At 31.3% G+C, this 72,089-nt stretch overlaps 4 protein-coding genes across 4 annotated transcripts; 2 read left to right on the top strand and 2 right to left on the bottom strand.

Annotated features, from left to right (window-relative positions):
- Positions 1 to 34,555: 34,555 nt before the first annotated feature.
- Positions 34,556 to 37,304, bottom strand: LOC143042375 (uncharacterized). Its single transcript, XM_076214658.1, has 4 exons — positions 36,858 to 37,304; positions 36,097 to 36,227; positions 35,428 to 35,572; positions 34,556 to 34,619 (listed from the first exon to the last, which is right to left on the bottom strand). The coding sequence occupies exons 1-4, from the start codon at positions 37,300 to 37,302 to the stop codon at positions 34,615 to 34,617; spliced, it is 726 nt and encodes a 241-aa protein (XP_076070773.1). The 5' UTR covers positions 37,303 to 37,304; the 3' UTR covers positions 34,556 to 34,614.
- A 6,294-nt stretch (positions 37,305 to 43,598) lies between these two features.
- Positions 43,599 to 46,039, top strand: LOC143043750 (short-chain collagen C4-like). Its single transcript, XM_076215932.1, has 3 exons — positions 43,599 to 43,635; positions 44,321 to 44,392; positions 45,540 to 46,039. Exons 1-3 carry the CDS (start codon positions 43,599 to 43,601, stop codon positions 45,998 to 46,000), a joined length of 570 nt encoding a protein of 189 aa, XP_076072047.1. The 3' UTR covers positions 46,001 to 46,039.
- Positions 46,040 to 51,625: 5,586 nt separating this feature from the next.
- On the top strand, positions 51,626 to 54,203 carry LOC143042370 (uncharacterized). The gene is made up of 3 exons (XM_076214654.1): positions 51,626 to 52,023; positions 52,674 to 52,745; positions 53,711 to 54,203. The coding sequence occupies exons 1-3, from the start codon at positions 51,654 to 51,656 to the stop codon at positions 54,169 to 54,171; spliced, it is 903 nt and encodes a 300-aa protein (XP_076070769.1). The 5' UTR covers positions 51,626 to 51,653; the 3' UTR covers positions 54,172 to 54,203.
- Positions 54,204 to 66,851: 12,648 nt separating this feature from the next.
- On the bottom strand, positions 66,852 to 70,664 carry LOC143043749 (uncharacterized). The gene is made up of 3 exons (XM_076215931.1): positions 70,658 to 70,664; positions 67,989 to 68,812; positions 66,852 to 66,959 (listed from the first exon to the last, which is right to left on the bottom strand). The coding sequence occupies exons 1-3, from the start codon at positions 70,662 to 70,664 to the stop codon at positions 66,852 to 66,854; spliced, it is 939 nt and encodes a 312-aa protein (XP_076072046.1).
- Between the last annotated feature and the right edge of the window lie 1,425 nt (positions 70,665 to 72,089).

Raw genomic sequence — 72,089 nt, 5'->3', positions numbered from 1 at the left:
TCTGAGTACTTTTAAGCGTAATACTAAACTTCCTCTCAGAATTCAATATTCGTACTCCAAGACAAATACTTGTGAAAATGTGACTTAAGAAAAAAATACAGCAATAGTTACATACTTAAAAATTAAGGTAAGGATAGGCATTTCATTATTTTGTCTGGAAACTGGCAACAGAAATGGCTATTCTTGGATAAATTTGATTACGGGATGTTCGTAATATTTCCTGTTGTGATACATTGGTTAAACCTTTGTTATGAAAGAAAAAAAACGATTGTGCAAACTTTTTTAAATCTTAATTTATTTTCACTTTTAATGTACGTGAAATAGAAACACGAAGGAAAAAGGAGAAATATACGTTAGATATCTGTCATTGTTTTTAAAATACATACCTGTCATTTTGTTTGGGCTGTTTAGATGGGTATTTCTGTTAAAGATGTTTATCACGCAGGCATCATTTTTTTTTAAGAACTGCATTAAATTTAATTGGAAAAACTTTAAATCATAAATTGGTCCTTTATCACAATAAATATTTCTTCGAATTTGAGGATCAGAATATTTTTGTTTTGTGTAAATCCATAACCCGTTTCCTCAGATCAGTAGTCGTACTGTATAATGTATACTTTTTAAACGTGAATTTAAGTACAAGGCAATATATAATTACATTAAAACAACTTAAATGTTTATCATGGTCTTCCGGAAAAAAATATAAGACATTTGTAAATATAATTAAAGAAACGACCATTAAACTTTACACGGAAGAAGGGGATAACGGACATTTTTTATTCTGTCAAAGTACCACGCAAGCTTCAACATATAATTTTTGTTTGTATCTACATTAAATTTGATGACAAAAACTCTCAATCATGAAATTATCTATGATTACAATATTATTATTATTTATTTATTATCGATTTCTGTATAAAGAAAATATAGATATAGTGTCCAATTGGGGAAATTTGATTGTGGAATGTCCTTAATATTTCCTGTGTTTTTGTTATATTAGTTAAACCTTTGTTATGAAGGAAAAAATTAACGTGCGAACTGTTGTAAATATCAATTTCTTTTCTTTTACAATGTGCGTGACATAGAAAATCCATAGAAATTGAGGACTAATATACGTTAAATATCTCACATCTTCTACAGTTACTTTCCTGACATTTTGTTTGCGCTGTTTAGATTAGTTTTTCCATTAAAGACGATAAACCAACTCTCGTTACTATTTTAACCAAATATCAAAAATAGATATTTAACCCCGTCGAAACTTTGCTCCTGTCCCAAGTCAGGAGCCTCTGGCCTTTGTTAGTTTTGTGTGATTTTAAATTTGTTTTTTTTTGTGTATAATTCGGAGTTTAGTATGACGTCCATTATCACTGAACTAGTATACCTATTTGTAAAGGGTCCAGCTGAAGGACGCCTCTGGTTGCGGGAGTTTCTCGCTACATTGATGACCCATTGGTTGCCTTCGGCTGTTGTCTGCTTTATGGTCGGGCTGTTGTCGCTTTGACACATTCCCCATTTCCTTTCTCAACTTTATGTGTATTTTATAACGAAAGAGGTCTATGGGAATATACATTATAAATATCGATATTTAAAGAAACAAATATTTAACCTTTGAAATGGACCGGGATAATGGTCTTATTTTCATTCTAATATTTTCGTCCCAATATTACGCTTGCATTAATTTCTATTTATTTTTTTAAAAACTGCATTGGATTAAATGGGAAAAACTGTCGATCATGGAATTTTCTCTGATCACAATACATATTTCTGCAAAGGTGAGGATAAGAATAATTGTTTTGTGTCAATCCATAACCCCTTTCCACAGTTTACTCTTTAAGAATACTTTTTGAAACGTGAATATTAGTACAAATCTGAAATGTATATCATGTTCTTCCGGAATTAAATATAAGACATTTTGTAAATGTATTTAGAAAAACGACCATTCAACTGTAAACAGAGGAGGGGGACTAACGGACATTTTTTATTCTGATTTTTGTTTGTTTATGTACTACGCAAGCATCAACAAATATGTTTTGTTCTTATCTTCATTAAATTTGATAACAAAAATCATAAATTGTGTCTGATTATAATATTAACTGCTTCAAAGTTGAGGGTCAGAGTACTTTTAAGCGTAATACCATAACTTCCTCTCAGAATTCAATATTCGTACTCCAATACAAAACCTTGTAAAAATGTGAATTAAGAACAAAATACAGTAACAGTAACATACTTAAAAATTAAGGTAATGATAGGCATTTCATTCTTTTGTCTGGAAACTTGCAAAAGAAATGGCTATTCATTTTTTTAAATTATTTTTTTCCAATTAGAGATATTTGACTGTGGAATGTTCTTAATATTTCCTGTTGTGTTACATTGGTTAAACCTTTGTTATGAAAGAAGAAATCATTGTGCAAACTTTTTCAAATCTTAATTTATTTTCACTTTTAATATACGTGAAAAAAAACACGAAGGAAAAAAGGAGAAATATACGTTTGATATCTGTCAATTTTTATAAAAATACATACCTGTCATTTTGTTTGGGCTGCTTAGATGGGTATTTCCGTTGAAGATGTTAATTCTTCTCTTGGTACTAGTCTTATACAAATATCAAAATAGATGTGTGTATTTTATAACGACTGAAACCTTAAGGACGGTAATTTATGAATACAAAAGATATAAAGAGATATTTATATAATGGTGTAATTTTCATTCTGAATGTTTTCGTCACAATATCACGCAGGCATCATTTTGTTTTAAGAACTGCATTTAATTAAATAGGAAAAACTCTAAATCATAAAATGTTCCCTGATCACAATAACTATTTCTTCGAAGGTGAGTATCAAAATGTTTGTTTTTGTGTAAATCCATAACCCCGATCCACAGTTCAGTAGTCGTACACTATAATGAATACTTTTTAAACATGAATTTAAGTACAAGGCTTTATATAATTACAGTAAAACAACTTAAATGTTTATCATGTTCTTCCGGAATAAAATATAAGACATTTTATTAAAGGAACGACCATTAAACTATAAACGGAGGAGGGGATAACGGAAATTTTGTTCTTTCCCAGTACTACGCAAACTTCAACTTATATTTTTTGTTTTTATCTACATTAAATTCGATGATAAAAACTCTCAATCATGAAATTATCTATGATTTCAATATCGACTTCAAACTTGAGGATCAGAATATTTTTTTGCGTAAACTAAAACTCTTCTGAGAAATCAAATGGTCGTTCTCCAATACGAATACTTTTGAAAACGTGAATTAGGTACAAATCACAACAACAGTTTAATACGTAACCATTAAAGGCCAGCAAGGGAAGGCTTTAAATTTTTATATCTTGGAACAAACACTAAAATTGACCATTTTTTATTTGTATTATTTTTTTTCCAATTGGGGAAAGGACAAGGTACGATAAGCATCAGAGAACGGCCCCCTAATTTCGTTCAAATTAAAAGTGACTTGCTATTTTAAAATATAATACATTATTTTTAAAGTTTAAGTACCGGTCTTTGTAAAAATCATGCAGGTTCCTGTTGATAGGCGATTCATGACCCATCTTCAAATGTCTTTATATTTTGTTTATGAGGAGGGTATGGTATGAAAATAAGTTTCATGTATTAATTTTTTTCTTTTGAACCTTGGTTGCCATGGAAACCATCCTTACAAAATGTTGCCTAAATACGTTCATAAGTAGCCTTTGAAAATTGAAATATAAGGGGTTTTAAAGTCCCATAGAAATAAAGTTAATCAATACAAAAAATATGTATATTTACAGTATTGACAAACAAAACCCCTAACTATACAAAAACGTTAAAATTTTGAATTTACTAAATAGTTTGTTTCCATAGTAACCATTTAAAAATGTGTTAAAATTCGAAAATGAAAAATTTCAAAAAATCTTTATTTTTAAATCTGTTTATCTCCCAAGACCAACAATACCATGAAATGTCATTGACAAATTGTGAAAGACCACATTCTATATATTGATAAAATAAAAAGAAAGTCGTGTGTTTTTTTTTCTTTAAAAAAATAATTTTAGTCAAAAATTGTCAATTTTCACCAAAATTCAGATTAACAATCAGATGAATAATCAAACATTTAGTAACTTAAAAAGCTAAAATATTCTATTTATATGTGCAATTCTGACACGCATCTGTTAATTTTAAACAAAAATATATAGTAAATGAAGATAGACTTGTACAAAATGAAAAATCATCACTCTGGGTATATGGTCCACCCCCCTTTTTTCGATTTTTTTTTTTCAAAACTTGCGTTGATGTTATTCATGCCCTGTTGCTGTAAAGACCTCATGATTCTGGAAAAGGGCAGAAAAATGGCAGTTTCCAAACCTTTTTCTGCATTTTAAACTATGAGCGTACCTACGACCCACGATCATATTTATACCAGGCATTCCTTGAACATAAATGTTGATGCAGTTCAAATATTTTAGTGGGTCGTAAGTACGCTCATGGTTAAAAATTCAAAAAAGTGACAAAAAATCGTCGTTGTTTTCATTGAATCATCGAAATTTTTAACCGAACTGCGGACCGGAGATGATTTCCGATAGTTACTAGATCCGACGACGGAAATGTATTCTCGCTACGCTATAATAATGGCTAGTTTCTTTAGGAAGAAAAATAAACATATTTGAGACAGGAAAACAGGATAATAATTCTTGAATTTAAAGTGACATTTTAGCAGACCGTCGAAATATGAGCCAAAATTAGACGGAACTGTGATAAACTTCAGAGAAATACTGGGAACGTAATTGTGAATGAATATAATAACTGGTTCATACTCAAAAAGTGCATATACGTATTTTGTTTCATAATTGACAAAATCGTCGCCCTGAAATGTTTTAATCTCCGTTGACACTTTTGTGAAAAGTGCTTTCTTTCACGTCCGCATTTCTACCAAGAATGGCATGCCAAGTTAACATTTTAGACAATCATTTAATAAAAATACAGATGGCGAAAATAAACTACAGAACTGTGAATAATAACATACATTGTTACTTAAGTAGACACCATGTGACAATTTTAATTAGTTAATTGTGTAAGTGTAACAATAATCAAGATTAAACAAAACTATCCAACACTTTTATGATCTAAATTATGTATCTTGAGTTAATATTTTTTTGGTCATGGTGTTGAATTTATTGGACTTATTATTTGTAATTGTCACCTGCCTTCTCGTTGTTCTATCTTGACAACGCGTGCTACTTCGTATTTCTTCTAAAATAACAGCACTACATGTATAATGAATTTAAACATATTCAAAAGAATAAAAGCTTCTTTTATTTTTTAATCAGATATTTACACGTCAAAGAAAATAAAATAAGTATTGAATATGAAAGGAATAAAACGCATCATAATTAAAGATATCTTGCTTGTAAGACGTGTGTTTCGCATACAAAAGACTCATCAGTGACGGTCGAATAAAAAATGTCAAATGACCATATTAAAAAGGCTCAAAATTCCGATTTTTTTTTGATTTTTTTTTTTTTTGTGAATAAAGGTTATTTATTCCTGAATATATTATCCGTAGTTTTTGCAAACAATATACAGTTTTGTTAACAGTTAATTCATAAAAGTTACTATTTCAATAATAATTCATGTTTACACAAAGTGCTAACTTTTGGACATCATGTTGCTGCATGGGTTGTTTGTTTCATTAATTTTTATTGTGCTATACCTTAAAAGGTTACAGTCCGTTGGAAGACATATTACCCTAACTTGACACTCCCATCCAACTAGTTTTTGTTCTTACCCCTTAATGCAAATTGATTAACGGAAATCAGCAAATACCAATTTTTAAGTCTTAAGTTTGACCAGGCCGGTGTCAGAACCCACGATATCAGGCTTTTTAATTCATTTATTATATTTATTAAATTGTACAATGAATTAATAAAAGGGTGCATACTGTAAGAATCCATCTTATATGAATCCGCGCTTAAACATACACATCCACCCAAAAGAAATAACTTTTGCAACATAGAGTGGGAGGCCCATATTCGCCGGGGACACATTTTCGCCGTTTTATGATTTTGAGGTATAAACACTTCAAAGGATGGCTGAAATGGAAGAAAATATGCCGATAAATTATAACTTTATAACAAATATGATTATTTTTTCAACTAACAATTTTCGGTCAATTTCCTGAATGAAAAACAGGATTTTCAAAGATTTTTTTCTTAGTAATTTTTTGACTGATTGGCCTAAATTTCTGTTTTTGAACCTTTGAAATGTCTATAATGAAATTTATTTGATAAATATTATAAAAAGCTGCATTTATTTGGTTTTAAATAGATGTGTAAAAACGGCGAATATGTGCACCCCTCCCCCCCCCCCCATTGACAAAACTTCAGGAAATTTCAAGCACTCTTTAATCTAACTTTACAGATGATTATTTTCAAACAAACATGTTTTCAAGCTTAGGAATGTTTTGCATTTGAAGTTATCTTCATATAGAAATATCAGTATACTTCAAAAACATAACTATTCTTCTTCTTTTTTGAAATTTTATTCTCATACACACTTGTCCCGGTCTACACTTATTTAGTTTTTATACATTGATTTATGATATTTGGCATACAGTGTGTAGCCATGACTCAAATATCATAACAGTCTAATTTTGTTTATTTTCTTTGGTTACATCTTCTGACATCAGAATCGGACTTCTCTTGAATTGAATTTTAAATGTACGTATTGTTATGCGTTTACTTTTCTACATTGGCTAGAGGTATAGGGGGAGGGTTGATATCTCATCAACATGTTTAACCCCGCCGCATTTTCGCGCCTGTCCCAAGTCAGGAGCCTCTGGTCTTTGTTAGTCTTGTATTATTTTAATTTTAGTTTCTTGTGTACAATTTGGAAATTAGGTATGGCGTTCATCATCACTGAACTAGTATATATTTGTTTAGGGGCCAGCTGAAGGACGACTCCGGGTGCGGGAATTTCTCGTTACATTGAAGACCTAACAGGTGACCTTCTGCTGTTGTTTTTTCTATGGTCGGGTTGTTGTCTCTTTGATACATTCCCCATTTCCATTCTCAATTTTAATATCATTATGACATTTACCGTTGATCTCAAGGTCCAATTAATTGACCTTAAACTTTCATGGTTAAATGATTGTCCAACCCTTAAACCATATATGTTCTTACAGGCTATGCCAGTTTCTTTACTGCACAATAGGCTTAATTTCTTAGGTCAATTAATGCCTCGTTAATAACTCCAAAAATGATTTATACACCCCCCTTTTTTGCCTTGATAAGTCGTTTCTAATTCACCATAGGTTTTGTACCCATGCACAGGACACATTCCAACCCCTACATCATATTAAATCGTAATTGCCTGGATTAGACATTTTATTCCACACAATGTCTGTAAGTGGTACAAGTCACGTCTCTTTCGTTCCATTAACTGTTAAGTATCTTTAAAAGCTGTTCAAACTCATCTCAAATTATTAAACCCTATATATTCTTGTTTTCATGAAAAGACTTTCACATTGAAACAAAGATTTTGTAGTGGTCTACAATTTAAAAAAATGTTTGATGTTGCTTAGCAAGATGTGGGATTCTATACTCGATATAGAATTTGTCCAAAAAATAATGATAATCTAGATGTTTATATTATAGTGTAACACCGTATTAGGAAGTATATTCTTAAAAAATAACTAAGCTCATACTTATAAAAATATAAAGAACCTATTATTGCATGGTTGATATGCACTTGTTATGTAACTTAGTTGTCGATCAGCGTGTAGTGACCTACAATTGAACTAAGTTTTCATTTCTAACTAAACATGTTCACAAACAGACAATCTGCATTATATTCAATTTAATTTGTTCAATAAAATGACTTATTGATTTGTAGTTGGCTTTAATTCAAACATGTTTTGCTGTTGCTAAACAACACTTGTGTTGCTATGCTCAATACGGAATTTGTAAAGAATAAAAAAGATGTATATGAAAAAATATTGGAATGAAACACCAAATGAAAAGAAAAATCTTCAAACAACAGCTTAATTCATACTTAAGAGGGGCAAGCACCAATTTTTTAACCGTTGCTAGGCAACATTTCTGTTGCCAATGTTGTTTTTAAGCATATAATAAACAAAATCAAAGGGTATTTTCATTTGTGACTTCAAGTTCTTCTTGGACAAACAATATCATGTGCAAATATTTAAATTTTTACTGATAAAGCAATTAATATGTGATAATTTTCATTCTTAATAAAAACCGTTGCTAGGCAACCTTCCTTTCACCGGAGCACAATAAAATCATTATTTTTTCAAGTGTCTACACTAAGACCATCATTGATATCAATTTAAACTTATTTGGAGAGGGGGCCAAAAATAGCCCTTATCATACCTTGTCCTTTGACTGTGGAATGTACTTAATATTTCTTGCTTTTGTTACATTTTTTAAACCTTTGTTATGAAAGTATAATTTAGCATGCAGACGTTGGTAAATATTGGTTTATTTTTACTTTCAATGTAAGTAAAATAGTAACGCAACAGCACATGAGGACACATTTATGTTTTATATTCATTGATATCTTCCATCTTTTAAAATTACATACCTACCTTTTTTTTATTGCTTTTTTTTATTTTCTTATGAAAGAAAAAATCACCGGCAAACTTTTTTCAAATCTTAATTTATTTTCACTTTTAATATATATGAAATAGAAATACGAAGAAAAAAAGGAGAAATGTACGTTTGATATCTGTCATTTAAAAAAAAATACATACCTGTCATTTTGTTTGGGCTGTTTAGATTGGTATTTCCGTTAAATATGTTTATTCTTCTCTTGATTCTAGTCTCATTCAAATATCAAAATAGATGTGCGTATTTTATAAAGACTGAAACCTTAAGGAAGGTAACTTATGAATATCAGGATTTAAAGAGATATTTATATAACGGTGTAATTTTCATTCTGAATGTTTCGTTACAATATCACGCCGGCATCATTTTGTTTCAAGAACTGCATTAAATTTAATTGGAAAAACTCTAAATCATAAATTGTTCCTTGTTCATAATAAATATTTCTTCGAAGATGAGGATCAGAATATTTTTGTTTTGTGTAAACCCACAACCCGTTTCCTCAGTGTTCGAAATATTTCCAGATGTGATACATTGGTTAGACCTTTGTTATGAAAGAAAAAAATAATTGTGCAAATTTTTTTAAATCTTAATTTATTTACACTTTTAATGTACGTGAAATAGAAACACGACGGAAAAAAGGAGAAACATACGATAGATATCTGTCATTGTTTTTAAAATACATACCTGTCATTTTGTTTGGGCTGTTTAGATGGGTATTTCCGTTAAAGATGTTTATCATGCAGGCATCAAATTTTTTTTTTCAAGAACTGCATTAAATTTAATTGGAAAAACTCTAAATCATAAATTGTTCCTTGTTCACAATAAATATTTCTTCGAAGATGAGAATCAGAATATTTTTGTTTTGTGTAAACCCATTACCCGTTTCCTCAGTGGTCGTACTCTATAATGAATACTTTGTAAACGTGAATTTAAGTGCAATGCATCATATAATAACATTAAACAACTTAAATTTTTATCATATTCTTCCGGAATAAAATAAAAGACATTTTGTGAATATATTTAAAAAAACAACTGTTAAACTTTTAACGGAGGAGGGGGATAACGGACATTTTTGTTCTGTCACAGTACTACGCAAGGTTCAACATATACTTTTTGTTTTTATCAACATTAAATTTGATTTCAAAAACTCTCAATCATGAAATTATCTATGATTACAATATCGACTTCAAACTTGAGGATCAGAATATTTTTTGCGTAAACTAAAACTTTTCTCAGAATTCAGTAGTCGTTCTCCAATACGAATACTTTTGAAAACGTGAATTAGGGACAAATTACAACAACAGTTTTATATGTAACCATTAAAGTCAAGTAAGGGAAGGCTTTAAATTCTTATGTCTTGGAACAAACACTAAAATTGACCATTTTTTATTTGTATCATTTGTTATCCAATTGGGGAAATTGATTGTACTTAATATTTCTTGCTTTTGTTACATTTTTAAACCTTTGTTATGAAAGTATAATTTAGCATACAGACGTTGGTAAATATTGGTTTATGTTTACTTTCAATGTAAGTGAAATAGAAACTCGATAGCACATGAGGACAAATTTATGTTTGATATACATTGATATTTTCCATTTTCTAAAAATACATACCTGCCCTTTTTTATAGCTGTTTTGATATGTATTTCCGTTAAAGGTGTTTAAAATATACTCCCGGTACTCTTTTTAAATAAATATCAAATTAGATGTTGTGTATTTTATAACGGCAGAGGCTGTTATGGAATGAAATTGTAGATATAAACATATAAAGAAACACCCATTTAACATAGAAGGTGGAGGATAAGGGTCAAATTTCATTCTAAATATTTTCGTCCCAATATGACGAATGCATCAATTTTAATTCATTTTTTAAGAACTTCATTAAATTTAATGGCAAAAACTCTAATTAAAAAAAATGTTCTCTAATCACAATATTAGAATCAGCATATTCCTTTAGTTTAAAATAATACCCCCATACTTATAGTTCAGAAGTCGTACTCACACAACTAAAATGTGTATAATGGTCTTCCATAATAATAATATACATGCATATAAGGAAACAGGTATTAAATTTTGAAGGGAGAGAGGGGTGAGTGTGTGGGTAATGGTCTATTTTGTATTCTGATTTTTTTAGCAACAATACCACGCAAGCATCAATTTTTTTTAACCATGTTAACTATAATGGCAAACGACTCTTCATCATGAAATTTTCTTCAAGAACAATATCGACTTCTTCAAAGTTGAGGATTAGAACAGTTTAAGCGTAAAACTATAACCCCCTATCAGAGTTCAATAGTCGTACTTCATAACGAATACCTTTAAAAAATTTCGACTAAAATTAAATGTGTTATGAAATAAAACATTATATTAAAGTACAGATAGTCGTAAATTCTTATGTATTAAGTCAGACTGGAGAAATGGGAATTAATTTCTTTTCATTATTTTTTTTCCTCAATTTGAGGAAATATGATTTTGGAATTTACTGTATATGTCCTGTCTTAGTCACATTAGTTACACATTTGTTATGAGCGTAAGTTGTAAAGGGCATTTTTTTTGTAAATATGTCCGTGAATTAGAAACATGAAACAAATAGGACGTTTGATATGGTTAATCTTTTAAAAATAATACACCTGCCATTTTATAAGAGCTGTTGGGATGGGTACTTTCGTTCAAAATGTTTATTCGACTTTAGTTTCAATTTCGAATCAAATATCAGATAAAATATCTGTGTTTTACAACGAAAGTGGCCATAAGGGGTTATGAATTATAAACATAAGAATTTGAACAGAAAAAAACGTAAACATGTATACACATTTATAGACATTACATGTGAAGATAACAAAAGAAATATAACTCCGCTTTAAATAATGTCAGCAAATTGAGTCATTTTATCAAAAGACAGGTAACTTACATTTTTGAGCGGAGATAAAAATATATATTCACTTTTGTTCACATTTATTGTCTATGAATTTCACACTGTTTTGTGTTATTTTATTTGTTTCTTGTTTATTGACATTCCACACACTAGTAACCCGAATTTAACTTGATCGGACAAAAACGCATTAACGCTGTTTAAATGAGATTAATCGTCATTTGATAAAGATTGACAAAAATTAAAAATCATTTTTAATTTATTTCGATGCATATCTAATCATTTTAACGCCAGTCAAATAGATTCGCTTGCAGTCGTTCAATTTAATTCAAGTTGGCGGTAAGTTACGTCAAACAAATAGGCCACGCCCCCGTTAAACTATTTCAAACTGGTATGAATTCGTTTTAAACCGTGTTGAGACCCGAGCTTTTAACAGGTAAATCACTCAAGCAAAACAACATCGATGTATCTTTCGTTTATTTGTTTCAAACTTTATCGACTTATATATATAAATGCGTGTATTCTTATTAAAGTCATATACTTCACAATTTAAACAAATAAATGATCAATACACGTAACATATAAGGAATTAAAATAAAAACAATAAAATATTGATGCACGGTTTAAAAAATTCAAAACTTGTGAATCTGTTAAAAATAAAATAGTTAGATGTTTAACATATTTTTAATTTGCCCAAATGCAGTAGATCTTTATCTCACATATTCGTTTCAAAACTTGCTGAGTGCTATGAAAACTTGTGACTTGTAAGTAATGTATGGTCCATTGCAATGACTTACGAAACTTTAGGTATTCCTGTATATTTCCGTTTCTCTTTTTCTGTCTTACTATAGTGTACTCGTAAATTAAATATAGACACGAAAATTAAAGTAACTTACAAAATTATTTATTTTTCACATAGTTTAAATCGATGTATCTTATATTTTCGGTCAACAACAAATATTCCCTAGCTGAATATTGATATATGAAATAGCTTGTAATAAAAACAATGTTGTGTTAAATAATAAAATTAATGAAGATACTGCTGACATTTGTTGAATTAATAAACAGTTAAGTCTTGCACAACATTGTAAATGAAGGAGCAGCTCAATAAACTTTTAAAACTGTGTCAAATTGTAATATCGGTCACTGACGCGAAACGGGCGTAAATTGTGGAAAAGCAGCACAATACGAAATTGTGAATTGTAGTTCCGATTTTGTACAGGGATTAGTGTGCTGTCATGCACCGTGACGTACTCAAAGTCTTGCTATGAACATATATTCTGTTTATATGAGATCAATTTTAGTCTGCGATAACGATGGGTTGGTTGATTTAAGTTTTACAACCTTGACTTGCTCTATGTCGACATTATCTTACGTCTAATGCATTTAAAAAAACCGTATATTTACGTTAAGGGCATTTAATATAAGTCTACCTACCAAATTAAAATAAATAAACATTATTAAAATAAACAAGAATGGAAAAGAAACAATTATGCATTGTTGCTCTGATATAATTTTTATTAACTATATTTGAGCGGTAATGTCTTAATAAAAACTGATTGTCGTATACATAAAATATTTCATCTAGGTGCTTTCGTTGAAGTTACATATCAAAATGAATTTCCTTGGTTGGAACGTTTGCAAATTTTCAATCCAGGTGTTCTCATCGAGATCCGCGTTCATGTTTCAATTCAATACACAATATTTCATCTAGGTGCTTTCGTTGAAGTTCGCGTTACATAGTAAAATGAATTTCATTGGTCGGAATATTTGCAAACTTTCAATCCAGGTGTTCTCATCGAGGTCCGCGTTCGTGTTTCAATTCGATACACAATATGAAGTCCAATATGGTAAAAAAAAGAATTTTAAACTCTACGATGTCCGAGTAAATAAATAGAATTTAGAAAATAAAACACTTTTACGATTCTTCCAACACAATAAAGAAACTATCCTTTTCGCCGATGAATAATTATTACTATAATATAAGAACTAGGATTTGTATACTATTCAATCTGGGAACAGTATACCTAACAATATATATGTTTCTGATTTGATTTATTCCTCGAGAAAATAAATGTCATTTATTCACTTAAATCAATAATAATTGATCAACTTGAACTTTGAAAAAGTTACATTAATATATCTTTTCGCATCCTTTAATTTAAGGACTAGTCCGCATATTTCGTCTGTTCTCGCTTTAAACCAAGCCATCATAAATACATCAGAGAGTACTAAAATTAAAGCATTTATTTAAAAACAATCACCATCTAACATCAAAGTATGAGGTAAATCAATTAGTTCACGCTAGCCAAGCAACCAACAGGCAAAATAAATCTTGTCTCCCCGATCGAGACTATCTATAGACACGGAATAAAAAATATGGAAATAATAGCATGTTAGCTATAGATTGGTTACAAACACATTTATGCAAACATGAAGTAGCTGTTTCTTTACTGAACTGGTCAGTGGTAATACAAAACCAGGGTTTCAAAAAGATGAAGCAAAAGAAAAAGACACTTAAAATTTATAAAAAAGAAATCAGAAATAGTGTTCAACTGAAATTGAACAAATAAGAAATTATAAAAAATATAGTCTATAATATGTGAATATTTATTTAAAAAAGCTAACAATAAAATGAAAGAAAAATATGTGATGCTTAAGAACATTGCCCTGGGTCGTAACAGCCTTATGTTGGAAATTGTAAAACAAAGTTGAAACAAAGGCTTGTCTTCATATCAAATTGTTTTCACGGCGAATGTCTTGCAAGAAGCAAACTCCCATTACTCCGGTGTCGCCCCTGCATGTTTTTGCGTGATCCATGCATGTTTCTGATTTACTTGTCTTTTGTTCATTTACTGTCCTACTGTGTGGCTATAGTCTAAGTGTAAATTGTCATTTGAAATACTTGAAACTTGCTTATACTGGTTGGTTACACGTGAAACTTATGATAATGGTTCATGCATAAATCACCGGAATTTGGTACACGTTAAATGCACGTTATTTTTAAAAATAACATTATTAAAATAATATCTTTTTTCTAAAATTTAATTAAAATCATGAAAAATACCTTCATATTTTTGCAATGTTCACGTGAAAATAACATGAAAAATTTCACGTGTGATTCATTTGAATTACTGAGTTTTTTACTCCATCATTTAAGGCAATGGTGGTGTCGTTGCTTCATCCATGCAGAAATATAGTACTTTAAAAATATGATTCAGTAAACAGTTTTATAATTGCTCGGTTTTTGATGGTTGTTTTACGTTCAGTGGCAAATAGTTCATGCATGTTCGGGACAATACAATACAAGCTCTGTAAGTCGGACAAACAGTGCAAATTGTATGCAAAATTTCACAAAGTTCAACAGTGTCATTTGTGGAAAATTATTTACGAAACAAATCTTGAAATCATACATGCATTCTTTAAGTAAAACAAACTGCAAATGCGAAATATAAAAGGTTCAGCTTGAAATTCTACATGTAGGAGATGTAAGCCGGAGTCTGCGTGCCTTTTAAATTTTATCAAAACGTCTAATCCAGCAACCTGTCATGAACAAAAATTAAGGAAACCAAGACGAAATGCGCACCTTTAATATGAGTACATTTTTGGTAACACCAGGTACATAATTTAAACCTGAAGCAAAAAGACAGCACTCAGACCTTAATAATAAGCCGTATAAACCCTATATATATATACACCAAGTGCGCGATTGACGGTAGAACGGACACGGGTGAAACAGTATGATGATACGTGGTCTATTAGGATATTGGTGACAAAACATATTTTTGAATATGCAGTTCATTTAATGGAATGGTAATTTTGAGATATAAAATGAAGTAGCAATGTAAGCAAGCTAACATTTCCGTCATTTTGTATTTGGTAGAAAGTTGATTAATTGGCAATTTTACCACACCTCCTTATTTCATTATGGTTGGAATTTTCTCCAGAAGAACAAAAGTTTTAGGACTTAAACAAATATGTACTAGGAGACTGAAATGTTACTGTGATAATTATACTTTCCTATTTAGGGAACCGTCGTTTAGTAAACTGACTACAAATTAGAAATAAAAAGATACTCGTCCAATTAGCATTAGTCACAATTAATTTGCTTGGTGTATTTGGTTTTGATGTAGTTAAATGTCCAACTGTAGCTATCTTATAAATTGCACATCCCATATCTTTATTAATCGTTCTAACAGCAAACTGGTGTACAAATAATATGTTACATATATTTTTTTTTTTTTTATTTGTACTTGTACTTTTTATAAATAAAGTCTCATGTTACCCCACTTCCATAATTATCAAGCGGTAACGTATATATTTCTTTTTGCCTAAATGTTCGTAAATTTTGTCGATTTCTTTGAAAAAATTATAGGCGATGATTTAAATTTTAACAACTAAAGTTTCAAGTAACGGGTGTAAATTGTAGGATTGATTGTTGGTTGCTTAACGTCCAGTGGCAAATATTTATGCATGTTCAGGACGAGAACAAGTTAACACTAACTTGAATACACTACTAAATACTAGGTAGGTTTTGTAATAGAGCCGATCCGGGAAAATGTTTGAGAAAAATTTGGACTGACACTGGACAATGAGGGTATATTATGAGCAATTTGCCCCCCCCCCCATGGCCTAACAAGGCAACTATGTTAATTCTCTTTTAGTCGTTTTGTCTCCGAACTTATACATGTACATCTTTTCCAACTCAAATCACACACAAAAAAAAACTACACTACCAGCGAGCACCCATGCAAGCGGAAATTAACACGAATAGAAAATCTAAATGATTTCAAGATCTAGCTATTTCAGTCTCTTTCTGCTATTTGAATACTAATAAGTCAGTCGTTTGATTGTAAATTTCGAGAATTGTTTTTATAACGAAACCAGTCTTACTTAGTGACTAAAGCCAGTCCCAACTATTAGCTTGCGTTTATAGACGCAAGTGGATACTTGGGACTGGCTTTAATCAGACTCTAACGGGACCTGATTTTTTTTATTTTGTTTTTTCCGAATCAAGTTTCTATGTATTTCTCAGCCTACGGTAACCTTCTCAAGCCTGATTCCGATGTTACTGTATGTCCTGTGTAAACTTGGTCTAGCTAGCACTTTATTTTTAAAATGTTTCCGAAACTATAACGGTTTTATGAGACTGTTTACATTTGGAACACATAGAATGTTATTCGGCAAAATAATCAAGTTAAACCACTTTTTTTTACATTGAATTTCCATACTAACAAACTATTTTCTGTTTGAGTTTCAAAGTCTGCTTGTATTGTACTTTTTCGACTTATTCTATCCGTATTCTCATCCAAATCAATTTCCTTTTTCCATTTTGTCCGAGCAGTGATTTTGACGACCATTTTAACACGAATTAATAGTTGTACGAATTCCCGTTTTTTTACACATCATCCTAAGTTTCTAAAGATACATGTAAGATTTTTTGTTTCAAAACAAAATTTCATGAGGATACAGCGTGCATCATGAAAAGTATTTATTGCAAAATAAACTAAGAATGAAATAAAGTGATAAAACTCAGTCTATTTTTCATAAGAATATATAGATAAATCGTGCAGATGCTTAAATGTTAAAAAAAGGAGAATATAAATTAAAAGTATATAGTAATTCATTTTTAAAGGTTAGAAATGAGCAGAAGAATTGCTGGAACACGATAAAGCAACCTATGTCAAAACGCTTACCGTTACGTATTGCATACAAACTTTCGACACTCTGCATCTAGAAAAAGTTACCATAAAAATGTCAAATAGTTTCCAAAAATATTTTTTTTATTATTTAATCACTTTGTGATTTCAGAACCGGCTGCATTGACTTGTTTGTGTGAACGTTATTCGATAACGTCAGGAACGATAACTCGTGGCGTAACGTCATAAGTCGTGTCAACTTACTGTCAAGGAAAGCGCTTTTATAGAAAATAAAGGAATATGGAGTAAACATACACGGGACAGCAATCGCACACAAAGTCAATGCTTAACAAAAATACAAATTATCAATGGTCAACGTTTTATTCCTGTTCATCTTTTATAGTCGCTAAAGGGTCTTCAACAATGAAAGATTCACTTGTGTACCAGAACAACAAAAAGACACTAGCAAGAAAAGATCTGAGAGTACTTAAGTTACTGACAGCTAGTTCACACTCTTACGTTTGAAGTCTTCCTGTCCATCATCCCGCAATCGTTATTTTTGAAGACCATAAGTGAATGAATAATTCGATTTTCTGTCTCAGGACCTGCGCATATATGAAATACTTACCACTGAACATTGAACCAAGTAAAATCCAGAGTTTTGCATTTACAAGGACGCGTACGAATGAGGATTAAATATAATCTTCATGATATATGCACTTGTACTTTACCCTTAGGCTGTCTTCGTGTACTGTAATTTATGGTTTAAAGGAATACGAATACTTTATTTTTCATAAAACTTCAATTACTAGTTATCAAGAACATACATAAACATAACTATAAGGTAAAATTATTACATGCATGTGTAAACGATACAATTAAATTAACATGGAGAGCTGACTTTCACATTTATATTTTTTACATAGTTTTTCTTATATTACAATATTTGAAGAGTTAAAATGTTGATCAACTTTAAAGATATATTAGGGTTTGACTAACAGTAGTTCCGTAAACATTTCCTTCTTTCTATAGTTTAAATGTTCTACAATTCATAATGAAATGGAACTCGTCATCAATGTTGTTTGTGTCACAGAGACGACATATTCTGTCTTCTCTGTAAATCCTACCACCTTCTAGACTCACTGAGCGGCAAGTGGCGACTACCACATATGCGTATTTGCGTAATATATGAATTTAGTAAGGTAAAAATGAAAAGCAGTTTTCAAATTGTTAATTGTTTTTGAAAATACGATAACATGAATTTTTTTATGCGATTCTGCAATAGAAACAAAGCATTCTTGTTGAAACTGGTCTTTGTTTTTTTTTTTTTTTTTAATACATTTTGATACCCATTTATCACAACCATTTAATTCGAAATAGTTGTAATTTGCAATTTTTTTAAAGGAGTAGGTCCAGTAAGGGCCGATTTTGGCCTCAAATTTCAAGTTCATCTGACGAAATATTTTAGACACTTTTAAAACGCTTAAGTGTCTATTTCAATTGATTCAATTAGTTTTTGTGAAAGATTTTAACTGATTTAGTCATTAAAAACTCTCCGATTCAAGCTTGAATATGAAAAATCTATAAAATTTGCCAAAAATCGTCACTTTTCAGATGGTTTTTGTAAAAAATGAAAGTGGCCGCATCCTTGTTCATCCTCAACCTTTATATATTATGTATTATCATCAAATACAACTTACGTTTCAATATCATGAATGAACACGAATGCGGCCACTTTCATTTTAGACAGAAACCATCTAAAATTTAACTAAAATGCTAAAATTGTGAAGATTTCAATCATTTAGCATGACTTTATGATGCTAGTACCCGATATAGGTGCATTGTATTGTCAAAAACAGCCCATATTTATGTAGCAGAATCATTCTACTTTCCAATAAATAGCTTAACGATTACATTATCACAACTTTGTTAAACTGCTATATTTTGGGGCAAAAAAGGGGTCTTACTGAACCTACTCCTTTGTATTTTATCCTCACCAGGTAGGTGAAATTATGTATAAAATTAAATTTAACGAAATTGCGAAAATGCATTACGAGCATATTCTATAATCAAGAGTCTTAAACTTTGAATACGCAACAAAATCTCTGTAATCTTACCCATGTATTATTTATGTTTATGTCAAAGGCGTTTGATTGGGTATTAGTTAAAGGTAGGCGTGGTTTTCGGTAACTTTCCTCCAATCAACTGGCCTATTCGACAAACATGTGTGCGCTGATGCGTGTAAACTGGCTATTGTAACGGCACGTGTCATACATCACAATCTATCGTGTGTGACCAATGTTTATTGTAAAATTTCTTGTCATGTGAGCAAATTCTCAGACAAACAAGTTCTAAAGGTTACAACTTAGATTTGCTTTTTGAAAGATTATTTTCGGCAGTGCCCCTGATATACGATGTAAAGTGTTATAAGAAAAACAAGACTTTAAATGAAGGATGCATATTAACAAAGAATATAATCTGGGACTATGCCAGATATAATACATGTATTTTATGGCTCGGATATTAACTATTATAACATGTTCTTGAAAAAATTAAGTGTCCGATAACTTGAATTACCTGATAAGGTTATCTCGATCACTTTCGATAAAACATTATTGCATGAATGGTAAATCGCTGATTTTTATTTCTAGAAATGATTTGTGACTGTTATTAGTAGAGACAACTATATGCATTCTGGTTTACGTTTACAATGAACACACTATACAATTTTCTGAAATATCAATAATTTTTGGACAGACTTGCTTGTTCCTTGTATTTGTAAAAAATATAAGACGTTTCATAATATTTGAATACTTCAAAAATTCTTCGAAATACTATAGGCCTCTATTGGTTTTTTTTTTAGGGTAAATGACTCCCCTCCCCCCCCCCATAAAAAAAACCAGTAAAATGATTGTATATTCAATTTAAATAATTGTTTTAAAACGTAATAGAAATTAAGGTCAGCCAAACCCAAATTCAGCAATAAGGAGTGTCATTCACCGGGTTTAACTTCTTTTAGCGGTTTTGAACTCAATCTTATTTTGTTCAATAAATAATAATGACTGATCCTCTTATCTTGTTCAATAAATAATAGTAAAATTTACTTTCCATATACATGTTTGACTTCCTAAATAACACAAGGAAATAAAATTTGTCACAATTTCGCTTTTGTCGTCTGCTCAAAGTTAGTTTAATTTGGTATTGCAATATGCACATGAGATACTTGTCACTGAACGTTGAACAAAAAGTAACTATCCACCAATCCATCAGTGATTGCGATACCTCTGTTACATACCCGTCTTTTTGTCACATGTTTGGTACTCTTCTTTGAACAAAGTTCGTGTTGTAAGCCGAATTTGTCCTACATTTTAATTGTTCTTGTCAAGTAATACATTCCTTGAACTGGTTTAAATGATAAACTAAATCCTATGAAATCAATTTGATGCATTGGTTCTTTGAAACATAATTTTGTTAATTTGAGCGTGTCAACACCTAGTCTAGAAGTGATTTCGGTTTGTATAATCATACAACAAAAGTTTATATTGGTATTCTAGTAAGTTATTGTTTCATTTTACATGTTTACCATTGGTGACATCAAATAAAATGTGTTGCAGGTTGAACTAAGCAATACGAAATTTAAATGTCATATCCATATATATGCAAACTAAAGGATCTAAACTTTAAATTATGTATGTTTAAACTATAATGAATGCGGAGCGGGGGTATTGTACGAGGTCATCCAGACTAGCCGAATTATAAATCATAGCCTCCGTATGATACTTTGATGTCAAATGGACTACAGTTAAAAAGTTACATTTACTACCAATCCATGCAAAATAGTAAGATGTATGTTCCTGAGCGTATTATGCACAAAGAAAAGGGTTGTGGTGTACTTTTGAACTAAGTATGGTAGTATGGTTACCATACGTCTTCATGTTACAGAAACGACCAATATACACTACAACAGAATTACGATTTCAGTTGTTATAGTTCACACACAAATTAATTGGGCTAGTTTGAAATCTCCTGCATGGTTTATTCCATTGGCAATCATATTCAAGAAAAGTTGTAAATCTTGAATATTCTGTAACATCTGTATGAAGCTTGATTGAGACGTAGATTCACACAGATACCGATCATTGTTATCTTCTCTTCATTTACACAAATTAATGTCGGGGGTTCGGAATATGGCAGTTATACATGTATTTTCAGTTTATATTTAGTTTGAAGCATTATCGAACTAATACGACTTTCATCTTTAAAATTTACTGTGCACTAAATATCTAATAAATGACATTACATAGGAATAACTTGTGGTGTATTCATGTATACTAGTATGTAATAATAATAAAAAGAAACCAACAGCACTATTTGACGAAGACGAAATTAAGGATTGAGTTTTAACGTCCAGTGACATATATTACAATGATGTCGAAACAGAACTTGAAATTGACAATAGGTATTCATAGAACCGTCACTTTTCCAAAGAATTCACGCTCAGTTGCGATTTCACGTGCTATTTCACAACATCGGGTTCGCATTATAGTTATATTTGTACAAAATAACTAACAATAAAAAATTGTGATGATTTCTTTAACTGTTCTTGAACGTTCTAGTTTTAATATAAATCTGTGATTTTTCTATATTCGTACTTTCGTCGAAGCAAATCAAGTTCGATCTAGACCTGGACATTTATGCATTAAACAATATTCAATCGTTGTACAAATTTATTGTAGAACATGTAGAAAAATCCGTCTTTTCGGATAAAAAAAAATCTACTTTGTTAACTTGGATAGAAAACTAACAATATAGTTTTATTGAAACATGAACGCGGACTCCATTGAGAACACCTTGGATTGAAAGATTGCAAATCTACTGTCCAATGAAATGCTGAAGATTTAGAACGCGGACCTCAGCGAGAACACCTAGATCGATAACACACTGTAATCTTTAGACCGTCGAACAGATAGCGATAATTCCAGACTTCTTCTTCTTCTTTTTCTTTTAGTTCAAATAAGGTCACAATTTGGAAGAATACATGCTGCCAAGGAATTGTAAATAAGGAATTGTATATTTACAATCCCTTGATGCTGCTGTACATGCCTGATTGACAAAGATTTAATAAAATTGAATTATTCATAAAAATATGCATTACAATTTAAGTGTTTCTATATTGCGATTAAAAATATGCATTTTATGTACTTGTTTTGGTTTGGATTTGTTTATTCAAAGCTCGCGAGAAACGCTGATCTCTTAACCCGGTAACAGTAGTGGTAGATATTCACAGATTTTTTTTACATAAAAACACACTATTACATATACATGTGACAATAATTTTTTAAACCAGTTTAGACTTAGTGTGTAAATGTCTCCGCTGATAATAATTCTATGTTAGATAAACATAATCATTTGGAATTAAAAGTTGTATAGTTATCAATAAGTACATTTTCAAAATCATTTATTTATTTAGACTTGATGAAGATCTACATGATTTAACGAATAAATGTAAGAAGATGTGGTGTACTTGCCAATGAATTAGATCACCGTACATCCTTCAACAACGAGCGAAAACCTAACCGCTTAAACATTTATAAAATTTCCCAAAATTACAAATATGAATTAAAACAATTCAAACAAGAAAACTATCGGCCTGATTGATGTACAACACTTATAGAAAAATATAAACAACAACGACAACCATCTGGTCACAGAAAAGAGGGGTTTCAAACCATATGTCCCAATTGAAAAATAATTTCGTCAAACAAACGGGAGGTCTTATCTACGGAATAAAACCCGCATCCGCCACTGTACAGTCTCCTGGCTAGTATACCTGTAGGACAGTCAAAGATAATGGCGTTAAACAAATATTTTCTTTATTTATGTTTTTATTCCATTCAGTTCTTCAAGTTATCGATTGATTAATAAAAATATCGAATCAATTATTTTAGTTAATCTACTAGTAATTAAATGTCAGTACGATCTTTTTGATAAGATTGTAAGGCCTATATTGCTATAGGTTGCACTTTGTAAATACAGCTGTTTCTGACAACACGCCTCTTTTGGGGAGAAATAGAATATTCATAGAAAATTAATTTTGTTTACATACTGGTTCCCAGTTATGCTCTCTGTGTTCCATATCGCAGAGACAGAACTGGGGAATGTTACCAGTAAATAAACACGTGCATATTGTTTACATTGAAATCTGTGGTAACCTTTCATTCGAGGTAGGGGTAGTTAAGAAAATTAGTGTAAGTTTCAACTCTGAGAAGTTCGGGGCATATAAACGTTGAAAAAATGCCGCACAGCCCTTTATTTTGACCTTTGAAAAAAATTGTGGTGCAAATGAACTTTCAATTCTAGGATAAGATTTTTTTCAAAACTTCATAGTAAAAGTGGTACAGTTTTAGCTGTAAAAGGAGTTCCTATGGGAAATTGCATTGTCAATATTTACAGAAATGCAACCTATATAGGGTGAAAAGGGGGAACATTCAGAATTTAACCAAATTTGCTTTATTTCACAGATTTTAAAGAAATTAACTCAAATATGAAGTTTTATAAATATTTAATGAAGATTGATAGAATCCTGGGCCTTAGATATGATGACTCAGCATAAATTCACAGTTTACAGTATGCATAGTTTACTTAAAGTCCTGGATACAAAATTAATTCATAACATTTGCATATTTGTAAGTTAAATTGTTAAAAAGTGCTTATATTTACTCTTCGCAGTCATTGAAACTCATAGATCCTTCCTGAATATTATTTATGGAGTATTTGTGTCCTTTTGATAACCCAAAATTAAGCCGCAACACCTAATTCTTCTTTTTTGTCACCACGGCATAACAAATACAAGCTAGAAAAACAAAAATATCTCAAGAAAACTTACAATAGTGTGTTCTATCCTGAATATGTACTAAATATTTCAAATTGCTAGAAACAGCAGATTGATTTAGGAAATTTGAGGCCCAAGGGGCAAAAAACATAGAAAATTGCCTACCCCCTGGGTCATAAAACAAATAATTTAACTTGTAAATGTTATGATTTTCTGATTTTAAAGTTCTTGATATAGAAACAATAACTATGTTTGGAAGTTATGCAAAAATCAGATGTTAGCAGTCATCTCTCCAACATTTTAAGTGAATTTATATCTCAGACTGGTATCTGCATACATACAACTATTGCAAATATGGCTTTGTTTGAACACTTCTAGTATATATAGTAGCTAAATTGTGTCAGATATATGGTTACAGATGATACTGTTGTGACAAGAATTCTAAATTGACCATTTGAGGCAGAAAATGTGTTCTTTAATTGACAAATAGGCATACAGTAAGATGTGGACTGGAGACAGAGGCTGGATTGGATACTTTATATAATCTTGAATGTTGTGATGATTGACTGCTAAACATTACATTTATAATATTCTGATATGCTTTCAATATGTTATCAAAACAGTTTTTAACAGGTTTTAGGCATTTTTTATCAGAAAATATGTAAATAGGGTAAGCTGGCAATAATTAAAGTCTTGTTTTCAAATTCTTTAAAAAAAATGCAACAGGGGAGGGGGTATAAAATGTATAGTAAAGAAAAACTTAGAGTATACACAGTGATTTCTTTAAGACTATAATTCTGATAAATGAGTCATAATGTGAGAAAAACTGATTTTAGAGAGTTTTCTATTTGAATAAATGTCTGTATAGGTTGCACTTTGTAAATACAGCTGTTTCTGACAACACGCCTCTTTTGGGGAGAAATAGAATATTCATAGAAAATTAATTTTGTTTACATACTGGTTCCCAGTTATGCTCTCTGTGTTCCATATCGCAGAGACAGAACTGGGGAATGTTACCAGTAAATAAACACGTGCATATTGTTTACATTGAAATCTGTGGTAACCTTTCATTCGAGGTAGGGGTAGTTAAGAAAATTAGTGTAAGTTTCAACTCTGAGAAGTTCGGGGCATATAAACGTTGAAAATATGCCGCACAGCCCTATTTTTTGACCTTTGAAAAAAATTGTGGTGCAAATGAACTTTCAATTCTAGGATAAGATTTTTTTCAAAACTTCATAGTAAAAGTGGTACAGTTTTAGCTGTAAAAGGAGTTCCTATGGGAAATTGCATTGTCAATATTTACAGAAATGCAACCTATATGGCTGTGAAATTTGAAGATTTAGTTTTATTGATGCAATAGAAAGTGCATTTCAAGTTTTGTAAACTTTTCTTAAACTTGAAAAAAATCAACCCCAAGCTTTATGGTTTATGGAGAGCTAGGCGCTTATTCTATGTCAGTATATGTGGAACACCGTATGGTATCTTTTTGGTCTAACATTGTAAACAGTTCCGATAGTAAATTGTATAGATATATTTATAAACTCAACGTAGATGGTGGATTTACTTTCGATTGGTTGATTTGTATAAAAAATATCTTGAATAAATATGTATTTTAAAATATTTGGTTAAATCAGAGTAACTATAGTTTTAATCCAAAAGGGTTAAAGTTGAGCATTAAACAGAGATTTTTTTTACCAATTTCAGCAGACTTGGAAATCAGAAATAGAATATTCTCCAAAAGTATTATGTTAAAAACTGTTTAAAGAAATCTTTGAATTTGCAGAATATTTAGACTTATTACGTTATAAAGATAAGATAACGTTGTATATGTTTAGAACTGGAAATCATCGGTTACCTATAGCAACCGGTAGATGGCGTAGAATTATGAGACAGGAAAGGTACTGTGTACTTTGTAACTCTCAAGAGATAGGTTGATGTATTTCACTATATTCTAAACTGCACAACTCTAACAGAAAGTAGAAGACCTTTTCTTAAACCTAACTATGTAAGCCGAGAAAATGTTTCGAAATTGGGCACTTTATTTATTTCAAAAAATATTGTGTTTTGAAAAATTTGTGTAAATAAATTTGAATTATATATACATAAAAGTATGTTCTCCAGGCTGATCACCAATCTCTCATTCTTGTTGCTCGCTCTGTGCAAACTGGTCATACGCAAAATCTGTATGTTAATATTATATGTAAAAATATCTTTCTTTTTACCGTTCACTTGGTTTTATAAGAAATAAAGAAACTAAATTAAATAATACAATTAATTTTATTTAGTTTTTCGGATTTAATTACCTTAAATTAAAGGATGCGAAAAGATATATTAATGTAACTTTTTCAAAGTTCAAGTTGATCAATTATTATTGATTTAAGTGAATAAATGACATTTATTTTCTCGAGGAATAAATCAAATCAGAAACATATATATTGTTAGGTATACTGTTCCCAGATTGAATAGTATACAAATCCTAGTTCTTATATTATAGTAATAATTATTCATCGGCGAAAAGGATAGTATATTTGTTGTGTTGGAAGTTTATTGTGTTGGAAGAATCGTAAAAGTGTTTTATTTTCTAAATTCTATTTATTTACTCGGACATCGTAGAGTTTAAAATTCTTTTTTTTACCATATTGGACTTCATGTTGTGTATTGAATTGAAACACGAACGCAGACCTCGATGAGAACACCTGGATTGAAAGTTTGCAAATATTCCGACCAATGAAATTCATTTTACTATGTAACGCGAACTTCAACGAAAGCACCTAGATGAAATATTGTGTATTGAATTGAAACATGAACGCGGACCTCGATGAGAACACCTGGATTGAAAGTTTGCAAACGTTTCAACCAATGAAATTCCCTTTGATATGTAACGCGAACTTCAACGAAAGCACCTAGATGAAATATTTTATGTATACGACAATCAGTATTTATTAAGACATTACCGCTCAAATATAGTTAATAAAAATTATATCAGAGCAACAATGCATAATTGTTTCTTTTCCATTCTTGTTTATTTTAATAATGTTTATGTTGATTTTAATTTGGTAGGTAGACTTATATTAAATGCTCTAAACGTAAATATACGGTTTTTTTAAATGCATAAGACGTAAGATAATGTCGACTTAGAGCAAGTCAAGGTCGTAAAACTTAAATCAACCAACCCATCGTTATCGCAGACTAAAATTTATCTCATATAAACAGAATATATGTTCATTTAAAGCAAGACTTTTTGTACGTCACGGTGCATGACAGCACAATAATCCCTTTACAGAATCGGAACCACAATTCACATTTTTCGTATTGTGCTGCTTTTCCACAATGAACCCCTGTTTCGCGTCAGTGACCGATATTACAATTTGAAACACAGTTTTAAAAGTTTATTGAGCTGTTCCTTCATTTACAAAGTTGTGCAAAACTTAACTGTTTATTAAATTCAACAAATGTCAACATTATCTTCATTAATTTTATTATTTAACACAACATTGCTTTTATTACAAGCTATTTCATATATCAATATACAGCTAGGGAATATTTGTTGTTGACCGAAAATATAAGATACATCGATTTAAACTATGTGAAAAATAAATAATTTTTGTAAGTAACTTTAATTCCGTGTCTATATTTGATTTACGAGTACACTATAGTAAGACAGAAAAAGAGAAACGGAAATATACAGGAATACCTAAAGTTTCGTAAGTCATTGCAATGGACCATACATTACTGACATATGTCACAAGTTTTCATAGCACTCAGCAAGTTTTGAAACGAATATGTGAGATAAAGATCTACTGCATTTGGGCAAATTAAAAGTATGTTAAACATCTAACTATTTTATTTTTAACAGATTCACAAGTTTTAAATTTTTAAACCGTGCATCAATATTTTATTTTTTTATTTAAATTCCTTATATGTTACGTGTATTGATCATTCATTTGTTTAAATTGTGATAAGTATATGACTTTAATAAGAATACACGCATTTATATTTTTAAGTCGATAAAGTTTGAAACAAATAAACGAAAGATACATCGATGTTGTTTCGCTTGAGTGATTTACCTGTTAAAAGCTCGGGTCTCAACACGGTTTAAAACGAATTAATACCAGTTTGAAATAGTTTAACGGGGGCGTGGCCTATTTGTTTGACGTAACTTACCGCCAACTTGAATTAAATTGAACGACTGCAAGCGAATCTATTTGACTGGCATTAAAATGATTTGATATGCATTGAAATAAATTAAAAATGATTTTTAATTTTTGTCAATCTTTATCAAATGACGATTAATCTCATTTAAACAGCGTTAATGCGTTTTTGTCCGATCAAGTTAAATTCGGGTTACTAGTGGTACATATTCAAGAATATTCATTTAGAAAATATCATCTCTTTTCTTACATCAATTGTTAAGAATAGATATTTGTTTAAGTTGTTGTAAAGCTTTTGTCTTATTTGGGTCATGATTCTGAATTAATTTTCTGTAGGCGGTGACGGTAACATTTTAATCTGTTGCTCAGTCCATATTCTTGACTTGAATATGTATGATGGCTCATATCGAAGCTGGGACATTTATGCATGTCTTGTAAAATAATCGGGGTGGCAAATGAGATTCGTTTTTTCACAAACTGCCGCACCCCGAAAGATGGTGAAAAATGTGACTCTCCTTATTAATTAATCTTCAAATTAGATCTTTAAACTAGTTCTTATTGCTCAATTATGTTCATTTTTAAAATCACAGTACCACGATTGTGTTACAAACTTATGTAATCTAAGGCCGTGTTCACACCACACGCCGTGTACAGTAAACATGTTTACAATTAGTTTAATGTAATGGACACTGGTTTCACATTAAATTTGTTCACATCTATACACCTTGTTTAATTACCTGTACATAAGATCTGTTCACACTTGTAAACTATGTGTCATTTAAATGTTCATTACGTAGAACCGGATTCAAAGTTTTCGGACAACTTTTCTAGCAGTAAGGGAACGACCATTTGACTTCAAAAAGGGGGATGGAAATATTCCGATCCCCAATTTGATCCAAAAAAAATATCTGGTCATACAGATGATAAAAAAAATATTCTGAATCAAGAGTTTCCCCATACATTAAAGTGTTAAATATTGAAAAAGAAGTATTTGATCACCAGCATCGAAATAAAAACGGAATAAAAACGAATGCGCGAAAAATAATCTGACTCATATAAAAAAAAAATAACCCTCCCCCTTTTTTGAAGTTAAGTGGTTGCTACTTTATGAAAGCCATTTTAATAATTTGCAGTAGTTTGAATATACTAGATATGTCTCGATTACGCATTAGAAAACGTTAGCTGCAGCAGCATGCTTACAGCCGAAAAAAAGGATTGAGATATTAGGGATCACTACATTTTTATCTTTTCTGTTTGTTTCAAATGGTATTTCTTCTCCAAGGAGTATTTGGTAAAGGAATAGGATAACGTTTTTTTTTAATTTTAAGTGTTATTTAACAGATCTGAGATACTAAACAAACATATCATTTACCTCACATTTTTTTTAGTCATGCATTTATGCGTGAATCGTTGTTTGAATAAAGACCAGTGGCGAATATTTTTGTGTACGTCAAGTCGATTCGGAAGACCTTTTCAAATGAATTAGACAACAACTATTTATTTCATTTTCTTTGGGGAGGGAGGGGGGGGGGGGCTTGGGCTATAGATTTTTTTTAGGACAAATTTTGGTGAAAAGTCGAAATCAATTTTAGCATTATATATAGTGGAAGCTGCGGGTGAAACAAACAAATTTTTTTTCAGGGCCAAAAACTGGAAACATTTTTTTTTTCCAAAACAAAATCCATAGCCCACCCCTGCCTTTATGTTTTATACTCAAATATAATAGGCCCCCCCTCGAAAATCAATTGGTTGCTGCCTTATGGGTTCGGCAATGATGCTGCTTTGAGTCTTGATCAGGGGTTAATAAAGTACGTTAATTTTTTTAAACAAGAAAAAAAATCTGTAAAATTTAGACAACAATTTCTGTAAAGAACTATTCTAATAATTATCAAAAATATCAATTTTACTCAAAAATAGTTTCCTCCTTAAATATATACACGGTAAAACTAATGTCCTAAATGTCTACTTTTGTGTACACTTAACCTACACAAGGCCTACATTGACTATCGACTGTGTGTAGATAAAACATGATTTAAACTACATGTAAACACTGAGTTTTATCAATGGGAACGCAATTGTGTTTAGTTTACGTGTGAGTTACCCTTACACAACACCGAATTTAGGTCAATGTGAACACGGCCTTAGTTCTTCATGTCAAGGTCCATTATGAATATTGACCCATATTTGATCAGCATATGTCAAATTCAACTGATATTGCAGTATAAAGTCGTTACGTACACTTATTTGAACAGTTCTGTGTTTTTTTTTTTCATCTTAAATAAAACTAGCTCTTTTTTAATATAAAAAAGTAAGCATGCTAATTACTGTTCCTCATTTCCTTTTCAGGAAAAAAGCACAAAACCATACGTTATCAATTTATTTTGTAAACATTTGTTATACCTTTCATCGCTAAAAATGCCTTTCATATACCTTTATTACCTAACTGGCTGAAGAAAAATCATCATGTTAAAATGATGAATTATGAAAATCTTATGTTTTTAACTTAAAATCAGGTAGAATTAAGGATGTTTTATTCAGAAATTAATGTGTTTGTTATTTGTTTCTTTTATTGAAACAAAATTTGTATAACGGTTAAAATCATTAAAGATCTTTCTAAAAAAAGTTTTGGTTTTACAATCCATCAAGTAATAAACACGTGAGAGTTCTGTGTGTGTGTGTGTGTGTGTGTGTGTGTGTGTGTGTGTGTGTGTGTGTGTGTGTGTGTGTTTGTGTTCAATTGGAGAAAAATGGAGCCTTTTTATAGAAGATTTTTAGAATTATTCAGAATTATACAAACATAACCGAGTGTATATTTTTTGAAAAATGAAAAAGAAAAGGAAAAGAAACCAATAAAACGGCGGTAAACAAGTACATATATTGCGTTTTAAATTCTCATCTACACGGGTTGAAAAAAATTATATGTGCAAGTTTTATCTGCATCACCTTATCTTGAATTATCTTATCACTACAAATTTGACACATAAAAAAACCCACAGAATTTGTATTGTTTCTGAAAATGAATTCAAGTTGTACTCAAAAGATAGCTATGATAAGAAATTTTATGTAGCCCCGCAAACCGAAAATAGCGCTATTTTGGTCAAACTTCATAGACCAGCATTAATTGTTTAATGATTATTTTGATGAATATCTAGAGAAGAAAAGTGATGAAAACAGAACATTAGATAGAGATCATAACATTTAAATGATTAATACTCTTATAATTTGTCATTTCAATAAAAGCAATGTCCAAATAATAATACATAGTTGATATATACTCGTAAATATTAACAGACGTCAACTTAATCAATTACACGCTACTAGAACACACCTGTGATATCGTGGGCCCGTGACTGAATTAAAGTATAGAACTATGCGTAAGCCTTATATTTAGTATTGGTATTGCCATCTGATTATGTCATTAAGATGCACTGGAACATAATGTTTTGGAAAATAAAAGGGCCTGGGATGAAGTATATTTTAATCAACAGCATTTTTCTATCATATGATTAGTTATAAATAAAGTTGTATCCTTTAATTCGCTGTTTTACGTCTAGTAAATTGAAACTTTACCTATACGTTAAAATACTACAATAGGGAACAATGTGACAATGATTAAATTTAGTAGTGTCAACTCCGTGATTATGACCCGTGTATATAGCAAAATCCTAAATACACCGTTTGGTGGTGCGCCTGTCAGATGCGGAACATGCAGATAAGGTCATTAGGCAATGGAATATACTATTGGTATCGGTATCGGATTCGACCCGGAACTTGTTAATTATTGGCAATATTAATTATGTGGAAAACAAAAGGGTCTGGAGTGGTGTAATTTTTAATCAACACCATTGTCCTATATTAGCTTTATATAAAGTTGAATTCTTTGATTTGTCATTTTTACCCCATGACGACTGATAAATTGGACCTCGTTATTTTAGTATTATAGATGAAGAAGTGTCACGACTTGAAAAAAGAAATTGTCTCAATCCCAATGTTAGACATTTTCGTTTTTTTTCCGATTTTCATGGACATATGCGTCTCAGAAGCACAATCAACATTGAATTTCTTTATCAAAAAAGAAAGAAATCAATAACTAATCCCTTTATAAATCTACAATTGTTTAACTTTTTCAGAGTGATTCATAACGTAACTATCATTTGTAAAAAATGGTTTGCAATCGTTTAAAAGTAAAATAACAAAAATACCGAACTTGAGGAAAATTCAAAACGGAAAATCCATAGTCAAATGACTGGCTCAAAAACTAAAAAATAACCATAACTTCCATTAACAAGTTTTAAGTTGATTAACATGTGTTCAAATATAAACAATCTTAGATTTTTTAACTTTCACCATAATCTTTCATTTAATATGTTTACTGCTCGTTTATCTGTTTTGCTCTAATTTACAATTCGTCAAATGGGTGAGAACCTGCCTCTATCCCGTTACCTAATCATTTGAAGCTTAGCATCCCGGACCAACTTTTACCATGTCTGTACTGCTCTCGAGTAGTGAACCAGGACCCCAGACTTGACCAGTTATATCATTTAGATTCCTCCCGAGTAGTGAGCCAGGACACCAGCCTTGACCAGTTATATCATTTAGGTTCCTCCCGAGTAGTGAGCCAGGTCACCAGCCTTGACCAGTTATATCATTTAGGTTCATTGCATATCACTTCTGTCAATGCCGTAAATTTTGGGTACATAAAACTTTAAATTGAATGGTAAATGCTTCGGGTTTTTTTATTGTATAATGCGGTTACATGTATAAAAAAGAACAATGACGACGATTTATTGATTTTAACGATATCATATTGATAAATGAGCAATATATGATTTTTTTTCACAGGCTTTGCCGGTGCACGTGGTGGTCACTATTCTCAAGCAGGCTCAGCTGCTAAATACGTATGTTTACCACCAGATCTAAATTATGAAAAGACTAGCGGACCAGACGAAGGTCGTATGTATGGAGCAGAAGTATTCAGCAATTTCTTTGCCTCCAATTCTCACGCACAGGACGTCCCTTGTGCTTACTGTAGATCTCATCTCTCAACCTCTGTCGAAATAATTCCTGGTTAGAATACATGTAACAGTGGCTGAAAGGAAAAGTACAAAGTATACTTGGCATCAGGAGTATCTAGTCATGCAGCTGCTTCTGCTAACGTATGTATCATTGTGTATTGACATAAACCCAGAGTATATCATTGGTGGCGTTAGCCAGCACTATGGTAAATTGTTTTGCCTGTTCTTATCAAATGCGGATCTCTAAAATGACCACCTTACAAAGACAATTACCCGCTGACATGTGTTGTTTGTTCTAAATAAATAAAGTATTTTTGTTAAATGTGTGCTTTTATATTTCATAGTTCACCAGATGCACTATTCATGAATTAGTGTGGTTTTAAAGTTAAAGTATTTGAAAGTCCATAAAACGGGGAGCAAAAGACGATTCAAATATATAATGAAATGAACGTAACCCTCAAAATCATTCGGATGAAGAAATAGAACAAAAATGTGCATGTTATGTTAATAAGATTCTATCAAAATCTTATAAAAATCTGTCAACATTTTTAGGTTTATGTTTTATAATTCTTTCCTACTAAGACTGCTAGTACTTCATATATATCATAATGAGTCAGAGTGCTGTATAACTGTTGAAATGACGTCAATGTTGTTCACATACACTTCTTATCATGCTGACTTCGTAGTTACTTTGTCTAACAGTAAATATAGGCAACAGTAGTATAACGCTGTTTAAATGTTATTAATCGATTGAGAGAAAACAAATCCGGGTTACAAACTAAAACCGAGGGAAACACATCAACTATAAGAGTAAAACAACGAAATAGCAAAGCACTGAATTGCAACAAAAACAGACGACAATGCAACATATATAGAAACGAACTATTAGATAATAACTGCTATACACATGCCTTGGTTCAGGCCAATTTAAGAACAAATGCGGGTTGAACCTGGTTTTGTTAGAAGCAAAGCTCCGCACTTTATGTCAATGTTAAATAAACAGCTAAAAAGACATTATATGACGTCAATACAATATAAATAAATGCAAGAAAACCCAAGGCAGAGAAAAACACGAATAAATAATATGATAGTACATTTCGACATGTTAACCACAGAAAAAAAAAACGAATAACTAAAATCAATTGAGGACAGAATACAAAACAGCTTAATATAATTACGAACCAAGTGTTCGTCACACGAATGTATCAACGCCGAAAAGGGTAACGTCACAGATAAATTTCTAAAGATTGGATATAAGTCAAAATTAGGTTTCAAGTATGTAATCAGTTAATATTCTATTTTTGCGAATTGATATTTGTGGCCAGATAAACTGTAATTGGTAAAATTATTTATCGTTTGTCACGGGTAAGATTATGCCTTCATCGGTTAGATCTTTGTCGCTCGGTAAAGTCAATAAACATTATGAAACTCTAAGTGAAGTCATCAATTTACTTTATTTGAGATTTTTTTCTAAAACAGTCATTTCCCTCTGCTTCATACTACAAATAAAGAAAAAAAAACGGTTAGAAAAAAATATGTTAATCATCATTATAAAACATGAACAATTTAAACTTCTTAAGAATATTATGTTGTTACTGGAATATATTATGTGGCATTATCAATTGTGGCAAAACATACAAGGAATAATCATGATTGTCCTTCACCTACCAATTACACATGCCTTACAGAAACTGAAAACAGCGGAGTGTAAGCATGTTTTACCCCGCCATAATCTTTATTTGCCTGTCCCAAATACAAGAGCCTGTAACTCAGTGGTTGTCGTGTGTTGCTGCTTATCATATTGATTTTATTTTTGGAACATAAATCAGACTGTTAGTTTAGTCGTTTGAATTGTTTTATATTAGTCATATCGGGACATCTTATAGGTGACTTTACAGTATTAGTTTTGCTCACCGCGTTTTTGGAGAGTCATCTTATTACATTGGCGATCATGTCACATCCTCTTGTCTTATCAGTTATCAATGACATCAAAGAAACAACACAACCACACATACATTTTCATGCACGATTATCACATGGTCCCTAATGTAGTACATAACAATGCATATTAGTATAATATTTATGGCATAAAATACTATCTGAATATTGGCACCGTGTTGATCTAGTAATTCATCTTTATTAAATTTCTAACAGTTGAAATTATTCTTGAATTTTTAAATATAAAGGGCTTTTATGTTTACTCTTTAAAGGTAGAGGTATAATAAATAGGATTTGTCACATGTTTTGGCCCATGCCTTGTTTTTCGTACCTCGACCTTTATCAATGTACCTTTTTCGGATAGCTTACCTCTATATATGGAATTTATCCCGGCGTGACCACAGGTCCTAGTAGGTTCACCTTCACATTTCATGCTGCAACTGGATTCGGGTAATCGTTGATGGTAAGCCTTCTCACTGTTAACATCATTTCCACACAGACAATAGCTACCTACCTATGAATACAAAGTGACCTTTTAGGTATTCGGTTTAATGATTATTGACCAAGGTTTGTAAGACAGATACCCAAAAAATGCTCATGTTTTATTTAAAAAAGTAGAGCTGGTTCGAGGAACCTTCCACAGATTAATGAGTTTGACTGTCCCTTTGGTATCTTTCGTCCCCCTTTTTTAACGAACATATATTATTGTAACTTCATTCAAGTCAAGTTATGTTGTATCTCTTGTCATATAAGAGGCCTATAATGCAGTTGTTGTTCTGTGTTGCTATAAATCATATTTATTTTTTCGTTTATTGTTTTATAAATAAATCAGGACGTTGTTGTACTCTTTTGAAAATCATTGACAAGTGTCGTAGAGCCTTCGATTACTTACTATTAGGTATGTGTTTTTGTGCATTGTTGAAGACCGTACGGTGACCTATAGTTGTAAACTTCTAATTATTTGGTTTCAAGTGGAAGGTGGCCTCATTGGCAATTATACCACATCTATCTATTTATTTTATCTTAATATTCACTTACCTGTAGCCCCGTGAACTTGTAACCTTTACAGTGTCTTTTGCATAAAGCAAGTGTTATTTTGTTACCAAAATGTTGTATCTTGTGTCGTAAATGCCTGTCCGAAGAATTGTCCTGGAAACATCCTACATATTCTTAAAAAGAAAGAAAATTTTACATTTGCTCGTAAATCTCGATAAATGTGCCATTATTGTAATAATAATGCTATTAATAACTCTTTAAAATGTTTAATATAAACTTTCTTAACAAATATCTACGCACATATTTTAAAAACATGTTGACAATATGTTTTCGTTATATATAATTCGTAAATGAAAATAACACTATATATTTCGTTCTTTTAAGACAATGAAAACAGACTGTCATAAAGGTTAAACATGTAAGCAAGGACACGACCCCAACTCGCATGATCCATTGAGAGTGCAGTTATAAAACAACACAAAAACAAACTGTACGAATCATTGAATAAAACAGAAATATGATGAACAGCAAAAACCAACAAAAGTTCAATTACAGGCTCCTAGCTTAGGACAGGTACATATAAAATAGGGCGGGGTGTTCTCATAGGCTCAATCTGTTTTCTAATCCGTAACAGTTGCGTAACAGTTTAATAAAACAACATCAGAAATAAGATATCAAAATAAGTAGAAAGGGTATTAACTCAATAATTCGATGCACACAAACATGTATTTAAAAATATATTATAATTAACGATACAAAAAATGAATTATTTTAAGCCTTTTTTTTACTTTGTGTCTAAATACCTTCTGCTATTCTAACTTGCAGGTCGTTGATTTTCAATTTCACTTCATCCAAACTCGATGCAACATTTGCAATGACCTTGGTTGCATTTTGGCTTGTCTTTTGTAGCTGGTTTATTTTAAACGTTTTCTTTTCTATGGTTTGCATTCTTCTCTCAATACTTTTAAATGTGTTCAGCACTTTTGCTTCAATTGCCTTATTTTTAGACAATACTTCTTCCATTTTGTTGTATAGTTTTCGTTGCTTCTTGCTTATCCGTTCCGTCAATCGTGTCCAGTCTGCATTATTCAAAGGATCATAGTTTTGGTGCAAAACATATCCAAATATAGGTAAAGTCTTCGGCATGTTTACTGTTACTGTAAAATGTTTGTCATTAGCTGAACTCTGCTTTTCAGATTTTACAACCTGAAAAATACAAAAAAACATGATGTAAATAATCATCATCATATTTTTTTTCATGTGTACTTCCAACCACAACAACAGATATATCATTTTTTTATGGAAGAAAAAAAAAACAATACAAATTTATTTAATTGACAAATTGCGTGCTATTGTATTGTTAAAATTGACATTTCCATGTTAGCTATTGATTATGAAAATAATACTTAGTAACACATGTGAATGTTACAAATAACAGGTTAATATTTCATACCATTTTCTTCGTTCTCTTAATAGACAACTGGTTTCATGTTCTTGAAAACAATCTCCCCCTCCCCCCAAAGACGTTGTATTGCCTTTTATTGTCTGTCAGATCATCCAATTCAATTTGGTTGTATAAAATTAGAAGATGTGTTATAATTGCCAACGGGACAACATTTTACCAGAGACCATATAACAGATTGCTCTATACTAGGACGTCCGCTTCTCTTGTTTTTTTAGACTTATTTTTACTAGTTATTTGGAATCCTCTGGTTTTATCCATGAAGTGTAGTTACAAATTGTTCCCGTTTTGAAAATCTTTGATATTGTTCTAAGTTTTTTGGAAGAAAAAAAGGGACCTATGTTAATATCAAAATTCTAGATAGATTTATTTCCCGCCAAATCTTCAATAGCTTATATTCACATACCCTTCAGATTTTTTTTTTTTAGTTCTTTTGAATTAAACTGTTAACTTATAACGGTTTTTTAAATAGCTTGATATCTGGAGACAGTCTTTACAAATATACGTATAGGTCACAGTACGGCCTTCAACAATAAGTTAAATCAATACAGCTTAGTCAGTTATGAAAGGCACTTACATGACATATGGAAAACAATATTCAAACGAGAAAACATAATGGCCTGATGTCTGTACAAAAACACGAACGAAAACACAATTATGACAAACACCAACAGTGCAACTACACCAACTGAATTACTCTAGCTCCTGACTTGAGACAGGCATATATAGAATGTGGTGTGGTATATTTTTGCGGCCGAACAACGCTCCTGATTAGAAGGTAAGCAATTGAATACCTTTAGAACATCATCACTTAATGTAAGATTCAGTCCTAATTTACACTTATATAGGTTCCGTGTTGAATACCTAATTTGACTTGTAATGGTTTACTTTACAAATTGTGACTTTGATGGAGAATTGTTTCATGAGCACTCATATTACATTTTATTAAATCTATTTATCTGTATGAACAACATTTCAGTTGATTTGAGGAAAATTTGTAATATTCATATATATGCGAAATCCTTTACGATATGTCTGTTAAAATGTTTGCTTGACTTTTTATGTGAGCTCTACCTAAGTTGTATTTGGCAGACCTTTTAGGAATATTTGGTCTTCTATGCTCTGAAACTTCGTTCTTTATTTGGCTTTTGTAGACGAAAGCAAATACAAAATTGTAATTCTTATATCTATGACGAGTATATTTGCTGTGTATAGAATCGGTTTAGAAAAGAACCTTACACATGTTACAGTTTCAACTGTCCAGATCCATTTCCTGTCTACTACAAGATCATCTTTACTTAAGTATTCTGTATTTGTTGGGATATATTGCATGACTCTTCTTGAACAGCGATGCGTCTAATTCATCAAATGTAATTAAACTGATGAGTTTTACACATAAATAAAGGCAACAGTAGTATACCGCTGTTCAAACTCATAAATCCATGGACAAAAAACAAAATCAGGGTAACAAACTAAAACTGACGGAAACGCATAAATATAAGAGGAGAACAACGACACAACACTACAATGTAACTAACACACACAGAAACGGACCAAACATCAGACAAAATCCCACGAGAATAACAAATATAACATCAAAACCAAATACATGAATTTGGGATAGACAAGTACCGTGACACGTCTTATCGCAATGTCAATTTACACTCAAAAATAAGAGAAAACAAACGACGCAACGTTAAATTGTAACACACACAGAAACGAACTATAATATAACAATGGCCATATTCCTGACTTGGTACAGGACATTTTTAAAGGAAAAAATGGTGGGTTGAACCTGGTTTTGTGGCATGCCAAACCTCGCACTTTAATGGCAATGTTAAATATAACATAGAAATGACAACATAATGACAACTACAATACAAATAAATAGGAAAACGTATTAGACAAAGAAACACATGATTAATGAATAACAAAAAGCATCAGGTTTCAAATTTAATACGCCACAAAAGCGCCTCGTCTACACAAGACTCACCAGTGACGCCCAGATATAAAAGATCGAAAGCGAAAAAAAAGGTACAAAGTTGTACAGCACTGAAGATCAAAAGTTGAAAAAGGTTGTGTCAAATACGGCTAAGTTTGTATGCTTGGGATAAGAACATTCTAATTATTTAGAACAATTAATGCTATTGCAAACAGTAAATTTTATCAAATGAATATAACAGATATACATAATGAAACTGAAGTATTAACTCATTACATAAAACAAACACGAATACATAATGAATGACCAACACAGAATAGACACACCCGACTCAGTCCAGGCCTCAACGCAGTAAATTATGAAAATGACGTCACATACGACGGTGAAAAGGCATTAAAAATTACGTCACATACGATGGTGAAAAGGCATTAAAAATTTGAACATATGAAATTTCTGAAACAGCAGAAAAATTACGTCACATAAGAAAAACTATCTCAAAAGTAAGATAGAATTAGGATTGATTAAAGATTAAAATAGAACTAAATACTGATATTGCATTTAAACACAATGCATATTGCAATACTTATTAATAGCAATTAACTATAATATGTATATGTGCAGTTTGTTATGAATCCAGCTTCAAACTTAAATTATCGTACAGATTATGTTGACCAAAATTAAATCTAATAAATGACGGCGGTGATTAATTTTTGTTTCCATAACACATAAATATAATAGAAAAGACGTCAACACATTTGACAAAATCCGATGAGAATTACAAATATAATATTAAACATTTAATAAAACTAAATACATGAGTTTGGGATAGACAAGTACTGTAACACGTCTTATAGTAATGCGAATTCACACTCAGCAAAACAGTCACAATCGGGAATAAGTCACGTTTGGTAATTAAAAGATTAGACGACATAATGACAAACCACAATCTACCATGTGGTAAAAATGTCCTTAGCTAGTTTGGTTAAACACACATCGTATGGATCCATAAATATAAATATAGCATAAAAAAGAAACAATTTGTGATGTTCACTTAAAATATGAAATATATAGAAGTAACAACAGATTACGCGAGCCGTAGCAGGAGGGAAGATATGCGCACAACATCGGAATTTGATCATCAGTGAAATAATACTTACAGTATTCAATGAAGGCAGCATTTGAATAATTAATAAGAGTCGATATTTTTGTATAGTTATTTCAAATAATAAATCATTTGAAGCAACTACGCAACATTGGCTGGTTCATTAACGGTTTTATTTTTAAACATTTCCATATGAGCAGCCAAATAGATCGTTGCCTCTTTCAAATATCAATATATCACACAGGGTTTCGAACGTTATTCAAAGATATAATCAGTAACTGGTGTTTCTATGTTTTCACAATCTTCCTTTAAAACAAGTGTGTTTAAGCTGTTTAAAGAAAAAAAAAGGAAAAAACAAAAACAACGTTTAAAGTAAAAAGGAAAAAAAAATAAAAAAATAAGGCAATACTGCTGCAATTTCGGTTTAATTGTGTCATCAGAAATATTTGATAACCACATCAACATTCATCGTGACAACAAAGCAGTCTATTTGGTGTTGATTATTTTTCTTGAACTATTAATGCTTGATTTATATCAAACTTATATCACTATTCTTTGTCTGTTTGTCTGTTTCATTTTAAGCCATGGCGTTGTCAGTTTATTTTCGATTTATGAGTTTGACTGTCCATCTGATATCATTTGTCCCTCTTTTATAGACTATGTGTTACATTTGTACTCTTAAGTTATCACACGTTTTCTTTTACTCAAGGCCAATAAATTGTTTTATTACATTGGTTACAATGAATTACATTGATTTCCCAGTTAAATAAAAACAGATAATTTCATATGTGAAATAAACGTGGGTATTTCACTCTCTGACGTCATACAACAATAGGCGTTGTCAAGACGTCGATAACGGCGGATCAAAACAAATTGTGAATGCGTAGAAAACAAATATAGTTCCTTACATGTTTTACATTAATTTCTTTAAAAAAAGCCATTTGCCGATGTAATAAAAAGAATAACTAATTAAAGAATTCAATTATCGAAAAATATTCAACTGGTGACCGAACAACACTGATATTTAACTCATGCGCTACGCGCATTCTTGCGTCAATGTGTTGTTCGGTCACTCGTTGAATATTTTTCTCTATTTTAATTCTTCGATTAGTTATTCTATAAATCTGTTACATTGCAAGTGAATGCAGGACGTTACCAGAAATATGGAATTTCGGTTGGGCTTCGTTTTTCGTTTTAAAAAACAAAGAGAAAGACTTTGTCAGTCACTCACGAACCAGATTTTACATCGTCCGTTTCCAATTATAATATATAACATTTTTGTTAAATTCTTTGTTTTCTTTTTCATAAACCTCCATATTCTTTTATATATATATCATATCAAAATCACTACCTCTCATTCCGAGCCCTTCTCCAAACTTCCACTAGTGATAGTGGAAATACTATTGGTACTCATCACATCACCCCTGACATTATTCAGTTGTCTGATTGTTTTAACATGATTCTCTTTTCAACTATGTTATTACACAAGGAACGATAAAGTGCCAATGATACGGAATGTGTGTCTGTGTCTAAAATAAACAGGAAATTAATAAATCAATATAGTAAAGGAAATGCAATATAATGTTCACAATGTTGACCGTTAACATTGAACTATTGCATTAAATTCATCATGGATGATTTGTTTGGATGTCAATTTATCTTAAAAGTGGATTGTTTTTGCTACAAATCGGTTATTTGCAATATAACATAGCTTTCACCAAACACATCATTATTTGATCTCAGGTTCTCCAGAAGAGAAGGTAGACACATGTTCAACCATGACACAATTGACTGAATAAATTTCTCCATTTTGTTCTAATTCTATAATGCATCAAAAGGGTACCATAGTCAAGATGTCATACCAACAAATCATGGTACGTCACATCCGGTTGTATACGAAAATAGGTCGAAAAAAATATTCCCTTGAATTTGACAGTTGTATGTAATTAATCCTACATGTTATTGCAGTTAAACATTTATGTGTCATAAACATATGCCTTGTGTATTTCAAAGCTCCATTATTTTTTTATTTGGGGTTTCTATAGACTATTTTGTACATTTGAGGTTACATGGTAACTAAATCTTGTACACAGGTTAAATCAAGAGAGACATTTGATTGGTTAACTTCCACTGATGGTTATTTTCTTATATGCAATGGAATTTTATGTGAATTTTTTTTCTATATTACTGGACAGGATAGAATGTTACTCATGCCGAGTATTTCTTTTTTCGAAACAAAGATAAATTCTGCACATTTGTTTTAAAAGGTGCAAATTTAACAAACCTGTATACCACCATAACACATGAATATGGATTAACAGCTATCGAATTTTGGCTTGAAAAATTTCCATCCGAAGTACCTAATCGGATAGAGAAGAAATTCATTATTGAAGGAATTAAATTTATTCTTCAAAATAACTACTTCAATTTCAACGGGGAATCTTACAGACAGATATCTGGTACAGCCATGGGAACAAAAGTTGCCCCAACCTATGCCAATTTAGTGACTGTTTTATATTGTGGACTTCTATTTTAGAAAATTAAATGAATTTAGAAATTTAATCAATGATATCAACAAAAGTATTCAGTTCACTATGGAATTTAGCGATAAACAATTACCATTTCTAGATATCTTGATAATAAAAAAAGATACAGAAATTGAAACCGATATTTACTTTAAACCGACAGACTCTAAACAATACTTACTTTTCAATTCTTGTCACCCAAAACACACAAGAATAAACATACCGTTCAATTTGGCGAGAAAAATATGTACTATTGTCTCCAGTATTGAATTGAGAAATAAAAGACTCGAAGAACTTAACGAAATACTATTAGAGAGACAATATCCAAAAACTTTGATTAATAATGTAATAAAACGTGCAAAGGCTATAAATATTCAAGAACTAAGAAGACCGAAAAACACAGTAATTGATACGAATCAAATTTTACCATATGTCTCATCGTATAACCCTAGAAATACAGAGGCGCATACCATAATATATCATAATGTACCAACTTTGATGAAAGATCAAAGAATGAAAAGAGCCCTTGCTACACAGAAAATTATTAAGAGTAAAAGACAGTCAAAATCCTTGAAGAAATTACTCACCAGCGCGAAATTAAGCAAAGATGATACAATTCCTTCTGTAAAAAAATGCGGACGTTCAAATTGCGGTATTTGTCAAAATATTATGGAAGGACAGTCATATGAATTTAAATCAGGAGATATATATTTTCACTATCAAAAACTCTTTCACGTGTGCATCGAGCAATTTAATTTATGTCATCAAATGTAATGGGTGTAAAAAAGATTATATTGGACAAACAGGAAACACTTTACGGAAAAGATTTACTGTTCACCGACAACAAATCCGACATAAAGAAATTAGGATGATTAACGTAAGTGAACACCTGGATTTATGCGCTAGCAACAAATCACCCAAATACTATGTTTTCCCATTTTACCAATGTGACGACCAATTCACCGAAGAAATGAGAATTAATAAAGAAAATATGTTTATACAAAAGTACAAGCCAAGGCTTAACAGATAAGACGTTACTTTTGTAAGGGTTACGTCCCTTTAATGCATTGTTACAGACTTATTATCGTGACGTTACGTTGCCGTTAGTTACATTCATCCATGATTATCACAAAGATGTGAAACCGGTTGGAGAAAAATGTAAAGAATTAAAGGACTTTAAGAGCATTTCGAAATTTAATTTTATTTATATTATATATATATATATTGTTTTTCAGGTATTGGAAAGACATATATAAGAAGGGGAAGAAAGCAGTGTCCAACAAATAATACAGAATTGATTTATTCAGGTAAATATTTAAAAAAGCAATTATGATATCGCTGTTAAAAATTTAAAAAATATGATTTTATAAAGTTTTTCTCCTGCTGTGCAATATTCAAAATGCTAAGGTGCTTCTTTTTTTGGCATCGATGATTAAAGTTATATATCCTAACATGGAAGTCCGTCTTTAATTTCTACATGATATATTTGAAGATTGATTTTTGTCATATCGTTGTTATTTTATAAATTGGTATATCAAAGGTAAATAACAAATATACTACGCACTGGGAAAAAACTAAAAAAAAGGTCCCTAGCAAAATCAAAAGCTCAAACACATCGCACGAATGGAAATCAACTGTCATGCTTTGACTTAAATCTCGTTTTATAGCTATCTTTTCCTCTCATTTGTATGACAGTCGCATAAAATCGAATTATATTGACAACAAAGTGTGAACAAAAGAAACAAACATGATAGGTACAAATCTAAAAAAAAAAATGGTACAGCAGGCAACATTGTGTTATATTCTTTTAACTACTATAAAACAAACAGATTTATTTAATCCGATTGTTTTAGTGTATCCTTTGCATTTTAATTTTTCTCTCTTATTTCACCTACTAAGTTTAACACAGGAGTGCTGGCATTACATTTCTGTTAAATGGCAGTTCATGAAACATTAAAATTAATCTAAATTAAAAACCATTTTTCCTATCCTAGACAAAGATAGCCTTACAAAGATTTTCAATCTATGTCATGAGTTTAATTTACACACTCTTCGATTATTAATTGATTTTGCATTGACACTGTCTTCATTCGAATACAATTGAGAATGGAAATTGGGAATGTGTAAAAGAGACAACAACCCGACCATTTAAAAAACAACAGCAGAAGGTCACCCACAGGTCTTCAATGCATATGATGATTTCGGCTCTTGTGAGTGAAAATTATAAACGATTGCATCAGAATGATGTAACTTTCCGGAGAAAACTGACCATAAAGTCATAGATATGTCAAACAGTCTTTGAATTTAAGAGTGAATATTGAACTTTTTAAAACGATTCATTTTGTTAATTGAATTATACTTTTCCTGAGTCATTCATTCATTTAACGTTGTCAAAAAATGCATATGGATATTTGTTATTTTGAGTTGATTTGGTGTACGTGTTTGTTTTCTCAGGGTATGCCGCTGGTGGTAACTATCATGAAACAGGCTCTGCTGCTGAATATGTATGTTTACCACCAGATCCAAACTATGTTAAGACGAGCGGATCCGACTATGGGCATATGTACGGTGCTGAATTTTACGGCAACTTTTTTGCCTCGAATGCACATGCCCAGGACGTCCCTTGCGCTTCTTGCAGAACTACTCTATCGACATCTGTTATAATGATTCCCGGTAAGAATACATGTTACAATGGCTGGAGGGAAGAATATCATGGATACTTGTCTTCAGGAGCAAATTATCATGCAGCTGCTTCTGCTTACGTATGTGTTGACATCAATCCAGAGTATATCATCGGAGGTGTGGATAGTCATCTGAGTAAATTGTTTTTTGATGTTCTTACCAAATGTGGATCTCTAAAGTGTCCACCCTACATCAACAATTATCCATTGACGTGTGTAGTTTGTTCTAAATAATACAATAAAAGAAACCAATCATTGGTTCAGATGTTTCAAGATATTTATGTTTTTTTGGGTTTTGCTCCAGTGGATGGTGAAGGGATCGTTTGAATCGAAAATCGCCAAAACTTCTGTTCCTCTAGTCGAGTAAAATGCCTATCATTTTTAGTTTTTTGCTTCTATTTTTAATTCAATGGTGGTACCTGAGATGATAAGAGTTGAAAACTGTGAGAAGATAACAAAAGGGAAATCAGAATAATATTTAAATTTTAATGAAATACCCCACATTGCTTAAAAAGCCCGTTGAAAAGACAAAAAAAGCATGTAGTCCACAACACAATAAACTGTAATTCTAACATGACCACTTATTCTCGTCATCCAGTATAATCACAATATATATACCTTAAGCGCAAATGCAGTATACACAAAAACGGCTGACCCGAGTTACGACCAACTTATTTATACTGCCGGATATTCTCACTTTTCGACATCAAAATCCACAGTTTACGAAGGCCAAGATTCAGATACAGTAAACTCTACAGTAAAATAATCAAATCAGTTTTTATTTCAATCTATTTTTATGGTAAAATTTCATAAAACGAAAATCCGCAAAATGATGTTTTTGTCTTGGCTTGGCAACGAAACAAGGTGAGGTCACAAGTATGTTTCCGTAAACAAAAAAATCAAATGTAAATACCAGGCGTTTTAAAGCTACTTGTACGCATCAGTACGAATAAATTTACAGTGGAAGGAAATATATTAGTAAATATGCGATTAAAAAAATCATCATTGAATTATATAATATTACTAATATTATCAAAATTGGGTAAAACGAAACTGCCAAAAACAGTATCGTATCTATAGGGCTTTCACGGTTATCAAGTTTAACAAAATTGTCCTATTGGAAACGAAATAGTTCTCTAACGCTCAGGGAGAAATAAAGACTTTTGAAATTAAAAAAATAAAATAATGTATAATAGTGGAGGTCTACGTCTTCAATTCAGTTATGCATAGTGTAACCATTATCATGAAATGTTTGTATTGTTAAGAAAAAAAATCTTGTCTTCTGTTGTAAGCTATTGAAAGAATTGATACGCTGTACTAATACATCATGTTTATGACAAAAACTCTTTACATATACTTCTTTAAACCCTAAATATGTAAATATTAGTTTTATCCCAAATGTTTACTGAGAAAATTATAAATCCCATGCTCACTGCAAGTGAGGAGCTCTTGTAACAACTCATTTAGAGGTCCATTGGTGGCCTGTTCCAAGGCAAAATCTCTCCTATTATCTCATTTTTCAAGGGCAATCGATCGACGACGGCCTCTATTACTTTACCCACATATTGTTTTATTGTTCATTGGCTCTCATCATACTTTACAGGCATAAAACATATGGCACTTTGCATGAAGCTAATACAAAACAATGATTCAAATCGTCATTCAAAATATGTATGAGGACTTTTACAAGTAATGATAACTCAGAATTTAGTTTTGAATCCTTTTAATTGTATTTATTTTAATGTGCTTCTTGTGTTGGATCTAGTTTATCTTGTGAATGTGACAGACTAATGATTATGATTTTTCTTATGATTTTATACGAAAAGAGTTAAAAACAATCTAAATAACACAAATAAAAAACTAAAATATGAGAAAAACAAACCTCAATAAACACAGAGTAATCTTAGGTGCTCTGGAACGGTAATCCAATCCAGAAACTAGTTAGTTTTTTTTATTGTAAGTAATCATTATGAAATGTCACAATCGTCGATGATAAGATAGCGAACTTACATTATAAACATACATTTGGATTGAATAATCATTCAAATTTAGACTTTTATTTGATTTGATTTTTTTAATTGTTATATCTTTTTAAATTTATCAGTGATTGGATTTCTATCTTTATTTCCACATACTCACTTCTTCTTTGATTCGTTAAACTAACACAATAAAAGATAATTGACTGTGAACGTTCCTGATGAGGATGAATCCCGAAAATTGTAATATACAAATTTATAAAAAATAAAGAATAGAAGAAATTAACCATAATAATAATTCAAAAATACGGAAAGACCTTCCAGACCCTCATACAAACTGCGTTTGTTGGCTTCTTTTGATTTGTTTTTCCAACAATGTAGATTAAATTGAAATAGTTCATTGACATAACACAAAATCACTAGCAGGCTCTTCAAACGCTAATCTGAAGGTTATCTTTTTGTACAGCCCGTAAACGTGAAGAAATTATTCAAAAGTTTAATTTCGTGGATAAATAAATTGGCAGTACGGTTTCCAATGGAAATGCAAAGAAGCGAAAGACGAGGAATTCTCAAGTATAATTAAGGCCTTCAATTTTGAGGTTTAGCTAAAAAATCACTTCTTCAAATGTTATGTGAATCTCTTTTTTTTTTGTGTAGGTTATTATTATTTAGATTTTATTTTTATTTTCTTGTGTAAGGTGTTTGCGATTTTTTTCCAGAATTTTTTAACCTTTTTTGTAATACACATCGTTGTCTCTTTCTCTGATGTACACAATGGTTATCTAGTCCGCCGCATAATGCGAACTGTACTGTACAACCTTGATAATATAATTAATCAACATAAAATTATATTAAATGGAAAATAATAATGTATAGATTAAATGAGTGTGGTTGAAAACATATTTCAAACGGGATAGCACGTCCTCATTTTTCGGATATGTTGTTAACCATGCCCAGAAATTTAGAAATGATCCAGGTAAACTTATCTCTCCTTCAAATAAACTTTTTTTTAAAAGGTTACCAATTCAACACTTTTATACGATCATTGACTATTGTTTTTATTGATGTAAACCTTGATTTTGTTATCAGTAAATTAAAAGCAAACTTAATATTACCAGTATGTTATATAAATATACACATTAATGGACCTACAATATGTCGATACTTGTATTTTGGCATTGCAAAAGGTGTATGACGTCTTTACACTAAATCCATTGGATGTTGTATGTGTCCGGATTAATAATTTAGTCCAAGATGTATGAGTTTTTGTTTATTAGTGGCCAAATTAAACCAAATTTACACGTAATTATTATTTTGGAATCTAGTTTAAAAAATGTGTGGCTTGACACGTCAAACCAACCAAGATGGCCGCCATGGCTAAAAATAGAACAGAGGGGTAAAATACAGTTTTTGGCTTATAACTCAAAAAACCAAAGCATAAAGAGCAAATCTGACACGAGTAAAATTGTTAATCAGGTCAAGATCTATCTGCCCTGAAATTTTCAGATGAATCGGACAACCCGTTGTTGGGTTGCTGCCCCTGAAATGGTAATTTTAGTGAAATTTTGCTGTTTTCGGTTAGTATCTTGAATATTATTATAGATAGAGATAAACTGTAAACAGCAAAGTAAAATCTACAAATAAGTCACATGATCAAAATGGTCAGTTGACCCCTTAGGGATTTATTGCCCTTCATAGTAATTTTTTATCAATTTTTCGTAAATTTTGTAATCTTTTACAAAAATCTTCTCCTCTGAAACTACTAGATAAAATTTAACAAAACTTAGCTACAATCATTATTAGGGTATCTAGTTTTAAAAATGTGTGCAATGACCCGGTCAACCAACTAAGATGGCGGCCATAGCTAAAAATAGAACATAGGAGTAAAATGTAGATTTTGGTTTATAACTCTGAAACCATAGCATTTAAAGCAAATTAAACGAGGGGGTAACATTGTTAATCTAGTAAATATCTATCTGCCCTGAAATTTTCAGATGAATTGGACAACTGGTTGTTGGGTTGCTTCCACCCCAATTGGTAATTTTTAAAGAAATTTATCCGTTTTTGATCATTATCTTGAATACTATTACAGATAGAGATAAACTGTAAACAGCAATAATGTTTAGCAAATTTAGATCTACAAATAAGACAATATGACCAAGATGTTGACCCCTTAAGGAGTAATTGCACTTTATAGTCATTTTTTAACAATTTTCATGACGTTTATACAAAATATTTTCCTCTAAAGGGCCAAGTTTATTACAGATAGAGAAAATTGTAGGTAACAAGAATGATCAGTAAAGTATAATCTACAAACAAATCAACATCACACAATTTTGTCATGAATCCACCTGTTTCCTTTGTTTAATGTGCACATACACCAAGGTGAGCGACACAGGCTTTTAAAAGCCTCTAGTTTATAAATTCGTGTGCAGAAATAAAATTAAAAAAATCCTTATCATTCCAAAAAATATAAACCAGCTATTTTAAGCTAAACAGTCATTTCTCTTACAAAAAAAAACACCACTGACGCTCGAATCAAACAAGCTAACATACCAAATTAAGAACGAAGTTTTAGAGCATTGAGGGTAAAATCTTTGGAAAGGCTTAGCCAAATACAGATTAGGAAATCTTCTCAAGGGGTATCCATTCTAGTATTAAGATTATTTTTTTTGCATTCAGTAAATTTTGAATGATAATTTATTTTAAAATCGATTTTTTGCCTGCTGTTGTTTGGAACCAAATATGCAATCTTTCTGTAGCATATGTTGTTTACTAGGTTTCAGTTAAAAGTCGTTTTTGGTTTTGTATAGTATATAATATTTTCTTCTGTTGTATAAAAAATTTCAACAATACACGCACTTGATTTCAATTGTTTTATCAAGATCTATTCAGAGTTTAACACTGTTTACCTATAAACACATTAAACTTTCAGAACTTTTGATTTGGTCTTCGTACATATAATGTATGTAGGTAAGTTTGAGCAGCCTGGATCGATTACACTAAAATTTTAATCCTGGGTTTATATTTTGCGTTTTTATATTTGACTGGCAGTTTAAGGCTATGTGTGTTGATTCGCTAGCTATTGTGTAGATACACCATTGACCTTACCTTAGCATATCTTATATTATTCCTTTATATTTCCCACTAAGATTTTTGACGGATATGTTAAATGGTTATGCTGTTCTGAAACCAGTTCATAACATACCCAAAACGAAACTCAGAAGAAGTTTTAGAAATGAAAGAAAAGCTGCTGTACGAAATCATTAGAAAATGAGTGTTTTTTGGCCAATTTTAGTTTTCTTTTTACGGTATTTTATTAATATTTCATACAAAAAAAAGGATGGAACCAACTGTCCCAGTATTTCGGATTAGCCATTTGAATAGTTGCATTTCATCATAGGCTAAGGGTACTACTAACGTTCGAATACCAAATTCAAAGAAGGAACATTTGATCTGATTCAATGGTACATATCAGCGAATTTATTTCGAAGAACAAAACGTTCTATAATAAATTGTAACATTTAAATTTTGCAAAGTAAGGTTTATATTGTTTCGAGTGAAATTATAATGGTCACGATAACATTCTTATATATATATTTACGCTTCCGATGATTGAATTTGTTGATTTGTCTTATAAATTAGTCGATATGCACAATATAAAAAACTGCTTGCCTTCAAAAATTTCCAGTCGGTTACACAATTATTGAAAATGTAGAAGTATGCCGAATCGTAGATGTCCTTTTACAAATGGTACTATCCAGATCGTTGGGTTCATATGCACCAGTTGGCAAATGCATGTAAACTTGTTGATATCTTTGTCTATGTGATCTTACTTAACACTAGTCTAGATTGATAAGAAACTATTTGTGTCAAATCTTTTCTTCAAAGCACACGAGGGAAGTTCAAGTATGATAATTTGGTTAATATATTTCTTTTGTTTTAGCGTTAATCTGGTCACCACAGAAGAGAAGAGGATATTGCTTAATGATCCAGATGTACTTGTTAATCGTTTAAACCGAGTAGAAAATATCGTTGCAATACTGAATGCCACAGTAAAACAGCTATCCACTGAAAATCAACAGCAGACGTTAACTATTCTACAGCAAGAGAAAACCATTCAGCAACTTCAGATATCAACCCTTCAACAACAGGCATTGATTACTCGACATAACATATCCAACCAGGAGCAACAGGCGTTAATTCAACAACAGCAGACAATAAACCAACAACAGGAACAGACAATTAAACAGTTGCAAAGCTCATTTAACAGCATTCCAAGTAAGACTTTTTGCATAAAGAAGAGATTATACAAAAGATGTTAACAAAATTTTTGAGTCAAAGAAAAGCACACAGCGTTATTGCTCAACAGTGATATCACAAGTTACAGTATGTTGATGAAACATATGCGGTGAATATGCAAACCCCAACATTCTTATGGATAGATATTTCTGTCTTAATCTAAGACTATATACCGGCATTTCCATTGGCTATTCGTAATATGTCATTTGTGATTTTCAATGGCTAAGACGATGTATATTTCACGGCAACATAAATATGTAATCATATTAAAACACTCATACTTTTAACAGGACGATCTCCTTTTTAGAAAATATATAACAATCAGACGCACACTAATGTCTCAAAATTTCGTATGTTAAAGTTTGACAAAAATGACATATGACGTCTGGATATGGTATAGACTAAATCGACGATGAAAAATTCTTAATTTAACATTATGAGAATGGTAAACATTAGAGAAATGGGTTTTGCAACTTGTGAGAATTGGATATCGCTTGATTTTAAATCGAGTTATTTGATATCGACATAATAATAATCGATCCTCCGTTTTATGTTTTAACAATCTATCAATCAACATATTTGTCAGTTGTCTACCTGTAAAACGTCGAATATAATTTTCCTCATTTCAGGTTTTGGAACAACCTATATACGATGGGGAAGAAAACAGTGTCCGAATAATAATACAGATTTGATATATTCTGGTAAATATCATTATGAAGGTTATTTGATGGATTACACGGTTTAAGTTCTTGTAGTTGCCAGTCTTATGCATGTGGTGCTTTTTTAACATTGTGCTTTCAACTTAGAAGCAGTTTCATAAGATTTGTTTATGATCCTTTATATGGTGATCCTAGTTGATGCCTTTTTAGCACTTGATAACCTTAAAATTCAAACTTGTTTCTCCTATACAAGTATCTTGATTTGGTTTAAAATTCGGCAAATCACTTGGATATTTTCATCTTGACTTAAAACTATTGAGAATTGTTTATGCATATCCTCTACCCAGTCAGGTTTTCTCAATTATGGGTTGGTTGTTACATTTTTTTTTATTTTAAGTATATTTGTTAGAGGAATTGGATGGAGGGTGTTGGTGAATATTTAGACATTGTATTTCTTTAATGTAGTTTGGATATGACGAACATTTATTAAGAACACAGTATCTTGTTGTAAAAAAAAAGAACACATCATTTTTAATCAAATGTTGATTTTGTTTTACCACATTAATAAGTCAACCGATTTACTGGTTTAAACGCTTACAGTGTCATTGGTCTTTTTCGATCGGTAATCATGATCGAGCTTCACTGCATACTTAAACGTTATCAAAACTGTCATCGCTCCGAGATTTAATGTTACATTTGTTATCTTCCATCTCTTTTATCTCTTATCTTTTAAATTTTATATTGAAATATACTAACTTTGAGTGAAAATGCATATAATTTAAAAAATCTTTTAGAACATTCCCCCGAACGTTTTATATTAATAGTATATCTTCATGACGATTATTTCAAGGAACAATACATATTTACCTTTTTTTAATCAGAAAAGGATTTATATTTTGAAATAATGTGTTTCACCAATATTACATATTAATTGTTTTAATACGTTTAAAACTATTATATACATTATTGGAAGGATATACATGCATTATTTCTCAATATTGTAACAGGCTTTGCAGGTGGAAGTCACTATACTGATACAGGTGCAGCTGCTGAGTATGTATGCTTACCACCTGATCCAAACTATGTTAAGACCAGTGGAAATGATGCAGGCCGTATGTATGGTGGAGAATTCAACAATAACTTTTTTGCCCCAAATGCTCAAGATGAAGATGTTCCATGTGCGCTTTGTAGAACGACTCAGGCTACTTCCGTCATAATGATTCCCGGAAAGAATACATGCTACAATGGATGGAAGATTGAATACCATGGATACTTGGCGTCGGGATATCATACTCATACAGCTGCTTCCGCGTACGTATGCGTTGACAAAAACCCAGAGTATATCATGGGAGGCGTAAATCAGAATCTGGGTATATTGTTCTATGAAGTTCTTACCAAATGCGGATCTCTAAAGTGCCCTCCGTACATAAACGATTATCCACTCACCTGTGTAGTCTGTTCAAAGTAATGAAATTAATGATAATAAAAATATGAATGTTGCTTTGTAGTATATGAAACTAAATATTTTTCCAGAATCGAAATAATTATGTATGTAAGAGTCGATATCAGTTAAAGAAATAACACCAAAATTACTTTTTTTCAAATCAGTGAATAATGATCTGTTTCTATATCAAGTAAATAGAATCATGAGAATTTAAACGATATCTATAACCTTAGATTATAAAAAAAAATATCATTGAGTATATACGACAAAGTGACTTATTCTAAACGCCATTGTACTTTTAAAGAACGATGTACTATCATATATCTATGATATATATCTATTTTTGCTATCCTGAAAATACGAAGTTATGGAAAAGATTACCAGCTATCAGCCAAAGACAAATGAAGTTGATATAAGCAATTATAGAAAACCACACGATATAAAAAAATATGCCAGAATAACCACTGAACTACATGGTATCGTCAAACTTTGAACAGGTCCCAAGTCAGAAGCCTGTAATTCAGATGTTGTCGTTTGTTGATGTGTTATATATTTGACTTCGTTTATCATGTACATAAGCCATTATATATCTCGTTTAAGTTTGTTTGACTATGTTTATTGTTGAAGGCCGAGCGGTGATCTATATATATTGATTTCTATTTCATTTGCTCTCTTGTGAATAGTTGTTTTATTTACACATTTTTTTTTTATACATATGAAGAATGTGGAGGGGATAAACATGTTTGAGAGCGCTCCTTAATTCCGGGACAGTGTTGTAACGGAACAACATAAGAACAAACTATAACATTCAATTAAAAAATGCTTAACTCTTGTATACACGTAGAAATATATCTAACTAAAACACAGATTGGACGAGTACTAGTCTAAACCCAAAACAAAGGTAACAGATCTGAGAGTACTCGCAGTTGATGACAGCTAGCTGCAAGCTGTCATAATAACTAATGAAAAGAATCCTGTATCGAAGGTTGAAATATCAACCACTTAACAGTAAAAACATCATTAACAGTTAAAAAACCCACTGCCTTGTACAATGAATAACTATAGGTTTTGACATACTTCAGTACCGTGTGCAATATTTAGTATGGTTTTAATTTTCTTATAACAAAATCAACAATCAAAGATTGAATTACTGTGTTGAAACTGTAACATTCCAAATTAGGTTTATTTAAAGGATTGAACAGATTAAACCAGATAGTATATTTATACATATCCGAGCTCAGTTAACAACATCACCGTAAAATTTAGCATGTACTACAGGAATGTAGTTTTGAGTTCAATTGGGGGTCTGTTTTATTCGAGTAAAAAAATCAAAACCAGTTGAGGTTGATTAAATAGTTCGAAAAACGATCATTTTTTTTAACTGTTACTTGTGATGTGTCTCGGGAGGCAAATGGCAATTTATGAGTAAAATTTGCATATTTGGAATGACGACATATACATTCCATTTGAATATTGTTCTTCGATAGCTACAACTATTTTTTGATAATACCGCGTTTGTGTGAAAGACTTAAGTCTTAGTGATAACAGGGTTTCCTATATCCGCTTGACAAATAAATAAAACATGTACATGTATACTCAGAAAAGAAAGGATACAGAATAATAATATAATACCAAAAAATCCACACACGCACAGAGTCCAAAGCAAGGTAAATCAATAGAAATTGCATGTTATTTTTATTTAGATCGATAAAGAAGTCTTCTACATAGAACTAACAATTGTTGCCTCGAGGGAGCGTGTTTGCCTAGGTTACTGGAGGTTTAAAAAAAACCTATACAATTGGTATATGCATCTTCAACTTTAAACACGTGGCATTAAGGAGTAAAAATAAAGACTAGTCGGTTTGGAGTCAGAATAATGAGTTTGGATAATGTATCTTCCTATTAACCGTTACCTAGTGAGCTCGTATGCTGCATATTAGGCATATAGTGTCAGTCTAGAACAGATCAGGGCTAATATTTAAGGTATCGTCTGAAATATACCGATTAATACTTGTGGTCAGATACAATGAAACTATTAGAATTTAAAAAGTAAGATTGTGAATCTATATGATCAAACTCTTTTAGGTCATTTTTTAGTAGCAATAGAAAGAACTATGTCGATTGGACATGCTTTGATACTATATCTGCCCTTGAAGTTTAACTAGATGAGATTTTTGTTCGCTTTTGAGATTCCGTATATTGTCAGGTTATCGGAATTTTAATGGGGACCATCTGTGCACCATTTTTTGCGGACATGTGTTGTCTTGCAATGAGTTACAATTTATACCAAAAAACAGCAAAGACCCATCCAAACAACATCTGATAAACAAATCTAATAATACTTTTAGATATTGGATGATATTTTGGCTCTCAATAATGACGACTTCAGTATATATACTAAAGAAATTTATCCTGTTGAACTTATTTTAAATAAAGCTAATACTAACGATCACCACTGCCCATTCCTCAATCTTAATATCTATATCGCTAACGGAAAGCTTCATACTAAACTTTATGATAAAAGAGATGATTTTTCATTTCCTATCGTTAATTATCTATTTTTAGATGGTGACGTTCCCTTGTCACCATCTTACGGTGTTTATGTATCTCAACTTGTACGATTCGATCGTGTATGTAACAATTTTTTAGATTTCAACGAGAAAAAATTATGTATTACTGAAAAATTATTACACCAGGGTTTTCGATATCACAAACTAGTCAAAACATTTACTAAATTTTATCATCTGTATAAGGACATCATTCGTAAATATAGCCCAACAAGCAGACTTCTTATACGTTCAGGTATTTCACATCCAATTTTTTATGGAAATATTCTTTATCAAGCACAAAAATGTCTGTATTCACCACAGAAATTAACAAAACCTTTAAATAGACTAAAAGAAGGGATACAGTTACGAAACTGTTGTCAAGTCATTAAAGATTGCATATTTTGGCGTTAATATTGATTCACTCATAGGGTCTTTGCATCGGAACTAAACACATTTATACAAAAAACAGTTGTTGGCATGACACGGGTTGTGTTCTTCTCATATATGTTATGATGGTATGATACTTAACCCCTAACGGGAAGGATTGTGCCTGATATTCATATGATGAAATCATTATCTTTCAATCAGTTTAATTGAAGTCTGGAGCTGGCATGTCAGTTAACTGCTAGTAGTCTGTTGTTATTTATGTATTATTCTCATTTTGTTTATTTTTTCTTTGGTGACATCTTCTGACATTAGACTCGGACTTCTCTTGAACTGAATTTTAATGTGCGTATTGTTATGCGTTTACTTTTCTACATTGGCTAGAGGTATAGAGGGAGGGTTGAGATCTCATAAACATGTTTAACCCCGTCGCATGTTTGCGCCTATCCCAGGTCAGGAGCTTCTGACCTTTGTTAGTCTTGTATTATTTTAATTTTAGTTTCTTGTGTACCATTTGAAAATTAGTATGGCGTTTATTATCCCTAAACTAGTATATATTTGTTTATGGAACAGCTGAAGGACGCCTCCGGGGGCGGGAATTTCTCGCTACATATTCGTGATTTTTTACTGAAACAGAAATTTTCCTTTGCTTCATACTACAAATCAAGAAATAACGGTTAAAGAAAATATATTAAGCATCATCATAAAACATTTACACTATAAATGCAATGTTGAAAACTGGAATATGTTTTGTTGCTTTAGCAATTGTGGCAAAACGTACAAGAAATAATCAACATGTTCATTACACCCAACAATGACACATGCCTGAATGAAACTGGAAATAAAAGAGCATGAGGGCCCATAAACATATTTAACACCCTCCATATTCTGTATACGCCTATCCCAATTACAAAGCCTGTAAATCAGTGTTTGTTGTTTTGTGCTGTTTACTGTGGATTCATTTATTTTCGTGGGTATCAATTTTCGTGGATCGAGGAAAACTTACATTTCGTGGATATTTGAATTTGTGGTTTGCCGATTTCTGTCTCTAACATGTCTAAAGCCTGTAGAAAATTTGTAATTCGTTGAATATGTGAATTCGTGGTTCATCAGAACCCACGAAACCCACGGAAATTGGTTTCCAACGAATAATAAGGAATCCACAGTTTTAAGTTTAATTCTATTTTTTGTACATACATTAATCCGTTATTGAATTCGTTGTAACTGTATTATATTATTTTTGTCATTTTGCGGACCTCAATATCTTGCTTTATGGTTTGGGTTTTGGTCCTTGTTGACAGTCATTTCGTAAGCTAGAGTTTTTAAATTGAAAGTTATTAGGTCGTTTGAAGATAGTTGTATTATTGCATTGTCAATCATGCCATACCATATCATGTCTTATTGTATAACAGCAATTAAACAATACAACCACACGAAAATTATCATGTACTATTATCACAAGATCTTCAATGTAGTACATAACAATACATATTAGTATAATATTCATGGAAGAAATTACTCTCTAAATCTTGTAAAGTGTTTATCTAGTAATATCAGGTTACAGTAAATACTGTTTGTCCCATATTTGGACTCAAAAGCCTATTTATCTGAAATCTACCTTTATCAATATACTTATCTCGGATATCTTACCTCTATATTTACACAATATATGTACATTGTCGGAAAATATAAAATGTATTTGTACGAGCTTTAGAAACAGGACGAAATGCGAGTTTGTCTCCTGTTTTGCATCGAGTACAAATACATTTTATATAACCGACAATTTACATAATATTGTTCGTGTGCTGCAATTAGCCTCCGGCGATTAAACGTAAGTCGTTAAGGTTCTCAATGCTCTTCAACTTAGTATTTTATTTGGCCTTTTTAACTTTTTTGATTTCGAGCGCCTCTTATGAGTCTTTTGTAGACGAAACGCGCGTCTGGCGTATATACTAAATTTAGTCCTGGTATTTATGATGAGTTTATGTAAATCCAAGTCATAGCCTCGTTCATATTGAAACAAAACAACATACATATAGCAGAAAAGCGGACCGCAAAGAGAACCCCAAAATAAACTTTAACCAAGAAAGAAATATTGATTTATCAGGTTGCTCGACATGGAAGCGAATATTAGGGGAATTATTGTTAGATGATGGCAGGATAAATAGACTTTATTCCGTGGTGAAAAATTTCCTAGCAGGTCGCCATCCCATTTCAGGCTGCAAAAGATTCTGGTAAACGTTCACTTTAAGCTTTTTCACCGTTATCATCATGTCCACATAGACAAAATTGACCTCCCTAATAATTACAAAAACCCAGCAATTCTGTTATTCCGTTTAATGCATATCGATTTTGGCTTGTCATAAAGTTATCTATCAATACTTATTCAGGTAAAATTAGATATCATATCATAAATGATGATTGAAGATTTGCTGGTAAACGTCAAGTTGAAAATATTGATTGGTAACTTAATTAGGATATATGTATAGATTATTACATGGCATTTTTCATATCAGACCCTTTATCGGCCCTAGGTCATGATATCGGCCCAAGAGCCCCAGGCTCGAGGGATGATATCATGAACGAGGGCCGATAAAGGGTCTGATATGAAAAATGACATGTAATGATCTTTTTATCATATACTTCAGCAGAAGAAATACAGACAAGAACTATTGATTAAAAGTTTTTTTTAATTTAATTGTTTTTATTGATATTACAAGCATTTTATTTATCTTGTCACAACATATATTTGCTTCTCAACTATTTTGTGAAAAGTATTAATTTAAATCACTTGCTGTTTTCCGAACTGTTTTGTCGTTTTCGAACAAATTTCCGGAAATGCACGAAGTTGCATGTGATAAACGTCACGGAAATGACGGAAAGGCATGTGATAACATTTCGGAAGCAGTCAATAAAGGTCCCTTTATCAGCCAACTGATGAAATTCTGGGAAATCTGTTGAATAAACCTAGCAAACCTTTAATAGCCTTTTAATATTTTAAATGTTATTGAACTGTAAAATTTTAGTAATATTTCATACAAGTATATGATAAAAGCCGATATACAAAATGAGCAAATACGAAGATCAATAACACACGTTAAACAGAAAAAAAATCGGGATAATTTCGATATAATACGATTTAATTTGGTCTTCATAAGTGAAAAGTAAAACATCGAGCGGAACATGCAACAAATCCGCTCGGAAGGTTGCAGTCTTGTAATTGATTGCTCCATGGGATTACATTCAAAACAGCTTTTCTTTGAAAATAAAACAATAAAAAATGCTACATATATTTTTTTCAGGTTCATATTATGTATAAACTAATTTGAAATAGTGATTTAATCGATAAAAAAGTGGGCCACGCCACGAAGAATAAAACGTTACTTTACCTTGAAGTCAAAACCTTTTTGTTTTTACTTTCTGTTTGCTGTTTTTACTAGGCCGCGCCACTGTCAGGAAACATTTTGAAATCCCCAAAATTTGCAAGATTTAAAAAAAAATCTATATGTATGTTTCAATTCAGCATAAACACTTAATAAAACAGAAAAAAAAATCCACATAATCATTCAGACAAAAATGACAGACTATTTTGTTTCCGTCCATGTTTTGACATGCACCGGAAACTAGAGTTGTAATACAAGACTGGTACCTATAACAATGATGACATGTTATAAAAAATCATTTACCTAGTTTCATTAAGTAGTCATGTTTGAACATAAAAAATGCCATTAAAAGAACTGTTTAGCTGTATTAATAAAAATAACCCGACTATTAAAGGAGTACCTCTTTCTTTCTGAAAACAGGCAAAATTTTGAAATCAGTCATGTCCATCAAATTATCTGTAAATCTCATTCTAGTCTTTCTTAATGAATGTTTTCTTATTATTTGATACTGCGAAGCTAGACGAATATTCTTATCTATTATTTTATATTTCCTTTCTCTTACATTGAACCACATTCAATAGTTAACTCCTTCCCCTTTTTTCAAGGAAATATACTCAAGTGGGTCTCTTGTTTTAAGTAGATCATAGGTACAGGTTTCCCGAGATAGATTTTCTGATACTTTGTTAAATTGAAGATTTTACTATGCTCTTTTTAAAAATATAATAAAAAAGATGGCTCACCGTGCTATTTTTCAAGCTATGAGTCTTTGAAAATTGTCTAAATTTAAGAATAATCATGAAAAACACATTTTTGTGCATTCCAAAAAATCTATGAGATAGAATTTTGAAATAAATTGTGAGAAGATAGGGTTTATAATATGTTCTAAGAAAATGAAAAGAAAAAATGGTGTCATCGAAGTTGTTTTCTTGCTAAAAGGAAAAATTATAAATGTCTCTATCAGTCCAGTATAGATTTTGTTACAAAAAGAGTTATCTCCTATTAAATGGCCGAGTTGAAAACTTGATTCTAAAACACAAATGTGTGGTATTAGTTTGATTATTTGACTAATGCAATAAATCAGCAAGTTTTCTTTATATAAATAAACAGTCCAATCATTATTATTGCATAGCTGACTATAAATTTGGGAAAATAACTGTAGACTGAACGAGTTCTGCAAAAGTACAATCCAAGATGGTGGTATACCATGAATCTTCAGGCTTAAGTCAAATTAAAAAGCTACAAAAAACTGTTTCACATTGAAGAATTTGCTAAAATACATATATCTAAAGACAAGAAAGGTCATACCTTTCTCTTTTGGACTATAAAGTCTTTAAACATGTTTTCTATATCATGATTTTCAGAGTGTACTTGACACCCCAATGCATATAAAATTTGTAAATAAAAATCAATAAAAACCAAAATAAAAAAACCTCAAATTGTTTTTTTGGGAAGGAATATTGATTACTTGTCACAGCTAATCACGAAAACCCTTGACATGATGGATAGTTTTAGGAAAATTCTACTTTTAAAACAAATTTTAACGCAAATATGGAATTTTCAATTAACCATGTAGTGCCGCAGACAGGAAAAGAAGTCATAGACTTATGCAAAGTGAACATTTTGTGAAAATCTTTTTTCATCAAAAGTTCATTTATACATATTCTACCGAAATGTCAACAATTCAGCCGTAAAATAATAACCCTAAATGGAAAAATGTATGTCGCTGTTTCTTCAAGTTTGCACTAATTTTCAATAAAACATCTTTTTATGTTCTTTTTAATAAAAAAAAAATCATGAATGTAATACTACCAGAATCTCAATTTACCTCAAACTGTCTATTAATACTTTAAAATGGTGTCTAGTATAAAAACAATCATGATTATTACATAGTTTCAGGTTTTTTTCAGTGTTACTTGATACTCCATGATTTTTTTCTTAAAATCATGATGTTTTATCATTTTCGGCACACAAAAGTCCACATGAGCTACTACCTTGCAGTGGACATATGAAAAAATACCTTATGCAGTCTTGTTATTGACTGCTCCGTAGATTTACATGCAAACAGCTGATCTTTAAAAAATAATATCAATAAAAAATTCTACATACGAATATTTTTATGTTCATATCATGTATGCACTGTGAAATTGTGATTTAATCGAGAGAAAAATGAGTCGTGCCACGAGGAATAAACAGTAATGTAACACTTAAGTCTAATTTCTGTTTGCTGTTTTTTACTAGGCTGCACCACTTCCAGTAAACACGATATCCTTCCACTTTACTGGATTGATATCCCCAAAAAGATGCAATTTTTTTTTATCTACATATATGTTTCAATTCAGCATTAACCTATATAAATCAAACAGAAAAAAATTGAGTCCAGATAAAAATTCTGAACAAAAATGGACTATTTTGTTTCCGTCCATGTTTTGACATGAACGGGAAACTGTAGATATAATACAAGACTGTTACCGGAAGATTCTAATTAGTATGTCATTTCTAAATCAACAAAACCGTGATAGTATTCTTGTTAGAATTATAGTAAAATCATTTGAGTTGAAACAGTTAAAATGTGTTTGTTGGAATATTTTAAATAGCATAAATTAACGGATTATTAAAAGAAGTATACAAGGGTGGTTTAGAATTCACTTTTGTTTTGTGTTGCATTGTAATCTAACTAATAATGGACCGGTAATTCTTAAATACTGGGTAGACACAGCTGCTAGTGGGCTTTTTGTTTCCAAGGGCTATAGTTTTCTTCGCAAAACGCTAGCTTTGCCTTCTGCTGTTTTCGATTTGATGGATTTCATTTTCACTGAAATAGTTAACAATTTTGTGTTGTGGCCAGCTGAAGCCTCCCTCTGGGTGCGGGATTTTCTCGCGGTTTTCTGCTCTTTGGTCGGGTTGTTGTCTCTTTGACTAAATTCCTAATTCAATTCTCAAGTTAATTGAGTATAATTGAGTTGCTGGAAATATTATCTATCGGCTTTTGATGAACCGATCAACGAATCCTACAAGTCTAACGTATATGTATATACGAGATCAGAAATGTGTGTTTACAAACATTAACATTCCCAAAAGTAGAACTCCGAATATAACTCAAGACGGAATGTCCCTTATCTAATGGGAAAATCTAAATTTCAAACACATCAAACGAATGAAAAACAACTGTCATATTCACTTGGTACAGACATTTCCTGATATAGAAAATGGCATATTAAACTTGTTTAATGGCTAGACAAACCTCTCACTTGTATGACTGTGGCGTACAATTCCATTGTATTGACAACTACGTGTGATCAAGACAACGATACCTAGGTAAAAAGGTAAAAGAATAGGGGTACAGCATTTATCATTGTAAAATCAAACTAATATCTAAAAATATACATATAGACAAAGCACATATTAAGCAAAAATAAAGACAAGAATATAAAATATGACCAAATCATAATTACACTTTTGCAGAATTCATAAGTTCCGAGCCACATTAAAAGGATATTACCAAACTAGAGGCTCTAACGAGCCTGTGTCGCTCACCTTGGTCTATGTGCATATCATAAACAAATTAAGGACACAGATGGATTCATGACAAAATTGTTTTTTGGTGATCATAATGATGTGTTTGTAGATCTTCAACTAACTATATTGAACATTATTGCTGCTTACAACTATCTCTATCTATAATGAACCTATGAATCTATCTCAGTAGTTAAAATATTTTGTAAAAATTAAAAAAAATTACAAAATTTATACAAATTGTTAAAAATTGACTATAAAGGGCAATAACTCCTTAAGGGTCAACTGATCCTTTTGGTAATGTGATTTATTTGTAGATCTTACTTTGCTGAACACTATTGCTTTTTTACATTTTATCTCTATCTATAACCGTATTCAAGAAAATAACCAAAAAAAAGCAAAATTTCCTTAAAATTATCAATTCAGGGGCAGCAAGCCAACAACCAATTGTCTGATTCATCGGAAAAATTCAGGGAAGAGAGATATTGACTTCATAAACAATTTAACCTATCGTCAGATTTGCTTTTAATGCTTTGGTTTCAGAGTTATAAGCCAAAATCTACATTTTACCCCTATGTTCTACTTTAAGCTATGGCGGCCATCTTGGTCATCGGACATATTTTTTAACATAGATACCTGAATGATGATTGTAGCCAAGTTTGGTTAAATTTGGCCCAGTAGTTTCAGAGGAGAATATTTTTGTAAAAGTTAACAACGACGACGGACGACGGACGCCAAGTGATGAGAAAAGCTCACTTGGCCCTATTTGCCAGGTGAGCTAAAAATGGACTACACAGTAAAGGTTGATCGTTTACAAAGACAAACAAAAGAACAATATAACATGTAAAGTAAGTGATACGCAACACCAGTAACCTAGAAATTATACTACAACACAATCAAGTATTAGTTGTGAAGCTATAACTGATAATTCATCAACAAGATATTAGTATCATCCGAAATTTCTTTTTCGAAAAAGGACGAGACGTTCTTTTACATAATCCGCGTTCGTCAACTTTCTGCTAAGACACAGGTGACGTTTAATTAATTATGAGTAATATCCGTAAGCTCTTGAATAAAAAAAATGAGCAAGGAAAAAGATATCCCATATGCAGGTGAAGTTGTAATACTGCTACATAGGTTCAAGGAATCGACAGTTTCAAACTAAAATCGTCTCGTTTGACATAGATTCTGGTCCGTAGATGACCGCTAATGTCAAATTCGAGGTATAAGTCTACAAATGAGATGGAGGAAGCACGTCTGTTTCTTCTATAATCTCTAGTTTTTTGGGAATATATTAAAGAAATTCAATCAAAAAAGGTTTGAGTGTTAATGAAAAGAACATCATCAATATATCTATATATGACATTAAATGATCTGACTTTGGTCTTCTCTTTTTTTGCAGATGCATATGTATAAAGGAACTCAAACTCATATGAAAATAAAAGGAGATCGGCAAGGAGAAGCGCACAGTTAGTTCCCGTAGAAATGCCGACAAATTGTGGTATTTTTTCCAATCAAGACCCTTTAATGCTTGATTGTAGCTAAATACTTCAGATGCAATGGTTCTGTTGTAAATGTGGGATACAATCGAAAAGGATTTCTTTTCAAAATAGAGTGATATTATATAAATAATCGACTGTTGATGAAAAATGTTGCTAATGTTGAATGAATCAACTCTCTTATTTGAACACTGACCTCAGCAGGGAATTTTCTTATGTTCATCATGCGAAGGTTTCGATCGTCTTACGGGTTTAAAAAGACGAAAAAGCTGTATCACGAATTAAAACTGACTAGTCTGTCTGAATATTGTAGAAAATATTTTTATAAGTTTACTGTATCATTGACTATACTTGTGCTCCTCATCGCTAGAATTATGTGGTCACATTGACTACACTAAATCGCCCTATTGCTAGAAGTGTACGGTTTCTACCTCAGAAATAGATTATACCTTAGCTGTATTTGCCAAAACTGTTAGGAATTCGGTCATCGATGCTCTTAAACTTCCTACTTTATTTGGCCTATTTATTTATTTTTGGATTCTAGCGTCACTGATGAGTCTTTTGTAGACGAAATCCACGTCTGGCGTAAATACAAAATTCAATCCTGGTGTCTATGATGAGTTTATTATCAGTTACTACACTTATATTACTAAAGGTTCTATTATTTCTTTGATTACACTCAAGCACCACATTGCTAGAAGTCTACTGTCTCATTGATTTTTCTTAAAGACCATATTGCCAGAAGTCTACAGCCTCATTGACTTGACTTTACTTTGAGAAATGTAATGTATCATTGAATATACTAAAGCGCTATACTGCTAGAAGTATAAATTTTTTGACTATACCTCAACACCCCTTTTCTAAATCACACACAGCTAAAGTCTGTGTATTCTAACAACTGGGTATTTACCAGTCTGTGTAACGATGTTATTATTTGTCACCAGGATTTGATTCTGTTCTTGCAGCTCAAGAAACCAGCATCAACTCTTAACTTCATGTGAAATTATTTTAAAATGATATATAATTACGTTAAATTGATTTCTTACCAACATTATCTTAAAAAAAGCATTCTAAGACATTCAATATAACTGTATAGCATATACATATCATGATGTTTGGATACTTTATGAATTTAAAAAAACTGGAAATAAACAAAGTATTAAAAGCTGTGTACATTGCTAATATCTTTTCCGGCCCATTAAAACCAGAATCTGGTTGTTTCTGATATGGTAATAGTGCAACAGCTGAGTTATCTTTGTTTTGTTCATTATTTTACAAAAAAAGGTGATGTAAAAAATAACTTCACTTAAACAAATAACTAGTCTGGAATAAGTCTTGTAATTACTATTTTTCAGATGAATTTACAAATATTTCAATCAGCTCATTAACGACAGTCTCTTCATAGAAGTATTAAATCTGTCAGGAGGGCATAATTTAACTGATTTCATAAATGCTTGTTCGGCGGCTTCATGGTCACCGGACATCTGTAAAGCAATACCAAGAATGTTGTAGGCTTTATATTTGAACTTCCAATCTCTTTCATTACAATAATTTTCTGCTATAACTAGTTGTAAAGTGTGGAGGCATTCCTGTCTGAGCTTGACAGTATTAAGATGATGATGACACAAATATTTTAGAAAATAAGCATAAACTATCGAGGAAATGTCATACTCTTCATTTTCTACTTCCATTTGTAGTTCATTCGGTATTATCGAAGAGTTTTGTTCAAATTTCATAGAATCTACCAGCAATATTTTCCATAATCGAAATAAACTTTTCTGTTGGAATGATTTCAGTTTGAGCAATTCGTAATGAATATCCGACATATCTATATTGCGGTAAAATTTTTCGGAAGTACATTTTGATATAGAATATACGATTATGTTTAACGCTTTATTGTATTGTTTTGACTTATAGAAAAAGGTAGCTAACATCAGCCATCCAGAAACAGCGTCATGATAAATATTTTGTAGCAGAGTACAATAACAAGAATTATACTGTGTGTATTGATGCTTATTACTTCTTCTAGTATTAGTCAGTTGAATAGATTGCGCATAAAGTCCACACAAAAATGACATGTGGTGTATAAATAAATATCTGTGTGAGGATTGGTCACAGGAAACTATCTGGCGTATTGTTCTATAGAAAAAATTCTTATCCCTAAATGTTTTTTTAACATCAATAGCAATCATATAATTAGTAAAATCTAACAATTTGGAGTTCATTGTTCTTGCAACATCGAGAGTTTGCAATCTATGTGGTTCGAATTGATGCATCGACATTGAAACATGAAACTTAGATAATTGGTCTGAAAATAAGACACAACGCCAACCGTAAGTACGGAGGGTATATAGTTTATCTAGGAGTATTTCACGAGCACGGCCCTCTATTTTGTTCTCAAACATGTTATTCTCTGGAATGAAGTAGTGTACACAAACTGAATACTCAACAGAATATATCAGTCTACTAAAACATCGCAAAAAACAAGGTACAAGATTTTCAGGTTTCCATACGGATGGTGGTAATTCTTCTGACATCCACAAAATAATTGTTTTTAGGAAATATGAACAAAGTAAATCTGAACATTCTGTGTAGGTTGCTATCACATCTTTCAAAAGAATTTTCAGGAGGGCATAACATACTACTTGTGTGTGTGTAAAAGTGCTGATAAGCATTTTTTCACCAACAGAAAAAGATATTCGCCATTCTATATTTTCTTTTGGCGATCCATTTACTCCAATTGGTACGACAAGTACACCATGTTTTATAATACTTTGTTTGACGTTAAAACGTGGCCATGAGTTATTTGATCTTGTTATCCATGTTGATGCTTGGGATATCCATGTCTTACAATGTAAGCAAAAGGCATGGTCATGACGTCCATATTTGTCCGATATACACGGTCCATGAATCATTTGTGTATCTGAATTAATTATATGTTGTTTAAATAATGTGCTCGATAAATAATTCTTTCCATTAAATTCTTCACATAAATTAGATAACTTGATATTATTCTTATCTGATAGCAGCTGCGTGAAACCAGGTTTTACATCGTCTGTTTCCATTTTATAATAAGCTATATTTGGATTTGTTCGGATTTTTTCATCTACGTAAACCTCGCTATGTTTTTCTACATGCATCATATCCAAATCACTACCTCTCATCTCAAGACCTTCTCCAAAACTTCCACTTGTGATACTGGTATGAGAATCGATGTTTTTGCAATAATCCCTGACAGTATTCATATATCTGATAGTTTTAACATGATTCTCTGTACCAACTATGGTTTGACACAAGAAGCGATAAAGTGCTAATGATACGGTGTTTGTGTCTGTGTCTAAAATAAACATAAAATCAATAAAGTGATTTATTAAATGAATGAAACACAATGTTCACCCTGTTGACGGTAAACCATGATATTGCCTAATATTAGTTAGTATTTACAGTGGATAGGTTTTGCTGTAATGCTTCTTATATAACATTACTTTCACTACAATAAGATTTTTGTGGATACCAGGTGCTCTAGAAGGGTGGATAGATATTGCTCAAAATGTGGTCCCTGTTAAACCATTAAACAGTGGACTTTATTAATTTTTCCAAATTCATATATATTTATAATGCATCATAAAGGTCAATTGATCGAATAGAAAGTCTAATTACAGAAATAAATATAACGGAAACAATTTCCAATGTACTAGTAGAATATATTTTGTGTAGAAGTTATCATTTGGTACTATTTATAATTTGTACAAAATGATAATTTGTACACAACATATGTATAGTGTTTGAATAGTTTTCCATTACGGTCTTATTGAAGGCGTCAAACATAATAGCTGTAAACAAAGTGATTTGTGATAATAATGGCTAATGATACTGTCATTTTGTTTTAAGAAAAGTAGGATATATATAAAATGACGACAAAAAAACCCGGGATCTTACATGACTTTTGTATGATAATGTTCACATTGCAGTTGTAGATAATGTGTAGAAAAGTGTTTTTATTTTTCGTTAAAACTTTATATTATGTCGATGGTATTCACCGTGTTGTGTAGACTGTTAACCGGTCGTTAATTGACAAGTTTGTATATTCCAAGGCATACTGCATATTTTACGGAGTGGATTCATCTAAGTCTACCCAAGCTGAGTAATTTCTATATCATGTGAAACATGTCAACTGCACCATCTATTTCAAAATAGATGCAGTATGATTGTCTATAAAAATAATAAAGAAAAATAAGACAAGAATTAAAATGTATAAAATTTCTCAGTGTGACAAAATGTCGAGCGACATAACAGGAGAATAGAATATGACATGGAGTATCAACGACAAATCCATGTGGTGAAGTAAAACTTGATAGTTAGCCCTCAACGCTTCCCAAAACCTGTGAAAATTACCAGGAGATAATTCATATATAAGCTCCTGTCTGTTCCAAAGGGTGTAATACCATAAAAATGCGCTGTTAAATCGCAATCGAATGTAATTGGCTTGGCTCATTAGATTAGTAAACTATGGACATTAACAAAAATCAAAACTATATTATACATATTGGACTAATTTCAACTAAAATATAAGACATTCTGTAAATAAACAAAGAAAATATCTTTTGACTTTGAATGGAGAAGGGGGATATAATTTTTGGACTATTGTCTATTCTGAAATTTTCGTCACAGTACCATCCAAGCTTCAAATTATTCTTTTTAATAGCTACATTTAATTTGATGAAAAAACGTCTCATTCATAAAATGATATCTGATCACATTATTTACTTCTTCAAAGTTGGTGATCAAAACATTTTAAGCGTACAACTATAAGGACCCCTCTAAGAGTCCAATAGTCGTACTTTAAAACGAATACTTCTAAAAACGTGAATTTAAATACAAACTACGACAAAATATATAATAAAACATTACATTTAAGTACGTATCGACATTTAATTCTTATGTCTTGTAAGAGACACTTAAAATGGCCATTAGTACTTTCATCTGTTTTTCTCCGACTTAATAGTAGAGTGTCCTGTACTTGTTTCATTGGTTAAACTTTTGTTTTTGAAGTAAAGTTTAACGTGAAATGTTTTGTAAAGAGTTTATTTTCCATTTTGATAACACGATATAAAGTGATGAATAATTTACGATTAACATGTTTGAATTTCATATTCTACAATACATCAAGAAAATAACCTACCTGTCATTTTGTTCGATCTTTCCAGATGGGTATTTCCATTATACGTTTTAAATCTACTTTCGTTTCCATTTGTAAACAAGTATCAAATGTAATATGTGTATTCATATAAAAAAAGGCCTTAAGGGATTATCATACATGATAATTGAATATTGTGTGGAACAAATTATTCACTTGTAAATTATCAAATATTCATCGCATCTGCATGAAGAAGATCAATTATAAACAAGAGAAATTAAAAAAAACCAACTGTTTCCCCCTACAACAATGTGAAAGAACGAGCTGTGTAACAGAAAGATAGCTCCACTATAAATAGTGTCGGCAAGCTGTGTCATTTTAGGAAAGAACGGCTCGCTTATTTTTTAGGAGCAGGGTTTCTTCCAAATTCTGTATCAATTGATGAGATCATCCCATCATTTATTTCCTGCGTTTTTTTAAATTTCCTTTCATTCAGTTTTTGGCAAAGTTATTTAATTTGGATCCTGAATTTTAATTAGAGAAACCCCTCAGTCATTTAATATTACTTATTGAATGAACATTTACATAAGGCAATGTAAGGTGAACAGCTTGTTTCATCATTGATAAAATCTTTATTAATAAATTTGGTAAATCAAATTTTTCTTTTAATATTTTATAAATATAGACTATAGAGTAACATGATTTCGAGGACATTCTAGCGAACTAGTTCTCAATCAAATTGTACTATTGACAGAGTGTTTTACATCATATGACACACTTGAACACTCCCACGACATCTTGAGTCCGTGACTGAATAAACAAACCTATGCCTTACTTTAAGCCGTCATTTTTGGTATAAGTATTGTCATCTGATAAATTCATGCTGATTGTAAGGTACATGATAGTGTTCACTGCTTTCATAACAGTTCTGTTTAGACCAGGATTTTTTTACTACAATCAACTTACTGTAAACTGAATTCAATATTTAACTTTCTCGCCAATATTAATAGTGGAATTGAGGTGGAATTAACATACTTATTATATATACAGTTTTTTTTGTGATTATACTTTTTAACCGGACATACTCTGTTGCAGCAGCTGAAATTTTTGTAAAATAAATTAAGAAGCAAATATTTTGAAGTTGAAATGATTTTGTACTAGCATACCCCTTAAATAGGCATTCAGAGACACTGAACATAACTGTATGGCAAATAAATATTTTAATTTAAAGATACACTTTTGATGATTCAAACAGTAACATAGGTGTTCCATTTATACTGTTAAGAATCATCAAATATGGCCAATTTCAGTAAATAACCGTCTGAAGTCCATTTGATTGATGGTTTCAACAACCCTTACCGTTATCTTGTTATCATCTTTTCGTTAAATAATCCTCTAAATATGCTGTCGAAATTTACCAAAAAGAACTTACTTTTAATAAATCTAATATCAACAGCAATAGCTGTCAATTCCTAGG

Source organism: Mytilus galloprovincialis, chromosome 8, assembly GCF_965363235.1.
Source record: "Mytilus galloprovincialis chromosome 8, xbMytGall1.hap1.1, whole genome shotgun sequence".
In the NCBI taxonomy this organism is placed as follows: domain Eukaryota; kingdom Metazoa; phylum Mollusca; class Bivalvia; order Mytilida; family Mytilidae; genus Mytilus; species Mytilus galloprovincialis.
The sequence above is the reverse complement of the archived record's forward strand: the minus strand, read 5'-3'. Positions and strand labels throughout refer to the sequence as shown.

What these genes read in the sequence shown, in the direction of transcription:
- LOC143042375 (XM_076214658.1), bottom strand. Translation starts at nt 37,302, where the DNA reads ATGATGATGATTATTTACATCATGTTTTTTTGTATTTTTCAGGTTGTA. An exon ending in GCAAGTTAGAATAGCAGAAG is followed by an intron (nt 36,228 to 36,857) that starts GTATTTAGACAC and finishes TTTCTTTTTAAG; the next exon opens with AATATGTAGGATGTTTCCAG. An exon ending in ACAAGTTCACGGGGCTACAG is followed by an intron (nt 35,573 to 36,096) that starts GTAAGTGAATAT and finishes TTGTATTCATAG; the next exon opens with GTAGGTAGCTATTGTCTGTG.
- LOC143043750 (XM_076215932.1), top strand. Translation starts at nt 43,599, where the DNA reads ATGAAAAGAGCCCTTGCTACACAGAAAATTATTAAGA. An exon ending in TACACAGAAAATTATTAAGA is followed by an intron (nt 43,636 to 44,320) that starts GTAAAAGACAGT and finishes ATTGTTTTTCAG; the next exon opens with GTATTGGAAAGACATATATA. An exon ending in TACAGAATTGATTTATTCAG is followed by an intron (nt 44,393 to 45,539) that starts GTAAATATTTAA and finishes TTGTTTTCTCAG; the next exon opens with GGTATGCCGCTGGTGGTAAC.
- LOC143042370 (XM_076214654.1), top strand. Translation starts at nt 51,654, where the DNA reads ATGATAATTTGGTTAATATATTTCTTTTGTTTTAGCGTTAATCTGGTC. An exon ending in CTCATTTAACAGCATTCCAA is followed by an intron (nt 52,024 to 52,673) that starts GTAAGACTTTTT and finishes TCCTCATTTCAG; the next exon opens with GTTTTGGAACAACCTATATA. An exon ending in TACAGATTTGATATATTCTG is followed by an intron (nt 52,746 to 53,710) that starts GTAAATATCATT and finishes ATATTGTAACAG; the next exon opens with GCTTTGCAGGTGGAAGTCAC.
- LOC143043749 (XM_076215931.1), bottom strand. An exon ending in CAGAAGAATTACCACCATCC is followed by an intron (nt 66,960 to 67,988) that starts GTATGGAAACCT and finishes ATTGCTTTACAG; the next exon opens with ATGTCCGGTGACCATGAAGC.